General features: G+C 34.3%; 2 protein-coding genes across 3 annotated transcripts; both read right to left on the reverse strand.

The window, feature by feature from the left end:
- Positions 1-34,733: 34,733 nt before the first annotated feature.
- On the reverse strand, positions 34,734-37,972 carry LOC123201009 (AP2-like ethylene-responsive transcription factor At1g16060). 2 transcript variants are annotated; one of them, XM_044616452.1, is made up of 8 exons: positions 37,527-37,972; positions 37,341-37,423; positions 37,194-37,202; positions 37,031-37,119; positions 36,826-36,899; positions 36,672-36,722; positions 36,334-36,410; positions 34,734-35,495 (listed from the first exon to the last, which is right to left on the reverse strand). In XM_044616452.1, the coding sequence occupies exons 1-8, from the start codon at positions 37,712-37,714 to the stop codon at positions 34,903-34,905; spliced, it is 1,164 nt and encodes a 387-aa protein (XP_044472387.1). In that variant the 5' UTR covers positions 37,715-37,972; the 3' UTR covers positions 34,734-34,902. The 2 variants fall into 2 exon arrangements, with proteins under 2 accessions (XP_044472387.1, XP_044472388.1); XM_044616453.1 differs by having other exon boundaries at positions 34,734-35,492; positions 37,527-37,969.
- A 4,685-nt stretch (positions 37,973-42,657) lies between these two features.
- LOC123200707 (protein TSS-like) lies at positions 42,658-54,026 on the reverse strand. The gene is made up of 23 exons (XM_044616046.1): positions 53,616-54,026; positions 53,106-53,167; positions 52,875-52,967; positions 52,151-52,223; positions 51,701-52,045; positions 51,461-51,525; positions 50,930-51,061; positions 50,807-50,848; positions 50,185-50,709; positions 49,942-50,099; positions 49,166-49,688; positions 48,891-48,953; positions 48,706-48,807; positions 47,927-48,247; positions 47,743-47,835; positions 47,367-47,468; positions 47,170-47,274; positions 46,413-46,546; positions 46,114-46,297; positions 45,830-45,961; positions 45,631-45,743; positions 45,324-45,402; positions 42,658-45,216 (listed from the first exon to the last, which is right to left on the reverse strand). Exons 1-23 carry the CDS (start codon positions 53,683-53,685, stop codon positions 43,111-43,113), a joined length of 5,622 nt encoding a protein of 1,873 aa, XP_044471981.1. The 5' UTR covers positions 53,686-54,026; the 3' UTR covers positions 42,658-43,110.
- Between the last annotated feature and the right edge of the window lie 6,922 nt (positions 54,027-60,948).

Below are 60,948 nucleotides of genomic sequence, written 5' to 3' on the forward strand. Positions count from 1 at the left end.
ATTTATCCTGGAGAAAGGATTTTAGTACAAAGTGCTTAAGTTTAGGGCATTTAAACAATATCTTCGATCTGTTGCATTAATGTTGTTTTCTTTAAAGGTTGATCTTTGGGATATACTTAAATGTGATGACTTTTCCACTAGCTTTGTATCACTTAAATATGCATATACTTATATGTGTCATCATATGATTGAGTAATTTTGAATTAAAGATTAAACAATATCCAATTATATAACGACACATATAAGTAGGTACACAAAGTAGGTACACATAGTATTTCTCTTTTATTACATATCATTATTTTTGTTCTTTTTGTCAATAAAATATGTTTTGATCCAATTTAATTTGATTATGATTCCTATTTGATATGATTATGGTTTGATACATTTTTAATTTTACCTAATTCTGATTCGAAATGATTCATATTATAAATCAATTTGCTAATTTTAAAATCAATGCATATGTGAGATATATATGTGGGAAGACATAATTTCATAGTGATAGTCAAAATTTATACTCTGCAATAAAGGCAACGAAGAGAGACATTTTATTCATGAAAAAATTGTAATGTGACATAAATGGCTTAGGAAATAGTTTGTCTTTCGGAGCAAAGACTTCTAGAGACATTAATGCATTTTTCGGTGATAGCGATGTATTGAATTTGAGCAGTCTATGATGCTTATTTACGCATAGGTGTCAGAGGAAGAAAAAGAGAAAGACAAGACCAGTGTGGGATGCCTTACAGACTTGAGTAACTGGAATTGAATAATTGTACACCGTTTAAAAATCTACCAAAATCATTGTGCAGCCTTAATTTTCTGAAAGAAATATGCATCATAGACTACCAAAATCATTAGGGTTTTGAAAAAAGTAATTGGGACGCTATCACCCCAAAAGCTAGCACAACAGGTGAGATTTTCTCTCACATTCCATGGTGCAATACTATTTACAACAAGGGCAAAGGACTATTTCTAACCAATATTTTTATTATAAAAGCAAATACACACTTATGAGATTTGAAAAACCTAAATACTCATCTATAGAGTAATTTCTATTAAAATTTCTTGTTAGAGATAAAGGTAAAATTGTCATTTGACCAAAATATTAAAGAAAATATAAAATTCATTATATTCTCCCTCAAGTTTTAAAAACTAAAAATTTTACTTTTGTTTAAAGTTTTCTAATTTTTAAAAATAACATGCACCTCGCCCCCCAAAAAAAAAACCTAGGATTTATTTTCTTCCCTTCTCCAACCACCAATAACAATGCTTTCAACCTTCAAAATGTCGGCCTTCAAATTTTCATCTCTCCGACATAAAGAAGAGTCAATGAAGATGCTCGCCTTTGTCAATCTAGACAAATCAACAAGTCTTCATCGATTCAAACAAATGAACACGTCTTCGTCGATTTGTCTGAAATCGATGAAGAGACGTCTTCATTGATTATTCTTCTTGTAGGAAAGATGAAGATTTGGTGGCCGATATTTTGTGGACTAAAAGCGTTGTTGTCGATGGACGAAAATGGTGCCTAGAGAGAGAAAGAAAATAAACCTTAGGTTTAGAAGGGAGGTTGTGGAATTTACTTTTAAAAATTAAAAAACTTTAAACAATATAAAGTTGTTAGTTTTTAAAACTTAAGAAAAAAATATAATGAAATTTGTATTTTTTTAATATTATCAAATAACGATTTTATTTTTACCTTTAACAAATTTTTTTTTTATAAAAATTAGTTTATAAATAGATATTTAAGTTTTTTAAACTTTATAAATATATATATTTATCTTTATATTAAAATTTAGATGAAAAATACAACGGACCAATAACATTCCCTTAACAGGGCCAATCCAAATTTGAAGGGGACGAAAAATCTCCTTTCATATGGGCCTCTGGAATCATATGGATAGTGTCTCCCAAATAGCTTTTAAGGCATTCCTCCCAGCTCTGATGCCAAATTATCATTTTTTTGGATCTACCTTGAGAGCTCGATTTATAATTTCTAAATATTCTAGGTCACTGAATCATGATTGCAAGTTTAGGAATATTACCAATAAAATTATATATAGTTAAATACATATTTTATGTGTTTTATTATATAATTAAATAATTTTAAATTAAAAATAAAAAATATTTAATTGTATTATAATATAATTAAATATTTGGGAAATTAAAATAAATACCCCAAAGATTAAGGGGCAGAGTGCAATTACCCCTAAATTTTAACATTAAACAAAAATGCCCCAAATATGCGAAGAGACGAAAATGCCCCTCTAGTCAAAATCGTCCATAACCACGCGTAATGTAGCCAAACACACGAAAACAGAACATTTTGAACACACGTTCGCACACTCGGCAACTCCGATTTCATCCGGCGATTTTTCTGACGTTTTCCGGCAACGACAATGGACAAAAAGTTTAGTAAAAGAACCCTTGTCATCTCTTTATGCATTTCGTTTCACAATTTGAGCGATTTGATGCGAAATTTGGGTGTTTTGCATTAGGGTTTACGGTTTGAAATTTTCCAAGAAAATGCTTGATTTCTTGCTGATTTTGATGAATTATGTTAGGGCTTTTATGTTAGATTAGGTGTAGAGTTGATGGTTGTTGAAATGGAGTTTGAAAAACGAAGTTTGGAAGGTGAAATGTGGCCACACGAATTCGGCAGTCACCACGCGAATGGCACAGTGACCACACGAATTCGTGTGGTCAGAATTCGTGTAGACGGGGAGGTGTTTTGAACTTTTCAAACTTTGTGGACTACACGGGATCGTGTGGTTGGGGGTGAAAATGCGCGTTTTCATCATGTGGTGGGGCATAGTATAAATTGGAAAACTTTGTGGGCTGGCAAAATCACGGTCAACCCCCCAAATTTGTGCGGTTGACTCACGAATTCGCACGGTTGATGCGCGAATTCGTGTGGTGGGGCAAATTGCGATTTTCCAGAGTTATCCAGCATGCGTTTCCTCTTGTTGGAATCAGGGGGCAAAATGTAATGCTATTAAATTTTAAGGCTTTTTTGATATTTTTCATATGGGATCAAATCGAAATTTAACCATCTTAAGGTTTTTTGACATGTAGAATTCGAATTTGATATCTGTTTTTTCGAATAAGGCCTCTATGTATAGAATTGAATAATTTATTCTTTAAAATTTATAAAAATTTAATATAATTGTAATTTAATTTTCATACAGGGAGCTGTACAAAAGAGAAAAAGAGACGAAAGCAGAGATGAACTGCGATTCCCTCTCGAAAAGCACTTCAAGGCTCAAGTTACTACACGTGGATATAGAGATGTTGGAGCCGTGATAAAAAAATTATTAACAGAGAGACAATTACAAATGTTTCGATGTACATGTTTCGGACACTTCCTAGAGTTGAAGGATAGTCGATTTAGTGGGGTCCTAATACATTCCTTCATCCTTCGAGCAGTAAATAAGGTGACTTCGGGAGAGGAGTTATGGTTTTGGGTTAATGACGTGGATGTCAGATTCAGTGCATATGAGTTTGCTATTATGACGGGCCTTTGATTCAGTCATTTGGTAGATATCAACCTCTACCTTCCATCGAAGGCCACAGATCGGATCCTCTAGACATATTTTCATGGGTGTAAATCAGTTACATATGTCGATCTGAGTCGTGTTTTCCAGCAGAGACCGTGGGGGGAGGATGACACTGATGCAGTTAAGTTAGCATTGTTGTTTTATCTTCACATGGGGTTGTTAGGGAGTGACTTGAGAAAAACAATTCCCCAGAAGATATTACAATTAGCTGATCATTTGGATTGGTTTAATGCATACCCGTGGGGAGTACGAGTGTGGCAGATGACATATCGCTCTATATGCGATAACATCTCCTGAATTTCTATTGATTTCGGTCTGAAAAAGAAAAAGGAAAATCAGCTTAAACAGTATGACATTATGGGATTTCCATTAGCGTTTCAAGTAATTATGATATTTATTAATTCAAAAAAAAAATGAATGTTTAAAATAAAATTAGTTTAATATGATTGTAAATATATACAATAATCGATTTATATTGATATTGCAGTTTTGAATTTACGAGACGTTTGACTCGTTATTTCGATGGGTAGACGAGTCGCCGTATGTTGGAGCAGCCCGGATGTTGAGATGGCACACGAAAGACATTCCGGGATGGGATTCTATCTCAGCGATCTTCACTGGAGATCCAGTAAGTACTAATTTATTAAGTATTAACATATACTCTGGATATGATAATAATGAATACTGAAAATAAATATCTTGTAGGATGATGTTAATTTTCCATTAGATTTATCTCCTGTTGAGAGAGATACGGAGTGGTATGAGGATATCGTCCGATATACCGGGATGTCGGATAGTCGATCTTCTTCGACGTCAGGAGATACCCCATCGAGTCCTCGTGACGTTAGTTCTCTGATCATTGCTCCTCCTCCTGTTGATACTTCTGTTTAGCCCCCTCCCACGTGCCCGATTAGCGACCCTATCGAAGAGCTCATATCATCGGGTCCCGGGCCTAGGCCCCCTACCACCGAGCACATATCACCAGATCCCGTGCCTATGCCCCCTACCACTGAGCAGATATCAGATGATCCGCCTACCACAGGATCAGATTTCTCCATTCATCACTTTGATGCTACATTGACTCGATGGGAAAATCTTATCTTAGATCGACTTGCTGGATTAGAGGCTAGGATGGAGGATAGGTTTAGTTGCATCGAGGGTAGGATGACTCTTATGGAGGATAGATTGAGTCGTATAGTGGATACGACGACTCGTACGGAGGTGGGACACTCTCATCACCACACAGATACTGTCGGACAGGTAAAAAAATTAATATTTTATAAGATATTTCATCTATTTATATACGCAATCATATGTACTCTTATAATAATGGTAAATTATATTACAGCCTTCTCGGGACGATGGTGACAGACTATCGACAGGGGTTTTCACGTTCTCGTCTCCACCTGTTATCGATGTGAGTGTTAACTGCGTATAGTTTTTTAAGAATGTTACTTTTGAAATAAATTTTAATATGTTAAAATTATTACAGCGTCGATTATTTGATGAGACACCATCCCGAGAAGATATCTGTTTGACTGTTGATATAAGCGATTATATATCATCGCATGAGGTTTTCTCGATGGCACCTCATACGATGGTTCAGGTAATTAGAACATTATTTTGAAATAAATGTTATATCTGAATGATTTGATTATACATTTATTAATCTCGTTAAATATAACTTTTCGATTAATTAATATTAATTGCTAATACTGATACAGGATGTCGGCGATGATGGATCACTTCACATGCGGTCTTCTCCGTCGACACCTTCTGTGATTATTCCGATTAGTCAAACATAGATATACAATATTATATCTCATTTACACATCTGTAATTTGATTTTTTCTAAACTTGTTAATATCGTCCTTTGTGACAGCGGCCTGACGTTTCTGTGGCTGCACCGATTACGGATCCTGTTATGACGTCTGTTTCGACATTAGAGGTACGTACATTGTATAATGAATACTTTGTTATTTTTTCGCTCAATAGTTTGATTTACTAATATTAAATGTTAATATTGTCATAGGATATTACCGATGTCGATCGGTCACCACATGTAGATGATCCAATTACGGATCCCATTGTGACGTCTGTTTCGACATTAGAGGTACGTACATTGTATAATGAATACTTTGTTATTTTTTTGCTTAATAGTTTAATTTACTAATATTAAATGTTAATATTGTCATAGGATATTACCGATGTCGATCGATCACCACATGCGGATGCTCCGATTACGGATTGGGAGGAGGTTGAGGTGAAGTGTCAGAAATTTCTTTTATCATATGTTACATTTGTTAATTTCAACAGTTGTTTAACCTTTCTATCCTGTTACAATAGGATCTTCGTTTGATCTATCTCAACACTCCAAGCAAAGGAAAACAGGTGATCGACATTATTTCCCAGGATGATGAGGTCACTGATGATGTTGTTGAGATCACTGCACACGAGGACCAGGAGCAGGTAATTGAATTTTCAAGAAGTTTAATAACGTATTTTCATTGAAATAATTTATCATTCTATTTAGTCGATTCATGTATTTGAATACAGTCGGTCTCGAAAGAAAATATATTCGATATAGCTTCACTTGCGGATTCTCCAGCTATGACTCCAACGATGCAGAAAGTATTAAAAAGTTTAAATTTTTAATAAATTTATTAAATTCGCTTGTAATAATTTATTATTCATTTTACCTAATGTTTCATTTGTTTTAGTGTAGTATTTTCGCACAGTTCGTGGTAGGATTGTCAAGAAGGGACCCTTGATTCGTAGTCCATACACGAATCCTCTGAAACCACGTGGCCAACGAACGAGACCCGCTGTGCAGTTATCAAAAACCGAACGTGAGGAGGTTTTCAAGAAGTGGTATGTAGACCCGAACATGTTCGAGAAATGTCATGTGTATGACATAGGTGTGCGGACCAAAATTGCATTTTGGGGTACACTCATGAACACCTCTGGATGGTTGTCTGACGAGGTGAGTTTACTTTAACAAATGAATTTCGTATTTTGGTTAGATAATCCTTTTATGACCTGATGACGTTATATCTTCTGTTTTTTCAGCATGTTGATTCGTTTTTTAGGTTACTACGTCGACGCTAGCATGACGATACTACGAATGTTCGGCAGAATTGGACGACGATTTTGAGTTGTTTTGTTGGATACATCCCTCATAAGTATGCGGCCTGGACGAGAGATCCGGATAGCTACCAGTTCCCTTTGCTCTTTACACGTATGGTGGATGCAGATTACCCACCTGAGTTGCATTTGCAACCTTGGGGTATGATCGATGAGGTTAGTAATCGAATATCGAGTACATTTTGAAGAATAATCGATTAAGATCTAATTACAATTATATCAACGTGTGCAGGTTTTTATCCCAATAAACTTTGAGAATGCTCATTGGGTAGCGGGGGTGTTGGATTTGAAGGAGTGGAAGATTACGGTTTACGACTCCTTACAGAGTTTCACAGCTGACCCGGAGCTATTTAGGCGAAAGATGTTGAGATATACGTCGATGATACCACATTTACTAGCTGCGACATCATTTTGGGCCGATTTGCGTCGGAGTCCACGGGACGATCCATTTGCATTGCATAGGGTGGTGGATATACCACAGCAGGCGCCCCTATCAAGTGATTGTAGGGTGTTCATGTTACGATGCATTGAGTGTTTAGCACTTCACCGCTCGTTATGCTTTGAGGGAGAGGACTCGTTACGCCTGTGCACTCGTTTAGGCACGCAGCTATATTTTCAGGATATTGATTGACGATTATTGTATATGTTATTTGTACGGCCAAACGACTATTTCCCACCCAAGGTTTGATGTTTTCTCAAAAGTCCCCCCTTTAACTATAGAAACACCAAATACCCACCCATGGCCGGTTAGATTTAACCAAATCCTAACGCCTGAAAATTTTATCTCCTTTTACCCCCCTAAACTTTAAAAACTAAAATTTTTCCCAGCCTAAGTTTTAAAAAATGGCAGTTTCACCCTAGGGTTTGGTTTTAAAATCTCCAGCGACCGTTCCGGCTCCATTGCCGACACCGTCTCCCTCCCGAAGTAGCCTCTCCTTCCGACGAATATTTTCCTCCCATTTGGAGGCTCGATCAGCGTCGGCTTCCCCTTGGGAGACGAAGAACTTCATCGGGGAAGACGAAGTTCTTCGTCTCCCCAGACAAAGACGACGGCGTCGGCTTCGTCTGGGGAGACGAAGAACTTCGTCTTCCCCGACGAAGTTCTTCGTCTCCCAAGGGGAAGCCGACGTCGATCGAGCCTCCAAATGGAAGAAAAACATTCGTCGGAAGGAAAGGCTGCTTCGGGAGGGAGACGACATCGGCAATGGAGCCGAACGGTCACCAGAGATTTCAAAACCAAACCCTAGGGTGAAACTGCCATTTTTTAAAACTTAGGCTGGGGGAAAATTTTAGTTTTTAAAGTTTAGGGGGGTAAAATTAGATTCTATTTTAGTTTATTTTTAATATTATAGCAAAAATAACGATTTTACCCCTACCACCGTTAGGGTTTGGTTAAATCTAACCGGCCATGGGTGGGTATTTGGTGTTTCCATAGTTAAATGGGGGACTTTTGAGAAAACATCAAACCTTGGGTGGGAAATAGTCGTTTGACCTATTTGTATTTGTATATATATTTATTTATTCATTTCTATATATATTTATCTATATATTGATTCATTTATATGTTCATAACAAATATATAGCTAAAAATACTTCATCAAAGAATTAAGAAATATTAAAAGACTATAGTTAAAATTAAATACGTGAGAAGAGTTGAAAAAGATCATTTGATAGTTAAGAATTTCATATTATAAAAAAAATAAATTAATATAATGATATATTATCTATATATTTAAATTTTATATATATATATATATATATATATATATATATATATATATATATATATATATATATATATATATAAATTAATAGCATGATTTTTTCTTTCATAAAACCATCGTTGTAATGTACCTCTAATGAACTCGATCAGCATAGTAATAGGTAAACCTCGAGCGTGTTTAAACGACTCAGCAATATTAGTAGTCATTACATTGTACCTATGGGCTGGAAAATATGCTCGTGCCTATCGATCAAAACCCACTTCATGCAGGTATGCAGTTGCCTCAGGGTGCAAACGGGACAGTGACTTCATGACCTGTTGGAATTCAAATTCAGTGTACGCTTTGGCTGCTTTCCAGTACATCCATGCGACTTTAGCATTCTTTTTGTACTTTGACCGCATGTTACAATGGAGATGGTGACAACAATAACCGTGATGCACACCAGGGAAAACTTTAGCCAATGCAGAAAATATGCTGACATGTCGATCTGAAATGATGGCCAAATGAGGTACCTCACCAATACAATCCCTCAACTTTGTTAAAAACCAGGACCATGTGTTATGATCTTCCCTGGGACCAATCCCAAAAGCAAGTGGATATATTTGATTATTCTCATCTAATGCAACAACAATAAATAGTTGACCTAGATATCGACCCTTCAAGAAAGCAGCATCAATATAAATAACCGGTCGAATATGTTGTTGAAATACACGGATACTACAATCGAATGCCATGTAAAAGTATTTAAATCGATCCTCCTCATCCATTAGTATATGTGTCACCGTCCCCGGATTGCAACGCTCTAAATTGAGGCAATACTCTGGCAGCAACATAAACGACTCTTCTGGTGTGCCCCTCAATGATTGAAGCGCCCAATTTCTCGCCCGCCATGCTTGTGCATATGATATATCAATTTTATATCGGTCGGCGATATCAGCAATGATCTCCTTCGGTCGATAAATACGATCAACTAAAATGAATTTGGTCCTCAAAATTTACCCCAAAGCTCGAGCACCTGCTTGCCTATGATGAGGTAATATTTGATTTCTGCAACATGTGTGATAGCTATCCATACGACGTAATTCAAAGCTATCAGTTTCTCCCACCCTAACTGCCCGTGCACCCTATTTACATTCTTTGTTGCGACATTTAAGAACCCATCTAAGCGTGTCTGATTTTTGCACAAAAAATTGATATCCCCTACGAAGCGCGTCTTGAGTTATCGCATCAATGACATGTTGTTTACTAGGAAATAATGTACCAACTTTTGGAGAATCAGTATCGGTCGATGCTTTAGAGTTTCTAGATGTAGATGGTTAATCAGAAAAAGGTGGTAACCAATGAAATGCATCAGTAAGAACATTCCCACCAGTAGGATTTATTTCTGGAAAATAACTCGTACCTCCAATATCGTTATTACTATAGGTCTTCTCTTCAATCTCTGGTTCTTCGATTGAAATATTATGTTCAACCTTTCCATTAAATTCACTCCAGTCTGGAAAAGTTGCTTCGTTCCCATGAAGGAATTCTTCTGCGCGATACAATGCATCAACGTTAACTTCATTTATATGTGCAAAATCTTCCTCTAAGAATTCTTGTTTCGGACTGATCTCGATATTTTGAATCTCTTATACACCAATAGTTTGATTTTCTGGAAAACTGCTCGACTCCCCACCTTGAAAATCTTCATGTGCTTGTTGAGTCTCATAACTTTCATCAGTAACTATAGTTATAACAAAAACTGGAATACATTCTTTGAAGAGGTTACATAGACCGTTAAGAACCTCAGCATCCTCATCATTCGAAATTTCTATCAGAGCATCGTCGTCGATATGCCTCGGTTTCATACTCAACTGAATGTTAAATATCCGTCGATCTATATTACATTTGTCGCTCACTATTTCGATTAATTCTTCGAATGATGTGTGTTCTGGAATTTTAATCAATTTCCTATTACCTCCAACATATTTTATAACATTATCACCCTTTTCTATCCAATTTCCCTCATATCTAATTGAAGCATATCCAGCCATTTAGATTAATCCTACAATAAAATATATAATCAACATAAATAATACGACTGAAAATAATATTTATAGATAATTATTACATAATTATACCTATTCCATAATTCAATTATATATTGTGACTACTTAAATATATCATGTTTTGGTATTACCCTTTAAAAAATAATAATTTAATTTAAAAGGGTAGTTTTAGTATTTAAGAGGATATTTGGGACATTTTAGTTTAAATACTTTAATATAAGGGTATTTTCGCTTAACTCTTAAAATTTGGGGGTAAATTGTATATTGTCTAAATCAAATATATAATCAACATAAATAATACGACTGAAAATATTATTTACAGATATCTATTATACAATTATATCTATTTCATACTTCAATTTGACAAAATAATATTATTAAACATACCCTACTAATTTTTATTATTTTACTTATTACACACAACTATAATTTATTATATAAAATATCACATATAATTACATTATTAATAAAATAATAATGATTGAAGTAATATCATATTATCCTATACTACTATAATATTTAAGACACAACCTATCTAATTTTTATTATTTTACATATTACATACAACTATAATTTATTATATAAAATATCACATATAATTATATTATTAATAAAATAATAACGATTAAAGTAATGACAGAGATAAATACCTCGTAATGACGAACTTTTCTCTTCACGCCCGAAATCTTGAACACGAACTTATTTTCTCTCTTCAGAAATTTCTCTCAGATATGTTAAAAATGAAGGAAGATATGTGGTTTATATAGAAATAGAGGAAGGGTAGTTTTGGTATTATTTTGGGGCATTTTTGTTGAAATACTTTAATTTAAGCGTATTTATGCTTTAACCCCAAAATTTATGGCAAATTTGTTTATTCCCCTTAAATAAAATAGTAATTTAAATTCGAAGGGTAGTTTTGGTATTTGAGGGGATATTTAGGGTATTTTCGTTTAAATACTTTAATTTAAGGGTATTTATCTTTAACCCCAAAATTTGGGGTAAATTTGTTTATTAGCCCACTAAAAAGGGCATTTATTTTAATTTCCCTAAATATTTATCTATTTATGTATCTAAAACAAAAACATATAATATTATTTTAAAATATAATATAATATGATAAAATTAATTGAATTTGCATAGAAGATAAAATGAAGGGAAATTTTAGAAAATGGCCAAAATGCCCTCCCATTAAGCAAAAATACCCAAAATCACTATTTTCAAGCCAAAATGCCCAAAATCACTGTTCCAAAAAAAAATGCCTATGACTTTTTTTAAATACCGAAATTACCCTTTTCCTCATATTTATATAACTTTCCCACTCACTATGGGGGTTAAATGTAATTTTAGAGAAATATGGGGGATTTTTAGATATTTTACACTATAAAAGCATTTTGATATTTATTTATTTATTTAAAACTTTTTCTAAAATGACAAAATTACCCTTCCTTTCATTTATATAACTCTCCTCACTCACTATGGGGTTAAAATAATTTTAGATAAATATGGAGGGTTTTTGGATATTTTACATTGTAAAGGCATTTTCATATTTATTTATTTATTTCATTACTTTTTCTAAAATGTCAAAATTACCCTTCCCCTCATCTATATAAACCTTCCTCACTCATTTTATTTCCACACACTTCTCAGATCACTCAAACACTCACTCTCACTTTCATTTTTTTTCAACATCAATTAGTAGGGATTCGTTTGAACGAAGAAAGTTCGTATTTCTGAATTCAACTCGAAAAAATACTATTCATCGTAAAAAGGTATTTATGCCAATCTTGCCCTAAAACTTCATTTTATTTGTTAAGTCTAGTTTTTATGTCGTAATATGAGAGTTAAATATAATGTTTGACAAGTATGAGGGTTAAATGTAATTTAGGATAAGTATGGGGGGTTTTTAGATATTTTACATTGTAAAGACATTTTCATATTTGTTTATTTATTTCATTACTTTTTTTAAAATGTCAAAATTACCCTTCCCCTCATCTATATAAACTCTCATCACTCATTTTATTTCCACACACTTCTCATATCACTCAAACACTCACTCTTACTTTTATTTTTTTTTCAACATCAATTAGTAGGGATTCGTTCGAACGAAGGAAGTTCGTATTTCTAAATTCGACTCGAAAAAATACTATTCATCATAAAAAGGTATTTATGTCAATCTTGCCCTAAAACTTCACTTTATTTGTTAAGTCTAGTTTTTATGTCGTAATATGGGGTTTAAATATAATGTTTGACAAGTATGGGGGGTTAAATATAATTTAGGATAAGTATGAGGGGTTTTTGGATATTTTACATTGTAAAGGCATTTTCATATTTATTTATTTATTTCATTACTTTTTCTAAAATGTCAAAATTACCCTTCCCCTCATCTATATAAACCCTCCTCACTCATTTTATTTCCACACACTTCTCATATCACCCAAACACTCACTCTTACTTTCATTTTTTTTTCAACATCAATTAGTAGGGATTCGTTTGGACGAAGGAAGTTCGTATTTCTAAATTCAACTCGAAAAAATACTATTCATCAAAAAAAGGTATTTATGCCAATCTTGCCCTAAAACTTCATTTTATTTGTTAAGTCTAGTTTTTATGTCGTAATATGGGGGTTAAATGCAATGTTTGACAAGTATGAGGGGTTAAATGTAATTTAGGATAAGTATGGGGGTTTTTGGATATTTTACATTGTTATGGGGGTTTTAGATATTTTACAATATATACAGGATTTATATAACATGTTAAAAATAGATAGGTATTGCTTTGATACAAGACAACATACAAGGGTGTCAAATGAAATGTTATTAAAATTAGGGCGCATTTTCATATTAAACATTGTAGACGCATTATAATTGAAATTATTTGTTTTTTTGAGTTTCACAGCTTTAGGATATATCAATGCACATTTTTCATATTTCTGAAGAATTTTTCGATTGTTGTCATTCTATGGTATTTCAACTTTTAGGATTCAAATTTTAGTTTTGTTTTTTTGAATTTCACCGTTTTAGCATATATCAACTCGTATTTTTCAGGATTTTTTAAAATTATTCGATTATTACAATTCTTGGGTATTTCAACTTTTAGAATTCGAATTTAAGCTCAGTTTTTTTGGATTTTATCGTTTTAGGATATATCCACTAGTATTTTTCAGATTTCTGTCGAAATTTTTTATTATTGACATTTTAAAGTATTTCAAAGTATAGAATTTGAATATCTATTTCAAAGTATAGATATTATAAAAACGTTTTAAATGGAACATTACAAACAGATAGATGCATTTTGATATAAGATAACATACGAAAATGTTATATAAATTGTTAAATAATTATAGGGGGATAAATAAAATATTAGAAAAATATGGGGAGTTTTTTTTTAATTATTAATAATTGTACGACTGATTTACATAGTTATTATTGATTTTTTTTTAATAACTGAATAATTATCTTCAAAAACTTGTCATTGCAGGATTGATAAGTAAAATGGATGGTTATGGATCGGTTCGTTACCAGGGAGAATGGATTCAAGGTCGCAACAACACAATGAAATATGTTGGAGGAGCCAAACAATTGATTAAAATCCCTTATGGAACAACATTCGAGGGATTTATTGAGCTTTTGACAGAGTATTGCAGTATTGATCCAATGAAAAACTACATTCAAGTATCAATGAAGCCAAGAAAAATTGAGCTCGACTGCCCCATCCAGATCCAAAATGATGAAGATGTGCAAGGTCTTCTTGATATGTCCCAGTACTTTCAGGAATGTACTCCTATTTTTGTTACATATACCCCAATTGAAGGGGGGCAGGAAGAAAATGAAGATGAAGATGAAAAAGAAAGTACTTGGGTCAAAAAAGAATACGATTTGAAAAAGTTGATTGATTTCAGTAATGACCCGTTGTATATTGCAAACTCATGGGCTCATGGAGAAAAAGATATAGTTCCCTATTGGGGTGACTTTGATGGAAATGATATGTCTGACATTCCTTCAAACGATGTAGAGCCTGAGAATATGACATCAGTTACCGAGGGTATGGATAGTTTACGGCTTAAAGATCCTACTTCAGGTGGTGAAAATTATTCTGGGCCGTTTTTTGACAATGTCCCCACTGATCCATTTAGGTGGCTTCCTGATTTTTCTCCATAGCCATCAACATCATCAAGTGGTTCCAGATCAATTCGAGAGGAGAATGGTGTCAAGATTGGTGATATTTTTCACAGTAAAGTCTAATTGAAAGACGTCGTGACACAATTCGCCTTACTTAAAAGATTTCAATTTGGTATCAAAAAGTCTGACAAGAAACGGTTGAAAATTAAGTGCAAGGCTGAAAATTGTAAATGGTATATACACGCAACCAAGTCCACTGTCGGTGATGTGTGGGGGATCAACTCTATGAATCCTACCCATACATGTTTAGTTGATCAAATTATGCCATATCACAGATAAGCTGGGGCCCGAGCTTTAGGTCAATTAATGAGATCAAAGTTTGTGATGATTGATCGAATTTATTGGCCTAAAGAAATAATTGTAGACATCGCCGATCAATATAAAATTGATATTTCCTACTCACAGGCTTGGCGGGTGAGAAATTGGGCTATCAATTTATTGAGGGGTTCACCGGAGGAATCATTTATGCTTTTACCAGATTATTGCTACAATCTACAATGTACTAATCCGGGCACCGTTACTGCTATTGAAACAGATGAGGAACATCGGTTTACAAATTTTTTCATGGCGTTAGGATGTTCCATTCGTGCATTCAAACAATATCTTCGCCCTGTTATTTGCATTGACGCTGCTTTCCTCAAAGGTCGATATCTGGGGCATTTATTTATTGCGGTGGCTCTTGAAGGTAATAATCAGATATATCCTATTGGTTTCAATGTCGGCAAAAAAGAAGATCACGACACGTGGTGTTGGTTTCTTATGAGAATTAAAGAATGCATCCTTGACCTCTTTGAGCTTGCAATAATCTCAGATCGACATCATGCTATCTATTCGGCAATGGCTGAAGTCTTTCCAGATGTCCACCATGGATGTTGTTGTCATCATCTTCTGTGTAACATGCGGCCAAAATATAAACGAGACTCAAAGGTATAGTGTAAACAAGTATTTAAATTTATAACAGTTTATCCTTTTTATACATTTTGCTTATACTGAGTTTTCATAATTTTTTACCATTTTACAGGTTGCTTGTGCATATTGGAAAGCCGCAAAATCGTACACAGAATCTGAATTTGGTTCGATGATGTAATCCCTCGACTCAATGAACCTCCAAGCTAGAGCTTATCTACGGGATGTCAGATTTGAGCGTTGGAGTAGAGCATACTTTCCAGGACATCGATACAACATCATGACCACAAATATTACTGAGTCATTTAATGCCCTTGTCAGACATGCACGGGGCCTACCTATAACCATGCCGTTGGAGTTTATTCGTGGTACCATGCAACAATGGTTTTACGAGAAGAGAACCCATGCAAGTAAGTATCAAATCGATATTAATTAAAAGTTGTCTCATGTACTTTTTTTTCTCTTTGTTAATCATATTACCAAATGTGTTCTTAATCTTTTTTTCAAATTACAGATGAATGTCATAACTTTCTCACCCCTTGGGCGGAAGATAAGATTAACAATCGTCTATCAAAGTCTGCAAGTCTGGATGTTCGACCGATTACACCTACTCGGTATCAGATTGTTAGACTTGGTGGATTCATGGGTATTGTGGACTTTGGTGACATGTCTTGCACATGTAGAAAGTTTCAGCTTTCACGTATTCCATGCAAACATGTCGTTGCCATTGCACGACATATGAGACTGACGAATGTGCACGCATGGGTTCATCCATTCTTCCGTACCGACATTTACCGTGTAATATATCAGGAACCGATCAATCCTCTTGGAAATCAATGTGATTGGTTACACTCACTAGAAGACAGAGTTATATTGCCCCCCGTCCTCGATAGTCATCGTCCAGGTCGTCCATCCAATAGAAATCGACGTCCATCGCAAGGAGAAATTGTTACACCGAGGATTTGCAGTCATTGCCATGAACCAGGGCATACACGAACCCAATGTAAATCCCCAGCATCGGTCCCAAGCTCCGCCCCCCAGCGTTCACATACAAAAGGCAAAGGAACGAAATCTTGACATGCTTATACTCAATTTTGTTTGTTATATGATTCTTCATTGTTGTACTTCAGTTTTATGTAACCGATGTATTTTTATTATTATTTCAAACGTGTAATTGTATTGTCATTTGATGTAATAAATTTAGTGTTTCGTATAAGTTATTTCAGTATTACTTTATTTTATCTAATTGTTTCAAGTGTGTAAATGTTTGAGTAATCATACGTTTTTATTGTTTTTTCATGACAAGATTATTTAAAAAATGAACTCAAATACGATACACATCCATATATAACCACAAATAAAGTATATCATACATATATGCACATACAATAAATATATACATCTAAACATAGGAATAACGATAAATATACATCTGTGAGCTACTCGAAACAGTGAAAATACAACTGCATCGCTAATCGTCGACACATAGAGATAGATGACTCTCGGGGATAAACGTAGCTCCGTGCCAACGCCAAACACTCAAAAAATCGTAACATAAAGACGCCACAGTCACCAGAGCCCAACCCTTGCTGAGGGACATCCGACACTCAATGTAAAGTGAGGGGATCACGTCGTGGAGTCCTCCTAGAAGCTGTCCAAAAAGTCGTCGCCTCTAATAACACGGGAATAAAGGTCATGTACGGTCGCATGCACTGCTTCAGAGTCCCTGTATTCCCCGAATATGAAATATCTGAATTGTACACCGTAATCGATCACTCACGAAAATCTATAACTCCGACGACCCAATGTGCGTTCTCGAAGTTTATAGGGATGAAAACCTATAAACAGTGAGACATTTTAGTTACTTATCGTTGTCGTTAACCAATTGAATATAATAGAAATATATATAAACTCTACCTGATCGACCATCCCTCATGGTTTGTACAACAATCCCAGGGTGTACGCTGCATCAACCATCCTCGTGAAGAGCCCCGAAAACTCAAACTCTCCAATCGGTGTGGTCTGCCAACTCTTTCAGGCCATCTCAATATGACCTCCAAAGAATGTGTGGGCAGTCGTCCAACGTTGTGAGATAGTCGACTGGTGATCGTCCTGCTACCGACGTAATAAAACCAAAAAGGAATCCACATGCTAAAATGGTATAAACAAGTTCACGTGTTAGTTATTAATAAATATATCTAGCTTTTTATCAAATTATATAGTATAGACAACTCACATCGTCGGTCAACCACTCGCGTAACTCTACAACAAGCCTCCAGAAGCTGGCCTTCGACTTCGACCCGAAGAAGTAGACATCATGTGAGTCGGAAGCCACAGCGCTGGTGTACCACGTGAGGAAAGATTCCTCATGCTCAGAGGTAGAGGATGGAATGGTCGTAGGTTGCTGTTTCGCCCTTCCTTTGAGTGGATTCGTATACGGGGTGTGAACCAGCGGACCCTTCCAGATGATCCGGCCATGTGCTGTACGAATCATCTACATGATCCCAAAAAAATAATTAATTCATCATTCATCCTACGTAACAATTAGCATTAATCGATTTATCTTACCTTCTCTAAGTGTGCGGGAGGAGGTTTAGCTGGAGAATCTTGAATCACGGTCAAGTCCACCACGCGTGCTCCCTCGGCGGACTAGAAAATACAAATTTTGAACATCTCAATGACCAATATATACAACTATTTATATACTAAGTATGATTGATATACCTCAATAGGGATGGCCTCAAAATCGTCCTCCTGGAAGTCCTCCTCCTGTGAACCAATATCCATAATTTTTTTGGTCGAGCTCGGGATATCAGCAAGTAACCATAATCGCTCATCCTGAAAAACAGTCAAAACATCATTAAATAAATAATATAATTGAAAAGATAGATCAATCAATGATAATTTAAAAATAAAATTAACCTGAACTTTCGGGGAAGGTGTTCGGGGAGAACCCTCGATCGATGCAACAGAAGGACTAACCGGTACGTCCTCCGGGCCACTACCCTAAGATATTAGTAATAATAACTTAATTAGTGTTATATTATATATAACAATACTATAATATACTAATGACATTTAACAATAAATATAAATTTGAAATATCATACGGACCTCGTGTAGGCGACGGGATGGTATTGCGGTATCAACGGGAGATGTCGGTGGGATATCCTCATCCCTCTTCTGTGCGAATGTAATAATAGTTGTCAGAATAATAACACTGTAGACATTTTATATAAGTAATAAATTAAAAGTGGTTTTACAACCTGAGCGACGGAGGCTGGATATGTACGTGTGACGATGTCCTCCAAACGAGTCATACGATCCTCTAATCAAGTCATATGGGAAGAGACATTGTCACGTAATCGGGTCATCTGGGAAGAGATATCGTCACGAAAACTCGATATCTCACGTAAAATCGTAGTACCCCAATGCGCTAATGTAGCATCTAATGTGGAAAAACTGGGTGATACGAATGGGGGACACTGCTCGATGACATGATGGGTAGAATCATCCTCCAGTCCAGGATGGTCCTCCACTCTAGGGTGGTCTTCCACTACAGGATGGTCTGTCCGTGGGCTTTGAACAATAGGGTAACATATCGACTGATCCATAACAGGATGCTGAATAGGGTCTTCATGGGTCTCAGAAGTCTCGACGGGTACATCTGAAGGGCCTGAGCATGGAGAAGCCCCGTCTCTAGTAGCGACCGGAACCGAAGAAGATGAGGGAGAATCAACATCGGGTAAACCGATGTACTCACGAATCTCAGCGTACCACAGTAAACCCTCCTCGATCGATGATGGCTCAAGAGGGAATGTGACATCCTCCTAATGATGAAGATATATAAGTCAACATAATTGTAACATATAATGAATTAATCGACTTATTAATTAACTAGTACATACCGGATCACCAGTGAAAATACGCCCTATATGAGTCCAACTAGGGACGTCTCATGTACGCCACCTCAACATCCGGGGGGACGAATAGAGATCGACAAGGTCAATACAATCGTGTAACGTCTCTAGAGTCTCGTATATACAAAACTGTAATATAATAATTTACGATGTAAATAAATCAATTTATATTTTTGTCAATTAATATATATAAATAATAATATAAAACTTACCTGAAATGCGAAAGGAAATCCGTAAAGGTCGTATTTACAAATTTTCTGCATCCGTCTGAAACAGACTCTCTCACTCATTTGTGACATAGAATCGTATGTCATCTGCCATACAGCGACGCCCCAAGGGTAAGAATTAAACCCGTCCAAATGATCAACTAACTGTAAGTACTCCGTGGACACCTTCTTTTCGTCAATCATTGCCCAACAAAATCATGTGTAGAATATACAACAAGGCGAGCTTGACAGCATCAATATCGTCATCCCCCCATGGCCTCGACAAGAAAACACGCTCGATGTCGTGATAATGCACCTTCGGACAACCGCGAAAGTATGTAGATTTGATCCTATGTCTAGAGGAGCGAGGAATATATGAAGAAACATTAGTCCAGCGGCTAAACGAAAGCCCTGTCACCAACGCAAACTCAAACGGGCTAAACCTCACATCAACCCCGCTAATCCTAATCCTAAACCAAAACTCGTCTCTGGCAAAGGGTGGATGTAACTGGCAGAGTAAAAATGCATGAACCAATATCCCGCAGAATTTGGTTTCGGGTAAACGAAGGAAGGACCCGAAACATGTCCTCTCAAATAGTCACAGCTGACGAGGGGTCAATGTAAAAGAAATCTGGGATAATGCAGTACACTGTGCACGAGATATCGCATCTGCCCGGAAGTGTCTGGACTCGTCGGGAATGCGCAACTCGCTGTTAGTCCGTCTTCTTTTGCGAGAAATATCCTGTAACAATCACATAAAATTTGTTAGACATTCATAAAAATAAATATGTAAACAAATGTATTAGTGAAAAAAACATAAAAAGATGAGAAATTCCAAATAATCAAAAAGGAAATGACAAAACTTAACAAATAAGAACTGAAATTCGAGTTCTATACGTTCAACTTCCGTAGAATGTTAACAATCGAAAAAGTTATCCTGAAATGACAAAAAAATAGGAAAAACAAAACTGAAATTCAAATTTTATAGATTGAAATACCTTAAAGAGACGATAATCGGAAAATAGTTCAAAAATCTTGAAAATACGAATCCATATATTCTAAAATGGTTAAATTCGAAAAAACAGAACTGAAATTCGAATTCTATACGTTGAAATACCTTAAAGTGATGATAATCAGAAAATGGTTCAGAAATCTTGAAAAATACGAATCAATATATCCTAAAATGGTTAAATTCGAAAAAACGGAACTGAAATTCGAATTCTATATGTTGAAATACCTTAAAGTGACGATAACCAGAAAATGGTTCGGAAATCTTGAAAATACGAATCGATATATCCTAAAATGGTGAAATTCAAAAAAACAGAACTGAAATTCGAATTTTATACGTTGAAATACCTTAAAGTGACGCTAATCAGAAAATCGTTCGGGAATCTTGAAAATACGAATCGATATATCCTAAAATAGTTAAATTCAAAAAAACAAAACTGAAATTCGAATTCTATACGTTGAAATACCTTAAAGTGACGATAATCAAAAAATGGTTCGGAAATCTTGAAAATACAAATCGATATATCCTAAAATGGTGAAATTCGAAAAAACGGAATTGAAATTTGAATTCTATACGTTGAAATACCTTAAAGTGACGATAATCAGAAAATGGTTCAGAAATCTTGAAAATACGAATCGATATATCCTAAAATGGTGAAATTAGAAAAAACGGGACTGAAATTCGAATTCTATACGTTGAAATACCTTAAAGTGACGATACTCAGGAAATCATTCAAAAATCGTGAAAATACGAATCGATATATCCTAAAATGATGAAATTAGAAAAAAACGGAACTGAAATTCGAATTCTATACGCTGAAATACCTTAAAGTGATGATAATTGAAAAATCGTTCGAACATCTTGAAAATACGATTCGATATATCCTGAAATGGTGAAATTCGAAAAAACGGAGTTAAAATTCGAATTCTATACGTTGAAATACCTTAAAGTGACGATAATCGAAAAATCATTCAAAAATCGTGAAAATACGAATCGATATATCCTAAAATGGTGAAATTAGAAAAAAACGGAACTGAAATTCGAATTCTATACGCTGAAATACCTTAAAGTGACAATAATTGAAAAATCGTTCGGACATCTTGAAAATACGATTCGATATATCCTGAAATGGTGAAATTCGAAAAAACGGAGTTGAAATTCGAATTCTATACGTTGAAATACCTTAAAGTGACGATAATCGAAAAATCGTTCTGAACTCGTAAAAATATGAATTCATATATCCTAAAATAGTGAAATTCAGAAAAACGGAACTGAAATTCGAATTCTATACGTTGAAATACCTTAAAGTGACGATAATCGGAAAATGGTTCAGAAATCTTGAAAATACGAATCGATATATCCTAAAATAGTGAAATTAGAAAAAACGGGACTGAAATTCGAATTCTATACGTTGAAATACCTTAAAGTGACGATACTCGGGAAATCATTCAAAAATCGTGAAAATACGAATTGATAAATCCTAAAATGGTGAAATTAGAAAAAACGGAACTGAAATTCGAATTCTATACGCTGAAATACCTTAAAGTGACGATAATTGAAAAATCGTTCGGAGATCTTGAAAATATGATTCGATATATCCTGAAATGGTGAAATTCGAAAAAACGGAGTTTAAATTCGAATTCGTCCAATTGAAATACCTTAAAGTGACGATAATCGAAGAATCGTTCGGAACTCGTAAAAATACGAATTCATATATCCTAAAATAGTGAAATTCGGAAAAACGGAACTGAAATTCGAATTCTATATGTTGAAATACCTTAAAGTGACGATAATAGAAAAATCGATCGGGAATATTCAAAATACAAATCGGTATATCCTGAAATTGTGAAATTCGAAAAAACGGAACTGAAATTCAAACTCTATCAGTTGAAATACCTATGAATGTCGCTAACCGAAAAATCATTTGAAAAATTGAAAAAATGAATCGATATATCCTATAAACAAAAAATCGAAATATTAAGTTGAAATTACGTCGTTACATCGTAAGTTGTGTCAAAAAGCACCAAAATTCGAAAACTTGAATTTAAAATTTGAAAAATACATATAGAAAAACCTAAAACAGAAAAAACGGATATAAAATTTGAAAACTATACGATCAGAAACCGTAGATAAGAAAATTCTCCATTTAACCCCTCGTGAAAATTCTTTAATTAAAAGGTCCACTGTTATATGACAAATTTTCAAAAAAACTGCTATGTTGTAACGAATTTCATCCAGCTCCCCAACATTTTAAAAAACCCACATTACCCCCCAAATAAGAATGCAAAATTCGTTGCTGTGGGAAAATTCGTCTTGTCGTGGGAAACGCCGTCCCCACGGCAGACTGCCGATTCATTTGGCAGCCATTTTCGGCCAAATTTTGATCGTTTCGACCTCTGATTTTCACATATATCAAAGCTAGACAATGTATAACATCAAACCCCTCAATCAATTCAACCAAAACAACCAAAATTCGAAACATTTTAAGCATTATTCAAACCGTAAACCCTAAAATTTCAAACCCAAAATTCTCAATCAAATCTCAATTATTTCAGCAATAACTTGATCCAAACAAGATTACGGGAGATATACTAACCTTCTTTGTCATTTGCGGTTGTCGGGAAGCTTCAAAATCGACGGAAATGACCTTGGCCGTGGGATTGACGTGGGAGGTGGAAAGATTTTGGAATTTTCGTGGAAATGCACAGTGAAAACGCTACTTGCCATGGGAAGTTGCTGTGCTTATAAAGGGGGGCAGTTTCGTAATTGTGCTTTACCCACGACAACATGCAAAATTTCATAAAAACCCAATGTGGGCTATGGATTTCCCCGACACCCCAATGTTTTAAAAAAGCCAATTCACCCCCCAAAAACCCATTGTCCATTCAGCTGCCGTGGGAGAAATCGTTTGCCGTGGGAAACTTTGTTCCCACGACAAGACAACCGATCCATTAGGCAGCATTTTCGACCAATTTTTGGTCGTTTTGACCCCCGATTTTCACATAAATCAAATATACACATTGTATAACATAAAATTCCTCAATCAATTCAACGAAAACAATCCAAAATCGAAACATTTTAAATATTGTTCAAACCGTAAACCCTAAAATTTCAAACCCAAAATTCTCAATCAAATCTCAATAATATTAGCAATAACTTGATCCAAAGAAGATTACGGGAGATGTACTAACCTTATTTGCCATTTTCGTTTGCCGGAACGAAAGAAAATCGACGGAAATGACGTTCGCCGTGGGATTGTCGTGGGAGGTGGGAAGCTTTGGAATTTTCCCTTGGTTGTACAGTGAAAATTTGCTAACTTTATATATGGGGGCAGTTTCGTCATTTCACAAAGCATGGGCATTTTTGCTTAAAACTAAATTTTTTGGGCAATTTCCTTTGACCCCTTTAATTTTGTCTATTTTTAATAATTTCCCTAAAATGAAAGCATAGAACGTTCAAAAAGACCCAGTGATTTAGAAAAAATTCACTAGAAGCCTTGCACATTCTCAAACTAAACTTGAATTTTTCTTTACGGAAGCAACCATGTCTATTGTTGGAGAGGCGATTCTAACCGTGTCCATGGAGATGCTGTTCCAAAAGTTTACCTCTACTGAACTGTTACACTTTGCACAACGGGAGCAAACCCGGGAAGATCTCAGGAAGTGGGAGATGAAATTGATGAAGATGAAGGCGGTGCTTGACGATGCAGAAGAGCGGTAAAAATCTGGCTTGGCGAACTTCGAACATGGCTTCCGACGTGGAAGAGATACTGGATGAGTTTGCGACTGAAGCTTTGCGGAGGAATTTGTTGCGTGAATCTCATCATCAGCATCAACCCAGCACAAGTAAGTTACGGAAGCTAATTCCTTCTTGCTTTAATCCTCAGACTGTCAAGTTCAATTCCATGATAATCCTCAGTGAACTTTCTATTAGAAGAAGCTCTAAGCTGCTAGGATTATTGCCAAAACATCTTCCTTCTTTGGAAAAGCTTGTCATTAGGAGCTGTGAACAGTTGGTCTTATGGTGGAAAGTCTTCCAAGACTCTGCAGATTAGAAATTGATGAATGTGAACAGATGGTGAGGGGAAGTGCAATTGATCTCAGCTTACTGAAATCAGTGGTTCTTTCTGATATCTCGACTCACATCTGTCCAACAGAGCTATTTACATACAGGTTATCAAAAGTAGAAGAAATAAAGATTGATAGTTCTGAAGAGCTGAAATTTTTGTGGAGAAGTACAACTGAATTGCTTCAAGTTAATAGCTCCCTTTGTCGATTGGTAATTCAGCAATGTCCCCAACTTCTGTGCATGGTGGCAGAGGAAGAAGAAGAAGAAAAAGAACAGCCTGGGATGCCTTGCAGACTTGAGTATCTGGAATTGAATATATGTACACGCTTTGAAAAGCTACCAAAAGCATTGTGCAGCCTTACTTTTCTTAAAGAAATACACATCCAGGACTGCCCAATACTTGTTTCTTTTCCAGAGAATAGCATGCCTCCCAGCTAAGAATCATCGGAACTGCAAAATGCAGTGCACTGAAATCGCTACCTGAGGCTTAGATGAACAGCAACAATACATATCTTGAAAGCTTATCCATTAAGGAGTGTGAATCTTTAAGATATATTGCTAAATTTAGGCTTCCGTTGAATCTGAAGTGGCTATCTATCAGCTGTTGCAATAATTTATGGACTTTGATCGATGAGGAGGAGACTACTGACAGTGGAACCCTTAGCAACACCTCTCTTCTAGAGTACTTGGCAATCGAATATTGTCCATCTCTCACATCCTTGTGGTCAAGAAGTGAGTTACCTGATACACTTGAACACATTGAGGTTTCCAGTTGCTCAAATCTTGCTTCCTTGTCATCAAGGGGCAATCTACCCATGGCACTGAAATACCTAATCGTTTACGACGGCTCCAAGCTAGAGTCGATTGCAGAATCTCACATCCCTTGAACGTATCAAGATTTCTTGTTGTGATAATCTTAAATGTTTACCTTGGGATCTTCACAAGCTCCTCCATCTTCAAGAGATGACTATATCTCTTTGTCCAAATCTTGTTTCCTTTTCGGAAGGAGGCTTGCCTTATAGGAGCCTGACATTGCTCTGCATATACAACTGTCAGAAACTGAAGGCCCTACCCAACCGCATACACAATCTCGCTGCACTTCGGCATTTATCAATTACAGATTGTCCGAGCATGGCCTTGTTCACTGTCCATTGCTTTCCTATCAGCCTTGCGTAACTTGAAATGGAAGATTTGAACATCTTTAGGATTGGGGGCTCTACAGACTCACTTCTCTTAGAGACCTCAGGATTGGCAAGGGATGCCCAGAAGTGGTGTCATTTCCGCAAGAAGAGATTGGAATGATGCTTCCTACATCTTTAACCCATTTGAAAATTGAAAATTTTCTGAATCTGGAACGCCTGTCATCTGGTATTCAAAATCTGACTTGCCTGGAAGAACTCTCCCTTTCTGCCTGTCCTAAGCTCAAATTTCTTCCGGAGGATGGCCCGCCTTCATCTCTTCTAAGACTGAACATCCATAAATGTCCGTTGCTCAAACAAATGTGCAAAAAGTATAGAGGACAGAACTACTGGCCAATGATCGCTCGCATACTTTACGTCTGCATTGATCTGAATTTCATACCAGCATATGGACCCCCATGATCGATATTGATCTCCCACAATCTGTTCCTGAGAAGACAACATCAAGGCCCTTTTCAAATCTGTCCTTAGAAAAGTATGTTTAATTTTCTAAAGTACTTTCATTGTTGATTGATTTAAAGTAAAAAATTGAACACCAGAATAATGGTTAACTTGAGTCTCTAATGTGTGTTTTTATTGTTGTTTAAGAGGCCCTTGCACATAATCATATTTTGGAGGACCAAGAACAGCCTCCTCCCTGTTGCTGTTCCTATTGATGCACAAGTTTGCATCTGTTTGATGTTTCTCATTGCCTGGTTAATATACTTGTTTTGTGGTTGTTGTAATTGACAATCACTTCATCTTGAAGGCATGATATAGACATGTAAGGGTTGCAAAGTAGACGCATACAGAGCAGTGAGATAACTAGTGCAGAGAAAACTCTCTAAGATTGATTTTGGCTTAAGATTGAGCAACTTTCGATCCGGAACAGTTTGTGGAAAAATGTGATAAATAAAATAATTTTATTACAGTGAGAAATAATTAAAATTACACAAAAACTAAAGGCTAAGGTGCAGATATATGACTCTCTTTAAAGAGAGTCGAGCTATTTACTGTCAGTAAAATTAGAAATAACCAGCTTAGTAAAGGAAAACAAACTTAATTTAACCATCTTGTTGTTTGGTGCAATATGTCAAAGGGTGCAGGCAACCTCAGCCTTGCGCAGGTCGGTGACATTTCCAGGAATGCCAGTGATGCAGCAGATTATTTTGTCCAGGACCCTCCCCAATATAGCTTTGTTGAGAAGCAGCTGAAATTGTCCAAACTGCCCAGTCTTTGCTGCCGAACCTGCTTCCTCTTAGGTAATTTTCTGCCTTTACCCAGGATTCCCAGGAGTTGGTGCAGTGGTCTCTGTCTCCAGGCCAACCCAGATTGCTCTCCATCTAGGAAAATCAGACGGTTGCAGAGCTTGTTATGCAGTTCCCCTCTTAGCAGAAGGTCCAATCCAGCCCTGTCCAGGTTATTTCCGAGTGCTGTCTCCAGGCAAGGCCATGTCGACTCCTGCAGCTGTCACTCCAGCTCCTTTTCTCCTGATTTTGCTGCTGCCTGGGAATTCTGTGAAGCTGCAAATCTGTTCTTGGTTGCTGCCACTCTTCATTGGTTTGGCTGCAACATGCAATCTGCAAGTGAAGACCTGATTGGCTCTGCCCTTTCAGATACAGTTTGCTGCAAACTTGGGATGAATCTTTCGGGAAGTTCAGCCTCAACCATAGTCGCTGTTGTCGCTAGAAAAAATGAAGTCCTCCATACTGTGATTAAAGGATATTCAGTTTTTGTAGCTTGTGCTCAAATCTGTTTTTTGATCTGTTTTGCTAGTCACTTTTGTTTAGCTTATACATGGTGGTCAGGTCTGCACTTTCTCTTGCAAGTAAATTTAGGGATATATAGGTGTGGTTTGTATCTCCACTTGAACTCTATCATGGTAGGTGTCATAGGGGTAACTTGTTCCCAGGCAAAAGTACCCATCATGCAACCAAATGTCTTACGACTCAGCAACACCCGCACACTGCTATGCGCTATTGCAACGCACAATTATCGCAACATTCCCATACTTTGATTAATTCGGCAAGCCCAATTTAAAGCAATACAAATATACATTTCGTACACATGGGTTACAGGAAAATACTCCCAACCTTTGTTGGAAATTACAAATGACAATACACACTCTTGCGCATGCCCACTTGCACACTGTATAAATTATCTCCCACAAATTCGGTCACGCTCAACATGACACACTCACTTGTATCACTCTTCTATACACTCAACATATTCATGAATTCACATTGATGAATATAATTTACATACATTCAGCCCATGTCTCTCACTCACCGGCTCACATGCACACATTTCCCACTCATGCATGCATTTCCCGTCACTCATGCACACACCCAATGTTCTTGCGTGCATCTCACGTTACACACTCAAGCACACACATTTCCCATTTGTATATGCTGTCCCTTACACGTCTGCACTTCCCTCATGCAGCTCACTCAAATGCATGTCCTTATGACATGCACCTTGATGAACCCTTACGAAACGTGTTCCCCCAGTTGTGCCTTTATGCCTTTCCTTGTGCATCATCATTTCATGTAAATTTCCAGCCCTTTAATAGTTTGCAAAAACGCAGCAGTTACAGCCACCCAAGATTTGAATTCAGGCAGGTAGTTTTCTTATATAATCGGCTCTCAGCCACTCTTGTCATGTTTAAATAACTCTCCCATCTAAGACAATACGAACTAAGGGCGGACTTGGGCCTTTATCAAGGTAGGCCCATACCCATTCTCAAATTATAAAAGATTGAAACTCTATGTTTAAGTCATTATATAAATGTTGAGAATCTGTCTAGATAGGCCCATCCTCAAATGGGGCATAGATAAAAAAAAATTAAGACGTATAATAATTTTAGCATAAAATAAAATTCTAACCTGATACGGAATTAAGTCAATCCATCACTTAAAACATCTATTTGTATAAAAATAGGTTTTCTCAAACTTTCCAACTCAAATCCATATGAAAAATTTAAAAAAACAAAAACTTTTATAAACATAAAAGTTTATGTTTAAGAAAAAAGTCTTAACATTTTCTTTTTCTAAATGCGAAATACAACACCCAGACCAGATAATTCTCCCTTTCTTCGGCTCTTCCTTCCCCCACCATGTACAAACACGCCTGCACCAAGATCCCATCTTCAATTAGCTTGATAAGTGTGGCTCTCGTATCAGAAATTAGTAGGATGTGATTTGCTGAAAGTTTATTCAGAAAGTAGTATGAATTAAGTTTTACATAAATGTAGAGTTTAAACACCCATAATTTTATAAAAATTCTATATATTTAAAGATTATGTTAAAAGTTAAACACATCACGAGTCCACTTTTAAAAAGTAGTGTAAATGATTTTTTAAAGGCCAAAGGACTTTTCCCATCCAAGTTTTGATGAATTCTCATGGGGTTTAAAAAACTCAAATACTTACTTATGGATTGTTAACCTTAACTAAAATCATTAGTTATAGGGGTAAAATTATCATTTTATTATTAAATTCTAAAACCTTAAGAATTTATATCATTTGTACCTCATAGTTTAAAAAACTAATAATTTTTTTCCCACCCAAAAGTTTAAAAAATTCACTTTTCTCCTAAAGTTTTTTTATTCATTCTCCAACCACTAAAATCCACTGCTATCATTGGTCGGCCACCCTAGTATCTTCTCTAGCCGTTGCCTTCCCAACGGAGCAAGTTCTTCGAGCGAAGACAAACCATCTTTGTCTGACAAAGAGATGAAGAGTCTCCTCGTCTCTTCATCAGACGAAGACAATTCGTCTTTGTCCAATAAACCTACTCCAATGGGAAGACCGATGGCTAGAGAAGAAGATGTTGGGGTAACCAGCTAACGGCAACAGTGAATTCTAGTCGTCAAAGAATAAAGAAAAAATCTTAGGGAGAAAAGTGATTTTTTCAAACTTTTGGGTGTAAAAAATTGTTAATTTTTCAAACTATAGAGAGAAATGATCTAAATTTTTAGAATTTTAGAGTTTAGTGATGAAATGATGATTTTATCTCTTTGATTAAGATTAACAATTTATAAATGAGTATTTAGATTTTTCAAACTTTGTGAATAAGATTTTAAAAACACATTAAAACTTAGGTCGAAATAAGTCCTTTGGCCTTTTTTAAAATGGAGTCTCTCGTCATAAACATCCACTTTGAATAGTATAAGTTTTTTCTTTTAAGGGAAATTACGCTGCCTCCCAGAAAGCTTTTAGAAAATCTGGGAACACCTCATAAAATTTTTGAAAATCGACCACCTGCCTTCTCATTTTGCAAAATTATCAGTTATCTTCTCTCTTGACTGTAGGTCGATTCCGTCCTAGTGAAGCTGAACCCAGATTTAAATTGAACTTGAATTTATTCAAATTAGTATATAATATTGTGAAAAAGTTATCAACAAAATGAATTGTATTATCAGTGTGTGAACATTGTTATTAAAAGGATAAACAATATCACTAAAAAAATAAATGAATCAAACTCGAATTAAATTATTATGTCAAAACTTCAACTTAAGTTTGATTTATTGGAACGGTGGATTCGAGTTTAATGGTTTCTAATCTAATCCACTTGAGGGTAATTGCATGATCGACAAAGAAAACTACTAAACATTCTCAACATTGATAAAGGATTCTCTGCGTACATGTACACAAAAAATATCTCCCTTTGAATGTTTACAAGAGATTTGACCTTATAATACAATAAAATTCTCTACAATTGCTCGCATGATTTCACAGACTTCTGACCATTATCAGTAAGCTTTAAAATACTTCAAAAATCATAATTTGAAATAAATTTAAGGCTTAACATTAATCATTCATGCAATAAAATAAATTCATATATGTGTGTGTGTTTGTGTAAAATAATATTTAATTAGCTGAAATGGTAAAATATACAAAGAGAAGAAATTTTTCAAATTTATATAAATATAAATTTCACTAACCTGCAGCTGAACAATTCTTGCAGTGCTTCAGGATTCTAGCTCACTACACAACTTCAAGAGAAATATTAAACGAGAAAAAAAGACTGATGGAAGTTCTCAAAGGCAATTGAGAATTTTCAGAAGAAATATTGTCACCTTGGCCTTGGCTTGGCTTTAGCTTTGTAGATGTTAGTGTTGATTACAGGTGCAGCACAGCAAGCAGATCTATATATATAATATACATAATACATGGATACGAATTTAAAAAAGAATTACAAAATGTATTATTAAATTGCGACTATCTATGTCATCTCAGGGATTATAAAATGACTCATGCTCTATTGCAATAATTGAGAAGTATTTTATTCCTTAATGTGTTTAGTGCCAACTTTTTTATTTATCTCCTTTTGAAAGGTCCATATTAAAGGGATTAATTAAGATTTCGTTTCTTTTAATTTTAGTGTTAGGAAAATACAAAACCTTGCATACTAACCCAACAACTTTACTTAACACACACCAGACCCTCCTTACCTTATGGTGTACTTCTTCTTAGTCTTAGCAAGAGGATCGTTCAATACATCAATCCTATTGGTTATTGCGAAGCCCATAAGTGCACATACTTAGCGAGTGACAGTTCTCAAGTAATTGCCCATATATCTGCTTTAAGTAGCGGGAAGCAATTTTCTAGCGTACAATTAATTTCTCATCCCTACAAATAACTCTCCATAAGGTACAAAATGATTGATGAAATTTTTAGAACATATATACGTATCACTTTTTTAGTCTTTGTTCACTTGAAGATTGAGAGAAGTTTTTATGTCATGAATAGTATAAAATTAGGTTGATTTCCTAATAGATTTTTGCTGCGAGATTATTGAAGTTTTCAGAAGAGACATTGTGAAGTAATCCATCCATTTTGTATTGATTAAAAAAATACTCTGGACACTTTACTTCTTTGGGCAAATCCCACACTTGTACATAAACTGTACATATCAATTTATAATATATATATATATATATATGATCTTTTTCAAAACGTGCTGTTCTTTGCATCTTGTTTCCTTTCCAGGAGTTTCGGCTTCCATGATCGTAAGAAAATAGAGGCCCTGTCCAACAACGTGCACAATCTCACTTCTCTTAAATATTTATATATATTTTCTTGTCCATGCTTGATGGCTTTCCCACTAGCTTTGTATCAGTCACTATTAGATTGGTAAATATTCTTAGCCATTGTAGTACCCTTTTATTCATATATCATTATTTTGTTCTCTTACATTTATCTATATTGATTGTATGTTACACAAACCATTGAGTCTTGATTATCATGTACTAACTTTAAAATTATGCATTTGTGAGATATATATATATGCAAGATGACACGATTTTAAAGTGATAATAAGGTTTCATAGCCTTCAATCAAAAGAATGAAAAAAAACACTTCATTCATGATAAGATTGTAATGTGATTTAAATTTATCAGGAGATAGTTTGTCTAACTATTACAGTAAAGACTCTTAAGTAAAGACATGGATGCATTTTTCAATGATGGAGATGTTTTGAACTTGGACAAGAGCAAAAGATAAAATACATATTCTTAATGAAATATCTTCGAACTTTACATTTTGCCTCATAAAAATAGTTTTGTATTATTTCTCCTTCTCTCAACAATTTATATTAGATCTTGATGCCTTAGAGGCTCTCACATCGCTAAAACTACACAAGGTTCAATATTTCACTTGACTTCATAGAACTCACAAGATTTTGCTTTGAGAATAGTTGTTATGGAATACTTTAACAAATTACCATTACAAGAAATTTAGTAATTTTCTTGAGACCTTTCTGCTCTAATCTTTTAGAACCTAAACTTAGCAACCACCTGAAACCTCCCAAGATTCTTTAATTACATTATTTTAGGGCCTTAAAAAGAGTTATTAGGCTTATACCATCCCAAAGCTAACTCAAGAAGTGAGGTTTTTCCTCACATTCCATCTTTCAACACCACTCATAACAAACCCAACAGCCTCTCTTCAAACAAATCAAGCAGAGAGTAAAGTAGACAAATCTCTCCCTCAAGGGATGAGATTTTACTAAGTTAATTAGAGATGAAATCACATGGACTGCTACCTTCCCAATAGCACTTAATGCTCTCCTTTGTCTTGATACCATATTTTTAATTTTTTTCATCTAATGTGAATGCTTTGTTTATAATTTCTAAAAAGGTCAAATGACCATTTCCCACCCAAGGTGTGATGAAATGATAAATTCTTACATTTTTAGTTTCAAAAAGATAAATTCTCATCCATCGTCTATTTCCATGAGTGAATTACGTCCTAACACAAGCTATCCTTATACACATAGATCTTGTATTAGAAGCATATGTGGGGTTTAAATATCATATATTCCAATTGAAATCAAAACATGCCTCGATGCTTTGTAGCCCCCAACGTCCATGCAAACTGGTTGTGCACTAGCTCTCTATTATTCTCAATGAATACAATAATATAAATGTTAATTCTTGAGACCAGAGAATCTAAAATCATAAAAATCCTACACTAAAAGTCTATTTTTTCAAATGTGAGATCTATGTACACTTGGGATGATAACATTATCACACATAAAGCTACGCTCAATTTCGTTGGGCAGGAAGATAATAACTAACACTTGACGAATGAACATAAGCAAATGAAGGGTGGCCTAGCCAATTCTTGAGACAGGCTTCAAGTGATCGAAGCATTGATAAACCTTCACGAGCAACACTTGCTTGAGAAGGCTAGAACATTCCTCAGGCTCCAATTGTAGTAGGGGTAATGTATCAAGTTTTTCCAATACAAATTTCACTTTGACTAATTCATCTGAAAGCCTGAAGCCTCTCCTCAACTTATAATATCATTCCAGCTACATACGTATGCAAGGTCATGGAGAGGTAAAAATAAGTTTGATTAATTGATCTTATATATTATTAAGTGTCCGTTTAGCATGGCTTATGATTACTTAGTTATGATTACAGAAATAATTAATTATATGATAATTAATTTTTGCATGTTTAGTATAGCTTATAATTATTAGATTATAAATTATCATAATTTAATTGTGACTGTTTAAAAAATTGATTATTTGTGTTAAAATATTTAATATACATAATACTTTAGCTTTTGGATTAGAAATGTAAAAAATTCATTAAAATCAATAATTATATAATTCAGAAAAAGCTAATCTTCCTAGCTTTTGGATTATAGGTTAAATATATAATATAAAAAAAGTAATTATAACCATCATTAGATTATTCCCTAAAACTATCCTAAATATATCATAATTGATTATTTAATCTAATAATCGGGATTATATAAATTATACTAGACAAGCATTATATTAGTTGTTTTGCCACTAATTAATTAATATTTTTATAAAAATTAATGATATTCTTCCTTTGCACTATTGATCAAAGTTTTTTTTAAAAAAAAAATCTTATTCTTTTCTTCATATTACAAGATATGAATCAAGAGATTGCTGATTATTAAAAAAAAAAAGTACTAACTAAGAAGTTTCTTATTTGTTTGTTTACAAAAAATGAACTAATTAAATACTAAGAAGTCTCTCTCTCCTTCATATATATCACCTCCTTCCTTTGTCATCTAAATGAAGCTTCTTAGTGTTTCATATTTACAGGGAGAAATTGGATCCTCTACCAATACGACTTGTTAACCTAATACTTGTACGTAGTTAGTGAAAACCTTAAATTAATAAAAAAGGATCCACAATTTTACAAAAGTAATATTTTATATATTAACAACCGATACAAATATTAATATGTTGTCATATGATTGGACATTACTTAATCTTTAATTCAAAATCACCTAATCATATGATAACAAATTTGTTATAATGTACCTTTTGTTAATGCTTTTAAGTATTATTGTTCTATAAAGAGTTAACCTAATTGTTATTCATTTTGTGAATATTAAATAATAAATTTAGAATAATAAAAGAAAATGATACAAATCCTCTTTTCCTATAATCTCTTGATACTAGGCTTATGCCTGCTCCTCTAAGCGTCGAAATCACACTGAAACATCGGTGAGACAAGCGAGTTGAGCTCGCCGAAAAGCATTTCATCTTGACAACCAAAGTAGGTCTGAATGTCTTCCGGGAAGCTACACTGAAGTGGGTCTGACTCTGACTCCACCATTAACGTCGACGTGGATGTACATTGATCAGCCTTAGAAGAAGTGGTAGTGGCAGCAGTCATCTCCATCATCTCCTTGAACTTTGATGACTGGAGGAGAAGCCCAAGGGCTGACGTGGCAGTCACCGGTCGAACCGCCTGAGTCACCAACGATGCGGGGGTTTCGTTGGCGGTCACACTTGAACTTTGTTGGTTGTTATTGAAGAAGGCTACATGGAAGTCTTGATGATGAATACTGGAAGAGTTGCTTCCATCAAGAGTTGATGATGTCGAGCTTTTATCCAGCACTAAATTAGGGTTCGCAATATCACGATTTGGATTAATGTTACCGCCGTGATGGCCGGGTTTCAGCCACTTGATGTAACGACTGAGATCGAAGTTTGTGACAGCGTTTAATCCACGGTACTCAATGGCTGCCATATCGTATGCAGTGGCAGCTTCTTCTTGGGTGGCTGCTAATATTAATTGAGATAATTAGAAGAAGTCGGATTAGATGAAAATGACAATGATTTTTCAGTTTAAAATGTAAAAAACTTAAGAACTAATCTCTCTATAAAACTATAATTTTATTCTACCCAAATGAACTCACATCGAATACATAATACTCAACTCAAACTCAAACTAATTTTAGTTAATATGCAATATTATTAAAATATTATCAACGAGATAAATAGTATTATCAACAAAATAAATGTTGCCATTAAAAAAATAGATATACGATTCAAACTCGATTTGAACTATCAAATTAAAGTTCTAATTTAAGTTTAAATATTATAGGATTATACCAATTACACTCCTCAAAAACAAACTTTTTTTTTTCTTTACCAACTCAATATTTGTTGCTTAAACCTACATCATCAATCTGAAAAATCAAAATTCTAACTTTAAACCCTGATTAGTTTCAAACCCATAGTCATAGTTACAATTAAACTTACAATTGCAATCACATCAAAAAGGTACAATTCAGTCAAAGTGGTGCGTCCTCTCCATAAAATTAGGTAAATAGTATAGATAGGTTGAATTTAATGTGTAGGGGAAGTGGTTAGTCGTGAGGGTTGGAGGACCATCCCTTACGCAATTGACTTTGATATGAAGGCATGGAGCTACAACATGCTCATTATAAATGGCATCGTTTTAATTGGGTGTGGCCAATTTCACATGGGCAAGCAACTAAAATTAACTGTATTTGGTACTTCGCTTAATTGTTAGGTCATTAATTAACAAATAATTAATTGACCCAGCAAATTATAAACGAAAAATTAAAATTAAATAAATGAAAGATTAATTCATTACCGTATGTCCCAAGATAAAGGTATTTGTTGCCAAACACTCTTCCAATCCGAGCTTCCCATCTCCCATTGTGATGATGTCTATACACATAATGAAATCAATCACTTAGTGAAAAAATAATTAAATGCTAATAATGAGCGTTAATTTTACAATAGAGATAAGATAATAATTAATCATATGATGATATATCATCGTTAATATATAAATTAATATTTATTATTAATACCCAGAGTTACTCAATAAGTTTAGGTTTTTTCAGATTAAAGGGTAGAGAGTGAGTGATCAGTTATGATTTCAGAATTGTACCCAAATGATATTGCAAACTAAATAGATATTTGTACCTGGCAACACCTCTATATTTAGAAACTCCTCTAGAAAAGCCACTGCTTTTCCTGCAAATTTTCGAACCCAATCAGAGAAATTAATCAATAATTAATTTTAAATAAAACTGTAAGTGTGGCAAAAACTTTGACTATGTTTGCCTGAAAATCTTACCTTCTCAATGATCCGATGTACTCTTCTCTGGACTGACCCTCCATTGCTTTCAGTTCTTTTTGGTACGTTGATAACTGCAAAAATCAGTCATTAATGCTCATAATTAAGGTTTCCTCCTTTATCAATCTTCTCATCAAAGAGATTATTCTAAACTCTAAATCATGTTAAGAATGAGGTTAAAGAAAGAGATTGAAATAACAATTACTGGGAAATTAAGAATGGTGTCTTGGCCCCAATACTTGAGAGCTGCTAAATCATATGCATGAGCAGCTGCAGCTTCATCATCATAAGCACCTGAAAAGAAATGACACCATGAGAGATATGTAATTGTAACAAGAGTTTAGTGCAAAGATTTGAGATTAACATACCAAGATAGACTGCAGAGTTTGAGAAGAATTCCCACAAAAATGCAAAGGAAAAAAATGGAATCTATTAATAACATGAATTGTTGTAAAACTGACATGAAAAGAACAAGTAAAAGATTAAAAACAATATTGTGAAAGAGATTGAAGAACCTTGTCTTCCTTTCTTATTCTGTGATTCATTCCAGCAGTTTTTGTCCCACAAATGAGCTTCATATCGGCCTGTCCACCTGTGCCTGAAAACCATTGACAGAAGAGTCAAGAATTAACCGCTTTCAATCACAGAAGACAGACGCTAAATGTAACAAAAAATTACAAGAACTTAAAAGAATGAATCACCTGGTGACCCCTCTGTAAATGGAGCTACGTTGAGGAGGAGAGTCTCTTGGAACACTTCTTCTTGTTCTTTTCACCTTGGTCACACCATTATTAGCTGTAAGATGATTAGAATTGTTATTTTTATTATTATGAGTATTAGCATTGGCGTTTGCATTGTTTTTCGGGTTTTGCCGTGACAACTTGGCCATGAAGAGGGTGGTGAAAGCGAGAGATAAAAGTTGAAAAATTGAGGAGATGACTTTGTCCTCCAATGGGGTGGTTTTTAAAGGGAAGAGAGGCGAAAGAAAAGGGTTAAAAGAGTGTGCGCTGGCACGTTAGAGACAGCCGGCTATTACAGTGGGCTGTTCCTGGCCGTCTTCAACCGGCTCCCGTTGTTTCTTCTCTCTTGTCTTGCCTCGCCTTGTGCCATGTGCTGTCACAATCAAATTCAATTTAATCCCTTCCATTTAACCCTTTGTGCCCTTGTTTATGTTTAACCTCATTATTAATTTTGATGTTTTTTCACGTATGAATCATGAATAACGTAGATTTATTATTATTATTATTCCGAGTAATGTTATGTATACTTATATATTAGTAATTAATTAGATATTTAATTATATAAAGGAATATTATATAAATATTTAATTAAATATTTAAAACTGAGTATTATTCTTGAATTTATCGATAAAAAAATTTGCTTGTTAACCAATTATTTGATCTGATTTTGATCTATCAATAAAAACTTGAATCAAAATCTATCAATCTTTAGTTAACCTAAATTTTGATCTGATTAATCTAATATAATCTAAATTAATCTGAAATTATCCAACATTTTCACCCTCTTAATGTTTTAATTAGTGTTTCAATTTCTCTCTAATTACCCCCAATCCACTATTAACCAAAGATATAACATAATACTTTGTCTTTTTTTACAAATTAATTAGTAACCATATTCATTCAAAATAGTTAAAAATAAAATAAAATTTATAAATAATAATCAGGAATATTTGAATTAAGTATAATTATACGAAAATACAATTATATATATACAATAATATATAAAAATTTCAGTTGTTCATATTTGTTTTGAACATATTTTTCAATTTCCCCCAACAAACATTAATAAAGTTTAGTTTATAGTAGTCTCATGTTAATCTAAACATGATATAATTTAGTTTTAAATCATATCAAATTAATTAAAATTAAATTTTATGTCACAAAAACTCAATATTAATCCAATTTTTTTTCATGTTATGTTGTGTAAAATTAAAGGATCCTATTAAAAATTGTTTGCCCTAATCTTTATGGTTAACATGCTGAAAATTTATGTATCATATCTATATTAATTTGTAGAATTGCTGATGTAGTACTGCTGCCATACGGAAAAGACTTTCTTGTATTGATATTATCGTAATAATTTAGAATACCATGCCCAATAACACTTTATTTCATTCATTTTTATAATTCTGTAGACTTACGTGCCATCTCTAAATTATATTTTGGTCCTGTCTGATCATTATTGTTAATAAAATATCTAGTCATTTTCTGCAAATATTCCAAAATTTAGATATCTTTCTTCTAGCGTATTCTAATTTCTATATTGATGGATAGTTTACTATTTAAATTTGACTTTTACACATAATTATCAGTGTTATATTATACGATACAATATAAATTTTAAAAAATAATATTTATTATAAAGTATATTAAAAATTAATATAATATAATAAATATATCACACGATATGTTACATATAATTAATATAAATTAATACTTTTTTTGGAGTTTGGGATGTAATAAATTTTTTCAAATTCAAAAGGTATTTATAAAAATTTTCAAAATAATAATATGGCAATTAAAATTTTATTATCATTATTATTAAAAATATGTATCCTACAATACGATATGATACGTAATATATAACAAACAAAAATTAAGTTTTTAATATAGTATATGATATGCAATTCGATGACCATAGTTGTGGATACTTTAGAAGTTGTTTTAATTTTGATAGCAAACTCGCTTTAAATGTATGCAAATTGGTGAAATGGAGAAGCAACTGACCACGTGTATATAATTAATGTGAAATGTAGTTGACATGTCACGAAATATCCTGCCCTGTTTATTTAGTTTGCCCATATTCATTCTATCTTAAATCAATCAATTGCTATACAAATTTCATTCCACTCCGTAGGGCCCTTTAGGGTTGAATTCTGGCATCACTGCCGACACCCATGTGTGGCCATGAATTCTCATTTTTGAACACTTGGGTTTATTGCCTTTTCCTCCGGGAAGATCGCTTAGTACGACACTTGATATGCCTAAGAAAATTTTTGTGATTCTCAAAAGGAATATTCAAATTCAAAAAATGCAAATTCAAGTTGTGGTTTTTCAAAATAAATCTATAATGATAGTGAAGAAATTGGGTCGATAGGGTTAATGTCGTAACTCACCACTGATTTCATATAGGGTTGTGGGGGTGAAACCCCTATGATATAGCGTAATGATTCAATTGATAAATTTTTTATTATACTATATAAATGTGTAATTAAGTTTGGATTCAAAATCAAGATACATCAAACTTAAGTCTGTCCAATTCGAGTTCGATTTGGCTTAAGAGGAGTCACGCTCGAGTCAAGCTTTGAGGTTGGCTTGGTACTATAATTGAGTCAAAAATAATTAAAACATCGTTGTTTTAATACATATTAATTAAAATAACACAATTTTAGTTTATTCAAACCAATTCTTTTCCTAATTTGTAAGTTTAATAAGCCAAACACCCCTCGAATTAGAGTTTGAGCTTGGTAATATTAAAATTTCAAGTTTGACTTCACTTGAGCTAAGTCTGTTTGCATTGAGCTAAAAAACAAGTTCAAACAAATTTAATTCAAATCTAACTCTATGTAGAACAGGTAAAATAGCAATGGCATGCAAAAAAGTGGGTATGACTTGCGATAAAAAAAAGTGTGACCTATTGCGGTCATGCAAGATGTGGTGTATATGCAATAGAATTTTGATTTGAGATGAGAAAGTATTTTTTTATATCAATTAAGGATAGAAAAGTGTTTTTTAAACCCAACCTTACGTTGAAAAAATGTAATTTACTCTATTGTAAATAGTTGGCAAATTTCTCAGTCCTTGATTTTACTCATTAGCTCATATATTTAGATTAAATAAATATAAAAAAATAAGAATAGTAGCATGGGCCATGAGTTTTTGTTAGACATGTCAAAGGATCGAAATGGCTCGCAACACAGCCAAACCTGCTTGATTTTGGCGCAACCTTTGAGAGCATAACCTACAAAATTTGTAGGTTGTGCCGAGGGCCTTGGAGCAGTGGTGATGAAAAAATAATAAAAAATAAAAATATAATATGGTGGCCACCTGGCTATGGGCCTTTGGAGCCATGACCTGAGGGCCCTGAGCCTTGTCATGTCATGGGTTGTCACAACCCGCAAGACCCGCCAATTTGCAAGTCATGGCATAAGTCGATAAGTCATATTAAATTCAGACTAATACGATATAACAAACTTTGTTAAATTTAGTTTGACACAACCCACTGTCGTGTTCTAGTTTTGGATTGATTAGAAGTCTTTTTAGCTCATCTTCCCAATTTAAATAATCTCCTTGTTAATTTTCAATGGATTAGACTCCAAAATAAATCACCTTTTTCCGGGATGATGTTGGGGACAACAAATAGGTTAGATTTGGTTTGATTTTGTTGTAGATTGAATTGACTTAAGCCTACAATCGAGTTGAACCTAACCAAGTATTATCGAGCTCAAACTTGGCTTAATAGAGTAGATGTATGACTTGAGCTTGAATTCAACGAGTCAAGGAGTTATAAGATCGAGCTCAAGCTTGATATACAAATTGCTTACTTGAGTTTGACTCAAAGAATTATAATAAAACTTTGTAATTTATATATTTATTAATTTTTTCATATTCAAAGTTCAGTTTTGGGATGGTATGTGCTAATCTTAAAATTTGAAGGGGCTAAATGAATTTTCATACCAAGATATGAAAATTTAACATGTAAATGTTTGTTTGAGAGACAAAATAAAATTTTGGGAGTTTAAGTATAAAATTTTAAATTTTTAAAAGTTTATTAATATTATACAACTCATAAAAGCCTGTGAAATCGGAGTTGTGCAACAGTATACTCGGATTCAGCTCAAATAAATACTTGAGCCGTTCAAACTCAACATATGTCAAGCCATGAGTAACTTACGAGCAATTCAATTTGATTGTAACCCTAAATCGATTGGATTTTATATATTTATTTTTCTAAAGCCACACTTGAATTGATCAAACCATATTTAATCCAAAACCGACCCAAACCAACACAAATGCTTGTTATTAGAGACTATCTGAACCCTGTTTATGCTGAGTTAATTCCAAGTCTTAAAACCATAGGACAATATGTTTAGACTGAAATTGATGCTTGTTTGCAGGGTTCACATATGAGGCACATTTCAGAAGGATCAACTTACCAGCGACTCATCTGCCTTACTTCCATAACTGTGCTCGGTATCCTTGCTGCCATCACTCTCCTTGCACCAGCTTTATCAAGTCCTCACTTTCGCTCCTTACAGGCTGCCCTGTTCTTCACCATGGGATTCTCTGGAGTGATCCCAGCAACACATACGGTTCTTCTTCATTGGGTCATCCACCTATACTTTAGGGTATGAACTCACCATGGCTCTTTTATATACCGTGGGAGTTGGTTTTTATGCTAGTCGAATACCTCAGAAATGGAAGCCCGGAGCATTTGATATTGCAGGGCACAGCCATCAGATTTTCCATGTGTTTGTTGTTCCAGCAGCACTTGTTCACAGTGCTGCCATAATATTTATTCCGGAATTTTGCCGCGGATCTCCACTCTGCGTGTTAGTCATTTTCGAAAGTTCCATAGAGATTGATGATACATACAAAGACAGAGCATTCAGTTTCATTCAAAAACATACCACTTCAGTTCATAAACATGAGCTTATAATGGGGAAGGTGTTTTTGAGTAGAAGGGCTTTTTAAAAAGTACTTTCCAAATGCTTTTCCAATGAATGCAGATATCAAGTTCAGTAAAGTAATCAAATTGATAAAGAGCTCCTAACAATACCAAAAGCAGTCTCAAACACATATCAGAACTGTATTTAGCTTAAGGCAAGAAACTGAAAATTATTATTGCATACCTCCCATGCAGTCATCAGTAAGTTCGATCCTACGAGTACAACACAGAAAGTACAAAATCTTCGAGTTCATTATTGTTTACATTAATGACAAGATTATAACATCAACAGTAAGCTACTCAATCAATCCTTCTATGGTCATGGTGATATATTTGGAATTTTCTTTCATGAACCAGCCTATTAACAATCCTTTTCGACACTACAGAAAAAACCAAATTATATATCAAAATGTCTTCATATTGCCCCGGTCTAGAGAAAATCATGTCATAAACTTCACAGCAGATAAAACTTTTCTGTGGTTAACTGGTCTCCAATCTCGTATTACCTATAGCTCTTGTTTCTCACAGCTATACATTACTCGCAATGAACAGATACTTTTTATTTAAAAAAAAAAAAAATTGTGACCCTTCCTCAACTCATACCTCAACTGTCTCAGGTTCGCTGTCACTGTAATCTCCCCAACACTTGCTTTGTTTTTCCTCAAGGGATTTGTCACTGTAAGTTTCTTTTGCCAAAACAGTGTCGCCAGTTACCCACACACTGTTTGTTCCATTATCTTCAATTACAGGATGAGTGCTCTCGTTATGTACAGATTGATCTTCAAGATGTTTTAAATCAATTGGCTGCTTTTCATCTTTCATTTCCATTGAGGAGTTCTCTCCAGCAGACTCGGTGTTGCTTTCAGCTCTAACATCAACAGTTAAAATAATAGGCGATTCCACTGAACTGACAGGTGATGCAGGAAATCCATTTTGAGTCACTGGCACACCATTTGGTGAAGCTGGATATCCATTTGGCATTACTGGAACACCATTTGGGGATAGAGGGAAACCATTTGGAGACACTGGCATGCCATTTGGAGAAGCCAAATAACCATTTGGTGAAACCGGATAGCCATTCGAAACCCAAGGCTGGCCAGGGACAAACTCAGCTGCATGTGGGTTCATTATTATTGGAGGACTGAAGTGATTCACTTCACCAGTATGTTCACCATTATTGAAACTATGTTTGTGATGTGCAACCCGATTTCCAGATCGATTATAGCCACCAGATAGCCTGGGACCATAAGGAACTCTAGCTGTAGCTGACTGGTGAGCTGATCTACAAACAGGATTAACAGTAAGCACTGGAGGTATATTCACCGGTGGAGGCAGAATTCCTCCATATTCTTTCAAACCAGGAAGCGGGACTAAGCCAAATACTGGAATTGTGGAGGGATTATATGGTGGTGCTGCAGCAGACAGTTTCTTGGTGGTTTCCTTTGCAGTTTCAGCTTCATCTTTCTTTTCTCCCTCAGTTGTCAATGGTTTAATGCTGATGTCACCACTGGATAGATCCCTTGAGTTTTCATCTGTCATTTCTTTGGGAACAGAAGCATCTTCCCGTGGCTGCAAAGTTACAGTTTCACTTGAAACAGTTTGAGGCTCAAGATCAGGACAGGCAACCTGGCATCTCTCCAATTCCCTTATCTTCAATGCTTCTGTTTCGGAAGTAGTGATATTTAAATTCTTGGAAGCATCTGAATTCTCAGATCTTAGAACATCATTTCCAGCTTCTGCTTTTGTGGTTTCAACTACAGCTTCTTTTCCAGCATTTGCTTCCAAGTCTTCAAAAGCAGCACCCTTTTTTGCCTCCATGGATTCAGATTCCACTGAATCTCTGTCTTTTTTCTTTTCTTCTTCTTTCACACTGCATTTCATTCCTTCCTCAGAAACCTGAAGCTGTTTCTCTCCTACGGCTGTCTTAACTATCTCTTCCTCTTTAACCTCTACGCCTGTCTCATCATGTGGGGTGACTTCTAACATAGCCACCTCTTGTTTCACCTGAGAACTTGGTTCCACTGCACTATTCTCTTTTGGTAACTGTTCAGTCACTACCTTCGCAATTGTCCCTGGAGGGGCCAAAGCAACTTCTTTGTAGGAGAAATGTTTTCCAGCTGCTTTGACACTAATTGGACTAGCTGCAGAGGCAGACTTGGCAAGTTGATCAGTGGAAGCTGGGCTAGCTGGAGATGATTTCTCAGTTCCACTGGTGGAGGGGCTTGCACTGTTTAGCTTTGGACTGAAGCTTGCACTTTTAACAAACTTTTTAGGAACAGGAAGATTAGATCCAGTGGAAGCAGCAGTTTCACTGGGTACAGGTTTTGGGGATGTAAAATTAGTGGGCATTCCTCGATTTCTTGTTGACTGAGAGACATTCATAAAGTTAGTATTCAGTTTTGCTAAGCTTGGCCTCCTTGAACCAGAAGATCTGCGACCTGTTAGCGACCGACCCTTAGGAACAGCTTCCTGCCATCCTTCATTTGAGGTATCATCTTGTGCTAGATCATCATTTTTTATCAATATTGATTGATCAGGAACACTGGAATCAGATTTCTCATTCTTGGGTTCTGCAAATTGAGTTTCAGATTTGTTCTCTTTATCAATTGAATTCTCCACAGAGAGAGAAGTAGGTGACAAAATTTCATCCTTCTGATATTCTTCAGAGACAGATTCCCAGGTTTGGCCTGGTTTGCCTTTAACCTGTATGACAAAGGGAAAACTCTTGATCAGATTATTTTCAGAAGTGAGAAAAAGAATAAGGAGAGAAGTACAAGAAATGGGACTCTGGATAAATTAATAATTTACACCTTTGCACGAGCTCTCCGTTGGGCTTCTCTCACCTTCATATCTGAATCTGGTGTTATATAATCCAAAAGGTCTGAAACACTGATCCATGATGAAAAATTATTACTTGTTAATAACACATGGTACGGATTCAGGTTCACAAAATAACAAAACATGTTTAACATCAAGGAGAATGACCCAAAGACCTGCAATCAACAATATTTATTATGATGCTTATATTCAGTTTGAGCTCGTCCCAAAGTGACAAGATTTCAGTAGAATGTCATGCATTGATATGGAAGCATATATTATTCTGGAAGTAATTATTACCTTAAATGACCTTTGCTTGAGATTGAAGCATCTGGTTTTGGGGTACCATTGCGTGCAGCTTCTTGCTGCTCCAAAGCCTTAGACTCAAAGTATTCAAGCCATGCAGCAGCATCCTACAATGTTCACTTACAAGAAACTTGAGGAACAAGGATCAACATATAAACAAGATTCAAACATCAGATGGTGATACTGGTGCTACCTGAGTCCGCAGATCCTCAGACCCAAGTTTGGCCTGCAGTATTTGAAGGGTTGTTTGTTCATGCTGAACACTCAAGGAGTATGCTTCCATCAAAGAGAGAGCAATTGCTATGGCATGGTAGCTGGCAGCAGTCTGATGAAACCAGAAATTTATTAAATGCAAATACAAGTTGACTAAATCATGCTTAAGCATGGAATGAACCTAACTCATTATAGCACTAGCATCATTTACTACATCAAAATATTCTACTTCCAAAAAGTTTCCTTCATAAGGAACATTTTTACCTGTATATGATCAGCTCCAAGCAATCTTTGATTACACTTCAGAGCTTCATGGAGATATCTAAGAGCAACATGGACATTCCCCAAACCCTCTTCCATCATTGCAACATTTATATAGGTGGCAGCAGTATTCGGATGAGAAGGACCACAAGTCAAATGCAAGAGATACAAAGCACGGTTGACATACCTTAGAATAAGAACAGGAATGTAAGTCCCATATAAGGGTATGAGAGGATGCAAGTCAAGTAAAGAAAAAAAGTCAAATGAATGAAAGGGTTTCTATTCTATTTATCAAATCGTACTTCAAGGCTAACTCTGTATGTTGAAGTCGATAGTAGAACACAGCTAGGTCCCCATAACTTTTCATGGTATCAGGATGATCAAGTCCAAGTTCTCTCTCATTTATATCCAGTGCTTTTTGTTGGTAAATGGTTGCCTAAATGGTGTGCAAAAGGTCAGTATATTGAATTAGAAAATTTACAAAATGTTCATAAATTGAAAAAAGAAAGCAAACAAAAACTAAAATTGTTTATGGGGCCATAACTGTGCTGGAATATGTCTGTGTTAGGACTCGGTGAACCATTGAAAGAAATTACAGGGCTGGAGCAAGAAACACAAGGCTAGGAGCTAAGGGAGACACATATGCAGATGAGGACCACTCGATAAAGGAGGGCCACGTGGCTAACGTTAAATGGGGCAGTTATGAGAAGAATAAGCATAAAAGGGATTGTAGGGGTGAGAAAGTGGCAGGCAGAAAATTATTATTGGCTGTATAAACTCTCGGGAGAGAGTTGGCTCTAGAATCCAGCCTTGGGAGAGAATCGGCACTCTTGAAATTGCCGGAAGATAACCTGATTCATTTATTCTGTAGAGGTGAGTAACAGACTGGATCAAACATTGGTATTTCTTTCAAATTCTCAAAATGTGAAGTTCAATGCACTAAAACAACATCCAGAAGACACTCAAATTAATCCAAATAAAAACATGCATAAGCTTGCCAGGAAAATGTTATAAAATGGTGATGCATACATTCTAGAAATCAAGTGTTTCAAGAAATACCTGATTAAAATCCCCAGTATGGTACAGCACTACAGCCAGGAGACTATATGCTCCTGCTGTCATTCGATGATAAGGACCACATACTGAGACAAGTTTTGAGAGTGCCTTCAAGATTTAATATGAAATTTTAGTTCAATTTTTTATTGAAATTATAAAATTTTATCATAAACACCAAAAGAATCAAATTTATCCTGTACCTTAGTGCCATAATTGACAGCATCCTCCAATTTACCTTTATCCAATGAAGTCTTGGATGATTCTAACAGAGTACGACCATCCGCAGATGAACAAGCAATATGCTGTAGAGAATAATTTAAAAAAAAATGTTAAAACAACTAAACCTTATAATAATTATCAATAAAATTATGCGTACATATTTTTTGTACATAATTTAAGTATACAGATGATATGTCATTATATGATTGAATGAATTTGAATTAAGATAAAATAACACCAAATCATATGATGACATATCATCTGTATATCCAAATTGTATACCAAAAGTGTGTACACATAATATTACTTAATAATTATATCTAATAACAGTTTTAGACATAAATTATCTAATGTTACCTTGTACACAGGAACCATACTTATGATATCCGACTTCCTAAAAGGATATGCAGTGTCCATATCATAGTCCCTGGGAACAAGCTCAAGCCCAACCTGAACAATTATGACTTCATTAAGAACTGGAAATGAATTATATCCACACTGAGGAACAACAAATAACAGCAAAAGGATCTAATGATCAAACCTTGTGGGATAACCCTCGAAGAATGGCAAATTTTCTTAGATCCTGGCTGCTTTCCTTCTTCCAATGCCATCCAAACCTCTTCAAAAGGAAGGTTTCAACCCATTTCGATTTTAGCATGTCATCACTAGAAATATCTACATCGGCATTTTCAGTCGAAGGCGTCCCTAGCAAAATATTCAAACATGATGCTATAGACACAGCCAAGTCAGAAACGTTATCAACAGCTGCTACAACAGCTTGCAATATGTGTTTGTAAGCTCGAACAACCATCTCATGTATACATAGTGATTGCACATGAGGGAGCTTGTCAGCAAGTTCAACCTATAATGTCCAGGAAAAACAGAAACCAGTAGAAAATAGTTATATGTGATTCCATAGCAATATAAAACCGATAAAATTAGTAAACCACACCATCTGAGAAAATTCAGTGTAGGATATAAGGCAGAACAATCAAGTAAAACAGCCCTAAAGTAGCTCTACCGAATCAGGCCTTACAATTTCTATTTTCTCCACAGTAGGAAACCCAGAAATAATCATGTCCTAACAAATTCAAATTTTGATCCCATGACTTTACAAATATTATCTCCAACTACTTGTCATGCATTCTTCTGCCATAACTCTGTTGTATACATCTCAATTTTCTTTCCTTTTATATTCAAGGCTGAAAAAAAATCAATACCTAGAACTTCTTAGATGTAAAAATTATCCGTTAAGTGGTGATGGCAGAAGCTAAACAAAATTAAGACACTAATGAGTAAGTGATAAATTGAAGAAATTACCACACGGCCCAAGGAGCACATTTGCAGACCTCTGGTGTGCATAAAATCTGTTAACGTCCTTCCATCGACTGGTGAAAGTTCAAGGGAGCCAAAATCTGCCACCTAATAATTTAAGGTCACACCAACCAGATATATCAACTCTCAAACACCTCAGCCAAGGAATGAATTGGCTGTTGGGTACTAACCAGTTTTGGAAGAGCCGTATCAGCATAATACTTATGTGCCATTTCAATTAACTCATCTGGTGACTGCCATATGAACACCAAAACAATTATACAAATGAAGAAGTTTACAGATGAAACAGAAAGAAAAGAGAGTTTTAAAAGCATATAAGCAGATGCCAGTTTAACAAAAAGTCAATATTTTATGAAGCCAACCCTGTCGGGAAGTGAGTGAGTTTGAAAATCTACAGAGTTCATATCTTGTTGATATAGTTATCCTTCTGAAACAGAAAGCAAACCTTGAGGTGGAGACCTGTTTCCGATTCTTTAAGACGCAAATATGCAGCTTCGGGCAGCAGATTTTTCCACATCTTTTCCATTTCCTCATCCTGTTTCTGCTGTTCCTTATGATTAATACCATCAGATTTTTTATTTGTGTCAAGGCTGTTATCTGCAGGGAACTCCTTGCCGTCTTCAATTTTGCTGATTTTGGCATCTGTTTTCTTCTTTATATCCTTGAGCAGTGCCCCTTGCTTCCCAAGACCCTTGACAGCTGGCTCAAGCTTGGGTTCTTCAGTTTTATTAGAATCATTTTTCCCAGAAGCCTGATTTTGTAAATGTTGCACCCAACATGCTCCGAGCTCCCATCTAATAGATCTAGTGTGTTTAGAGGGTTCTTCCTGCAACTTCAACAAACTATACTCCATTACTTTATGCACCAGCAACTTAGCAGTACGAAAACTCTCAAAATCCACACTTTGAGATCGTTGAAATGTACTAGTGGATTGAGGAGAGGACGACTTGTGCAATAGCATTCTTAAGCTGAAAAACCACAATATGAAAGAAAATCAATCATGTGATGTTTTGGAAAAGATAAGCATGACAACATATCTTCACGCGTTATGTGTGCATTGCTCTAACTGCAGCTATTTTCCTTGTGCATCTCAATGTGAGCGCATCAACAAGAAACAGTTAAGCGTGTAATTATGTGAATTCATGTGTTGAAATCCAAAAAAGCAGTAGATTTGGCAGTCAATCTTGCATCTATGATCATTAAGTCAAGAAATAAACTAACCTGTTCACATTCAAGGCATTCGCGCCACCTTCAGGTTGGTCCTCAATATCAATGTCCTGTGGAATAGGATTCCCCTCCCAATTTACCTCCATCAAAACTTTTACAACTGCTGTGTAGCCACAATGTCTAACAATAACTACACCTAAAGTAGAAGTATCCTGCAAGACCAGAGGTTAAACACACCAATTAACACAAACTACTCCAGTTTATTGCAGTAACCATTCAAAGGAATGCTGCACTCACATGAACAGTGGCACTCTCATCGGCTGTAATGCCTTTTAGTAAGTTTCTCTGAGCAAGCTCTCCTTGTGATAAGTCAAGGACCTGACTCCCATCACTTTTACGATCCAATTTTAAACTGGCATCAGACACATCTCTTGTCACCTTAATAAATAAATCTCCAACTCTTTCTTCATGAAGTATTGAACTGGAAGGATCATTTAAAGAGTTATGATTACTGTCTATGAGGTTCTTGATAGCTGCAACAGCTTTAAAAAGTGAAACATCGACAAATAAACTGTGGAGTAGAAAGGCTTTCCGATCTCGAATTTGCCTCTCCTCTGCAGTTTTACAAGGCATTGCGGCCAAAATTGCAAATTCTTTTGCCCACTGCCTGTTATCATGCATGTCATCTCTTCCTTGCCCACCCCCACTTCCTCCCCAGTTTTCATCTTCCACAGGAAGTGGTGGGAAAACAGCTGGGCTGTCAGCAACAACAGGAGGGACAACCCATGTATTCGCCCGAAACCCATAAGGAAGGTTGCCAAACTGAAATGAAAAACCAGACCAAAACAACGTAAATGTACAATCAATTTTCTCTATCGACTACTATTTAAATTTTGAAGGGATAGTGAAGCACACATACTTTGTTGTGTTCAGTAAAAGCTTTCATTAGGGCTTTGTATGCCTGCAATCAAAACTTGCACTTTAATGACTAACATTGGGGAAAAAAAAGGATACAGCAAACATAAAGTAAAACTGAACTTACAGCATCAAAAACCCTGCTTATCTGCTGCAACAAACCAACCAAAGAGTGACAAAGAAGAAGATGCTTTCCAGCAGGGTAGAAACCCTTCCGGGAAGCAACAATTGTCATTGGCTTCCCACTGCATATCCGTACCTGCATATTAATTCACACATCCAACCAAATACACATGTCAAATCACAGAAAGTAATAATTGTTTGTTCAATAGAGCACCGTTACTGAAAACGAGACCAGTAACACAAAATGTAAAACCTATAACAACATTACTTGCATGATAAGTATAAGTTCTACTTATTACAAGTTAACATGCATTAAAAGTGAATGTCATATTTCACATTTCATATTATTCAGCTAATAAAGTCATGATTCATTTACCGCTCTATCATGAAATAAATCTGACATAAGATATTTCATAGTTCGAGAGCAAAATTTGACATTTTACGTTTCACATTACATATATGTCATTCCGACTTTCACTTTGTAATAAAAAGGAACATAAAAAAAATTAAAAATTTGAAAATGAAAGAATCTCACGTCAATTTGAAAGAAATCATCATCGGTTTTATCCTCAAGAAATGGCCGAGTTGATCTTCGAATGTCTGCGACAGAACACACCAAATCATCAATATCAAGCGAGGTCGAGAACAATCCAGAGGACGTCAGAGTAATTTGAAAAGATTAGGAGCTTTTATGAAATTATTGCAAACCACACAAGATGTTAGCGAGATTAGTCGTGAAAGTAATTGAGATAGATAACGGAGAGAGACAACGTACATTGCAGCGGCGGAGTGAGGTTCGAGAACGAGAAAAAATCGTAGAACTGGCCGAGTCTCAGCGGCGGACACATCGACACGGCATCGGACTTATCTGCAATACTCTCCGCCGCGTCCTTTCCGTTCTCCTCCACCTGTCCAACTGCGACACCACTACTGGAAGCTCTCTTGCTATCAGAAGAACCGGATTTCTGAGCCGAAGCATCGTTCTCGGCTGAGCCGGATTCCTTCGAACCGGTACTGGATCGGGTGGCAGGCTTCGGCGATGAACCGAAACTGTTAGTGCAGGCAACGATGTCGAGAAGTCGACGAATGTGAGCAACCGCTTGTCCTTCTGTGTAATCTTCTGGTGAAGTCAAGATCATTTGGTGTAAACAAGCGTATGTTAAAATAATGTTGATCTGGATTTTAAACCGTTAGATTGGATAGTGAGGGTATACTAGTAATTTACCTTCGACTATGGCCAGGTGGCAGGGTTTGAGCGAGACGATATCGACTGAGTCTCTGAGGTTAGATCCTCGTACCTGTAGGAGATTACACAGTCCACGAGGACTGTCAGTGTCAGCGAATCTTGTCGTTAATTTGGAAACAAAATTGTAGCTCCCAATCTTCATTAAATAACATGTCAGTACCAGAAATGTTAAAAGTTTATCCAAATAAAAAATATATATTTATAAACCAATTTTACTAATTTATTTATATAAATTAAAATAATAATAAAATAATAAAAATGGTTATACATACCACATCGTTTTTATAATAAATTATTCTTAAAATTCAGAATTTATTATAATCTCGACAATTTAAGTTATTGGTAATTTTATTGTGTATCAATTAGGATTTGAATTCAAATTTAAATTAAATGAATTAAACTCATGCTAAGAATTTGGTTTATTATTAAGTTTGAATATTTAAATTTAAGTTAACTTAGATTAAATTTAAAATAAAATTATTTTTTAATATATTTATAGTTTTAATTTGTCAATCTCAAATTAATTACTTAAATTTGAGTTGATCTTAAGATAAATTTTGTTTAAATTTGACTTGATTCGAGTCTACTTATAGTGCCAAGAAGTAACAAATTGTGAAAACGGTGTAGGAAAATTGTTAAAATGGGAGCAAAATACAAAGAACAAAAAGTATGATAGTGAAATGACATAAATAATTAAAAGTACCTCATGAGACAAGGAGAAATTAGTCAAATGACAAGTCTCCACATGAACTCCCAAAAGCCTTCGCACATCCAAGATCTTGTCCGTTGTTATTCCCTTCACAAAATCAAACAATTTCAACATCCCATTAAAAATAGAAAATAAAATTTCTCAAAAAAGAGATAAAAAGGGCAAAAAAAAAGAGAAATTTTAAGAATTATAAAATAGAATTAAAAAAAAAAATTTGGGTCATACCTTGAGAGTGACTTGTGAATCATCAGGAGTTTCAACTGTAATCTCAATTACTGTAGGCAAAACTGTATGAATTATGAGACAATTAGTGTCTAATCAAGAAAAATATTATAATTAAACACAATTAACTTGAAGAAAAGGTTGCATTTGGATGCCGAGAAAATGGGAGAAAAAAATGAATGAGGAAGTATAAGCTTTAAGCATGTATGTAATGGTAACCTTAACTTGAAGATAAGGTTCTATTTGGTTGCCAAGAAAGTGCGAGAAAATGGATTAGAATTTACAAAAGCTTGAATGAAATGACTCTCAACAACCTAAAAACAAGTGGGTATCAGTTGTTTAACTTTGTTTTCTCAGGAAACAAACAGAAAACCACTCTCAAAAAGCTAAAAACATCCATACGATTAACCACAAATGCAAAATCCAAGTGGTTATGACTTGTTTTCCTTTCCTTTTTCTCAAGAAACAAACAGAAAGTAACTACAAAACAAATAATATAAATATAAACAAAACCTTTCTCTTCCTTCTTCTTCTTCTCTCCCTTAGCTTTATGGGGTTTTGCCTTGCCTGTTTTGGGAGCCATTGTGCGTCAAAAGAGTTCAAAACCCTTTATACAAAATTCCTAAGCTAGATTCAATCTCTTCTTGACGATAAAATCGATGACTTCAATTGAATTTATCGATGAAACTTATATGCATGCAAGTTTTTACTCAAACATACATAAAATAGCCACCCAAAAATATGAACCCTTGTAGCAATATTCAAGAACCAAAAATATATAATGAATAAATGGGTTTTGAAAAGAAGAAGAAAAGTGTAAAATAAAGAACCCTAAAAGTGTTTTTACATGGTGAAGAAGATGAAGTAAGAAAATTGAGTGTAGAGATAGAGAGGATAAAGATGTGGATAGGATAAGGTGAGCCTAAGCCAAGAGCTTAATTGTCTTGTTTGTGTTGCAGTGTAAAGAGAAAATAAAATGTGAGGCTAGAGCAATTGGAGGCCTCTCATTTTTATTTTTTTCTGTTAATTGATATACTTTGTGCCAACACTCATCAATCTCTCTAAAATTCTTTATCTCTCATTGGAAATTTTTCTCTTTTTAATTCCATCTCTTTAAAGGCAATTGAATAATTTGACCTATATAGATTATAATTGTCTACTATGATTATAATAAAATTATATATACTAATAATGACTATTAATTAATATACTAAGGGTATGTCACTGTATGATTGAATAATTATAAATTAAAAGTAAAATTTTATCTCAATCTTGGATGAACAAATGAGTTAATAGAATCAATAAAATAGAATAATCACACAATAAATAAAAACAATAAAACTATATGTACCGACTTTGAACATACAAATATGTATATATTTATATATGTCATCTGATAATTAAATAATTTTGAATTAATAATAAAGTAATACTCAATCATATGATAATACATATAATTATGTATACAATATATTTTCAAAATGGGTATATATAGTATTGCTCATCATTATCTCTTTTATTACAATAAATATATTTTTTAATAAATTGTTATATCACATATACGAAAATGAAATGTGTTTTAAAATTTTTATTTGCAAGTCAAACCTTATTAAGATTTGTTTTTTTCTCAAGAGAAATCATATGCTAGAATTTTTCATGGATTAAACAAGATCAAGGTCAGTATATATTGCAACTTATAGATAAAGTGTCACAAATTCCCACCAACACTCTTTATAAAAAAAAAAATAAATAAAAAAGAATTTGATATCAATTTTTTTTTCTAATATTAGCAAATTTTCGATTTTCTTTTCAGAGGATTTGTCTTTTAAAAGAAGATAGACTAATTCTATCAAAATTTTACAAAAGAGCTTCTTGAATGTGTACTTGTGTGTGAGAGTAAAGAGATGAGAAAAATGGTTGAGAAGTCACATCAAATAGGAGTAATTTTTTATTTTAATTGATCTGTCTTTACATCTCATTTATAAGTCTTCCATGTCTACCCGTCAATGGTGAAAAGTGTCATATTCATGCTCTTTAAAGATGGAAAAGTGTTCTTCAATCATACTTTAGGTGGGAACAGTAATATACTCTTAAACTTGAAGTAATAAGTGCGAACATTTGTAACCTTACAAACTCTTGCTATTTTTACTGGAATTGATGATTATTGTCTATATGGAGACGTCAATGGGAAGAGTTATACCGTGCCAGCCTTAACTCCGTCTGTCATGCCAATGGGCCATGTTAAGCCCAGACTACAGGGCTGGTGTTATGAGTCCAGCCAGCTCGCTAGCTTATGATAATGACACGCAAGCTTATGGCAATAAGGTCTGTATTTTTTAATAATAAAATATTTTTTTATTAAATAATTAAATATTATTAGTTTATATTTACTTTTAAATTAATATAAATAAAAACAGTATTTTGAAATGGTGACTCAATCCTTCAAATTATATTGTTTACTTATTTTTAAATGATAAAAAATCATTTATGTCTTTTTACTGTTTATATTCATATTTTAATTAAAAAAAACTTTAAAATTTAACTCAAAAAATCTTACTTCTTGTTAGGGATAGATCGAACTGAGTCTATTCAAACTCGAATTTGAGTTCGATTCAAACTAATCCGAAACAAGCCAATCTTATATAAGCTCGCTCTAGCTCGAACTCTGTTCAAACTAGCCCGAAACAAGTTAACCCTATATAAGCTCGCTCGAGCTACTCATCAAATTTGTTAATTAAAAATTATAATACAAAACAACATCGTTTCGATCAATATATATTAAAACGACGTCGTTTTAATAACAAAATAGTTAAAAACTTCAGCTCAAACTCGGGGCTCCATTATATACAAATTGAACCGAGTTCGAGCTCGAACTCGACTAAACTCAAATCTAACCCTACTTCCTGTAAACTTTAAACTTTTCTTCAATCTCTTAATTTCAAACTCTTTCAATCAATTATAACTAATAATTTAATTTTCATTTTGTTTTTACAATTTTTACAATTATTTTTTATCTTTTGAATACTTTGATAATGAAGAAACCTAATATATTATAGACGAAAAATATATTCAAATGATTGAAATGAATTTTTTTTTTTTAAGATCAAATGAAAATGAATATGTGCGGTATAAACACTATATGAGAGTCCTTACAAAAACAAGTAGAGTCAAATCAGATCTTTCATTCACATACATCATTATCTTCTTTTGCTTTATCTGTTGCACCATTTGAAATTCTCAAACTAGAGCATATTTTTAATGGTGAATGTGAATGAGCGGTTCGATTTCACTTTTATTTGTTCATACAAAGTCTCTTTTATAGTGTTTATATTACACCCAGTCTTTCTCATTTGAGTTTATAAAAATGAATTCACTTCAATCGTTTAAACACTTTTTTTTGTTTAGAACATATTAAATTTTTTTATTATTAAAGAATTTAAAAGGGAAAAATTTATTAATAAAATTGCAAAACAAGCAGAATCTAAATTGTTTGATAAAATTAAAAATCGATAGAGAGATTTTGAGATTGAGAGACTGAAGAAAGTGTAGAGAGATAGAGATTGGGAAATTATGTTTTGCGGAGGGGAAAGTTTTTTTATTTTTTCCTGGTTGGGGGCTTAATTTCAAGGCTCAGGCACAACCTGAACAACCCACAGCTAGCATGACTCGCTACAACAGTAGGGCTTGTAGAAGTGGGTCATGCATTTCATAAGCCATGCCAAAAATATGGGTTGTCTCGAGGCCCTTGACACCTCTAAGTCTAATACAATACGCTTTAAGTTTATAATTTGCATATACAATATCAATGTGAGCTAAAGCTTATTAGATATTTAAAAAATCTAATAATCTACTATATATGTGACTAAGTCCTTTCTTTAGAATAAAATAATTTTATCTATTGAAAGTCTCTCTTTATAAATCTAAAAAATATAATATTTCAGGTATTCATATAACTTTACTATAATTTAATTTAGTATTTTATAACTTTATCTAGATTCATGAATTGGTCAGTTTTTAACCATTTATGTTAATTTAAGCTTACATCTTTACCAACTAATCTAAAGTTCTTTCAGTGGGCGGAGTACTTAACAAATCAAAAGCATTTTAACGTTATCAAAGTGCTTCTAGATGATACATGTTCAGACTTAACTTATCTAAGAAAAAAGGATTTGTATGGACAAAATAATATATATATATATATATATATATATATATATATGTATTTTAAGATTTTTGAAGCATAAGCAAGTAGCTGTGCTTGAAGCCGGCTCTAATTTGGATAATGTTTATGTATGGATGCGTTGGTACAAGGTAAATACTCTTAACATAAAACAACGTCGTTTTTCTCATAAATATTCTCATATTAAAATAACATCATTTTTATAAGAAAAATTAAATTAAATAGTCTAAATTCATATGTGCAAAGCAAAAATGTCCTATGTTATTTATACAAAGTCAAAATACCCACATAATGTGACTGGACTGAAATGGCCATTATATAGACAAAACAAAAATAGACACACCCAGCCAAAATTTATCACAAATTCACCTTGCAATCCTGCGAATTCAATGTTCACATGCGATGCACAGTTCACTCACAAGACACAGTTCACTCACAAAGGCGCTCTCTAGTGGTGAAACCAAGATTCCCGAGCAACTTTTCTCCAGTGATTTGTCCAATTTTTTGATTAAAAAAACTATAAAAGAGGTTAGTTTATCATGTTTATTCATTTTAGTATTGAGATTTATACAATTAAAAAAAGATTTTGTTGGATTTTAGGTTAAGATTTTTGGATTTATACAATTAATTATATGAGTTTATTTTTGAGTGTTTTAGATGAATTTGTTAAAGGATTTTATGTTAGAATAGATATAGATTCGATTGTTTTTACTTTAGACATATTATTTTTTAGGTAATTAATTTAATTTTCCAAAATTAAATTCATGAGTGAACAATGCCTTGTCGTGAACAGTGAATTTGCGGGTTAATTCGCAATAAATTTTCGTTGGATGTGTCTACTTGTGTTTTGTTTATATGATGGGCATTTTAAATCCCTTAACATCATGTGGGTATTTTGGCTTTTATATATATAACGTTGGATATTTTTACTTTAGATAAATGAATTTAGGTATTTAATTTAGTTTCCCTTTTTATAACTTGAAATTAAAAAAAAATAGTAATAAACTTGTAAAATCTCTTTGCTCCTTCGGGTTTAAAATGACATTTTCACCCTGAAAAAAGTGTTACATCAAAATTTCATAATCAAGCATACATCATTCCCAATCATTCTGGTGAAATTCCTTATCATTTTAATTTTAAGCCCTAAAAAGGTTATATTTTCAACTTTGGGGAATATCCATTGACCCTTTATAATTTTATATAATTTTTTTTAAACTTTCGTGAGATATTAAAATAATTAATGAAAACTGTCGATGGAAGAAGTGAAACTGAAACTTTGATGGGAAATTTTATTTTGTTGTTGTTGAGGTCATGCAGTTTCATTATTGAAGACTTTCTGTTTGAGGCCGGTTATGGCAGGCTTGCTGCCATTTTTTATTACCACAAGATAAGGAGAACTCAAGTTTGTAAAGATTAAGACTTCAAGAATTCAAAGTTTGATTATTGTTATTTTAAGTTGAGCATGAGTGATTAATAACTTAGACACGAATTGAGTTTGAGCTTGTGATTATTCATACTGAGGAGCTTGTGATTTTTCGTTTCAAGGAGCTTGCAAACTCGTGATCAATTCGAGTAAAATTTTACATTTACTCATTTTTTATTCTTATTATAAATATATAAATTATAGGATTTAATTGTAATTTTTCAGTTGAGATTGAGTTCGTACTTAAGTCCTAAATGAATTCTATCAAACCAAATTTGAGTCATGTAATACTCAATTCATTCGACTCTTTTGCATCCCTGGTGAAAATATGTGTTTTGTGTAGACATAACAAATACGTGGAGCCAGCCCGTGGTATAGCTAAAAGCATAAAAAAATGTCTAGCCCAAAAGGGCACAATTTAGTACTATAATAGGTCGTGTCAGGTCTATGGGCCTTCAAGACTAGGCCTCGGGCCTGAGAGTCAAGCCCATGGGTCAGACCCAGCTTGGCCTATGCACTAATCACTTAACTTAATAAAAAGTAAAAAAAAAAAATTTAAAATTATTGCAGAAGCCAAAAGGGTATTGGTAGGCTAGTAGTCGTTTGAAAATTTTTTTTAAAAAAAAGTCAATTCAAATTTTCTAGATAAACACCTCCCCTCCCTTTCTAAATTATGGAGATTCTCTCATCTTTTGACATAGTGTAAAGCAAGTAGTCGTTTCTTGTTCAAGTACAAGAGCACAAGGTATAAAGCATTTGTAGACACAATTTTCAGGTTTCTTTGGCTTTGATGGTTGTTATAGAATATAAGAGTTTCTTAATCTAAAGCTACAAGCATATACTATGATAATCAAAGTGCTATTTAAATTGTCCACAATGATTTTTTTATGAACAGACTAAATATATTTAGATTAATTGTTACTATGTTTGTTATCATTTAATAAAGGGAAAAGAACTATTTTCCACCCAAGTTTAGCTAAAATTTAAAATCATACTCATGACAATTTAAAAACTCAAACTTCTATCAATGACCAAACTTTTTTTAACTTTTTCTATTAGAATTAAAAATAAAATGGTTATTTTATTGTTTATATTAAAAAGATATAAAATTTGTTACTTTTTCCCTTCAGGTTTTAGAAACTAACATTTCACCCTTGTCTAAAGTTTTCAAATTTTGAAAAGTAACATTTTCACCCTCAAACATAGGGTTTTCATATTTTCCACCCTTAGTCTTCAATCTCAGCTTTTGGCATCCCTTCCGGCGTCGTCTCTAGCCTCCTCCTTCTCTTAGTGCGAAAGTAAGTAGTGTGACGAAGAAATCTCTATCTGTTCATCACACAGTGCGATGAAGAGACAAAGATCTCTTGAAAATTAAATTCAACATTAATTAGAACAATAAAATTATATATATCTATTTTAGATACACAAATATGCACACACTTATATGTGTCATCATATAATTTGATAATTTTAAATTAAGGATAAAACAATACTCGATCATGTAATGACACATAAAAGTATGTATATATTTGTATACCCAAAGTAGATACACATAATATTATTCTAATTAGAAATGAGTGTGATACAATTAAACATTATTTTTTTTCACAATTTTAACATTAGAATTTGGTGTCACACAAACTTTTACTTTGTCGAATGTAAATTTTAACATTAGAAATGGGTGACATATAAGTAAACTTTTATTTTGGTCAATATTTTAACATAAGAAATGGGTGACATACAATTAAACCTTCAGTTCGTTCAATACTTTAATATTAGAAATGGGTGACATACAAATGAACTTTTGTTTTGATAAAAATTTTAACATTAGAAATTGGTGACATACAAGTAAACTTCTATTTGGGTCAATATTTTAACATTAGAAGTGGGTGACATACAATTAAACTTTTGCTTTGGTAAATATTTTAACACTAGAAGTGGGTGACATGTAATTAAACTTTTGTTGCTTTGGTCAATATTTTAACATTAGAAGTGACATGCAATTGAACTTTCATTTCGTTCAATATTTTAATATTAGAAATGGGTGACATACAAATGAACTTTTAAGAGAGAAAAATTAATATTGTATAATCAACCCAGCTCTCAGTCCTCTCTGACTATATAATGGCAACTCCCCTTTCGTTAATTTCAACATAAGCCATTTTTTAGCAGCAATGGCTACTATTAGGAGATTCGGTGCCTTTCTAGCATTGTCATTGCTCCTTTCCTTTGTGTTAATGCCT

This window comes from Mangifera indica, chromosome 17, assembly GCF_011075055.1.
Source record: "Mangifera indica cultivar Alphonso chromosome 17, CATAS_Mindica_2.1, whole genome shotgun sequence".
NCBI lineage: Eukaryota > Viridiplantae > Streptophyta > Magnoliopsida > Sapindales > Anacardiaceae > Mangifera > Mangifera indica.

Excerpts from the sequence above, each read along its gene's own strand:
- LOC123201009 (XM_044616452.1), bottom strand. The coding sequence starts at position 37,714 with ATGGCCAAGTTGTCACGGCAAAACCCGAAAAACAATGCAAACGCCAAT. Across the intron at positions 37,424-37,526 it reads ATTTACAGAGGGGTCACCAG|GCACAGGTGGACAGGCCGAT; the intron begins GTGATTCATTCT and ends AATGGTTTTCAG. Across the intron at positions 36,900-37,030 it reads ACACCATTCTTAATTTCCCA|TTATCAACGTACCAAAAAGA; the intron begins GTAATTGTTATT and ends TGATTTTTGCAG.
- LOC123200707 (XM_044616046.1), bottom strand. The coding sequence starts at position 53,685 with ATGGCTCCCAAAACAGGCAAGGCAAAACCCCATAAAGCTAAGGGAGAG. Across the intron at positions 48,248-48,705 it reads TGTGCTCCTTGGGCCGTGTG|GTTGAACTTGCTGACAAGCT; the intron begins GTAATTTCTTCA and ends TGGACATTATAG. Across the intron at positions 47,836-47,926 it reads TTCGAGGGTTATCCCACAAG|GTTGGGCTTGAGCTTGTTCC; the intron begins GTTTGATCATTA and ends ATAATTGTTCAG.